Consider the following 72,089-nt stretch of genomic DNA (forward strand, 5'->3'; position numbering starts at 1 on the left):
AGCCACCCGGGTTGAAAACGCCATCTCGGGGGGTCACACACTAAGTTATTATCTTCATAGGTCAAGGATACTGCAGCGGGGTCAGACAGAACTATACTACTATAATGACATTCATCTATTTTGGAGGCAAGTAGTGCTGAAACCAAAAAGTAGTCTATGCGTGAGTGAGTTCTATGAGTACCGGAATAGCAGCAATATTCTACTGCGTTCGGTTTACCATGCCTCCAAACATCAAACAGATTCAATTCCTTCATAAAATGGTGTATCGTCTTCCTGGACTTACTGTGGGTATCATCTAAACCAGTTGACCTGTCTTTTGAAGGATCTAACGTACAGTTAAAGTCACCAGCTATTATGTATTTCCCAGGATGATTTGAAGCAGTCAAAAACAGACTATCATAGAATTTAGAGTCATCTTCATTGGGGCCGTAAACATTTATCAAAGTTAAGGTTTCAGATAATAACCTACCCTGGACTACAATATACCCCCCTGCAGGGTCCTTCACTACATGCTGTACCCGTAATGGAACCGATGTATGAATTAGTATCATAACCCCTCTAGCATGAGTGGTGTAAGGAGCAGACAACACTTGACCCTGCCATCGTCTTGCTATTTTGGGAACATCCTCATCCACCATGTGTGTTTCTTGTAAAAAAACGATTTTTGATTTCAAGGATTTTATCCTGCTCATTACCTGCTTCACCTTTGTGAGTTTGATCAAACCCCTACAATTCCACCAAGTACGTTTTACCTTGCAACTCTCTGACATTGATTCCGGTATGTTATATTAGGAACCGTAGTGAAGAAGTACTTTGACAAACCACACCCACTGATGGAAGGATAAATAATAAAATGAAACCACAAAAACCCACCCTCAACCCCATACGAACCTAAAGTCCAGGAACTCTGGACATCCCCTCCCATCCCACGTTTAACTACCGCTAAAACGAGTTTCTCTACCTTTTCTTTTCTTCTCGCTCCAGCTCGCTATCTTACTTTTTCTAAATACTAATCACACATAACATCAGTAATGAACTATGCAACGCTTACAACATGTAGGCATATATAACATTAACCACCCGAACACATACACCAACCTGGAACCCGTGCATGCAGACTGGAAGACGAGGAGAGGGAAAAGTCTGTAGCCTGGTCACAAGAGTCCGCGATGCATTGGGCCTTCCGTCCTCCGACAGGCGCATAAACCGATGATGACTCTCTCTGTCCCTTAGGTCTAAGCCTACTTGGATGTGCCCATGTCATTTCGGCTGGTGCTTGGACATTGTCTCTCATTCAGGGTTAAGGGCATTCCACAAAAGCTGAATAGTCTAGCTATAAACCAGACTCCGTCCTGTCCAGGTAGAAAAATAAAGCCTAAACAAAAACAAAATGGCGACAGCCCGAACACGTAGCTACATCTTTCGTGTAAATGGAAATAAAATAAAATAAAGTGGGCTTAATAGCCTACTGCATCAGTCCTTATCCGAGGGATCCATGTTCAGAGCCTCCGGCAACCACTTCTCCAGAAATGCAGGTGCATCCTGGCCCTCTTCTTTCTCCGGTAGGCCCACCAACCTTACGTTATTTCGCCGACTCCTGCATTCCAAGTCCTGCACTTTGTCAGTAACGCTTTTGACGGTGCTTTCCAGCGTGCTAACTCGGGATGTTAGCTTCTTAACGTCATCCTCCATGTCAGAAATCCGTTGTTCGGCCTGTTCCATGCGACCCGTGCATTCCTGTATTTGTTTCTTTACATCCGCAATTGTCGCTTGCACTCCATCAATTTTCTTGTAAAGTCCACTTTTCAAAGACTGTATGGCTTTCATGATATCTTGGTTGCTATTCTTATCTGTGTCTAGCATTTCGTCATCTTCTTCCTCGTGGTCGTCTCCTTCGTTAGCCATATTTTCAACCTGCATGGCGTCGCTAGCCTTCTCAGCCTCTTCCTCGTGTCGCGATTTCCTTTTCTCCTTCTCTTTCTCTCTCTTTGCCTTTTCTTTCGGGTTTTTCCCTGACATTTTAGTTCTGGGTACTCTTATACAAGTATTGCGTGACTTTGGACAAGATTCAGATTAGTATTGTAGGATTAATTTACACGGTAGCTGCAGAGCTTGAGATGTGCGACCTCCTAGTCCCTCGCCATAACCGGAAGTCCCAAACTGGCATATTCAGTCTGATCCATAATTCATTGAGTTTTGTGCAGATGTTGATTTTATACTTATCTGTTGTGTTAACTTTTTATTGTTTACCCTTCGTTTTGATTTTACGCTGTCTGATACAGTGCTGCTTGTTTTTTTTTGTTTTTTTTACTGTGTTCTGTAAGGTGTTCTTGAGTGTTTTGAAAGGCGCCCACAAATAAAATGCATTATTATTATTATTAAAGCGTCCTTGAGCAAGACACTGAACCCCTGAACTGCTCCTGATGAGCAAGTTGGCACCTTGCCTGGCAGCCTCCTCCATCAGTGTATGAATGTGTGTGTGAATGGGTGAGTGTGAGGCGTACACCGCAAAGCCCTTTGAGTGGTCGGTAGGCTACAACATCTCTATATAAATGCAGTGCAAACCTACTTCTGGTTTGATATGATACTTCTTACACGTGGTGTTTTTACATGTGGAAACAGATATCATGATATGTATCAGTATCTTGTAACATTTCCTGTGATTGGCCCTGTGATGGCCTGGCAGCCTGTCCAGCGTGTCTCCCCGCCTGCCGCCCAATGACTGCTGGGAGAGACTCCGGCATCCCCGCAACCCTGAGTAGGATGAGTGGTTTGGATAATGGAATGGAATTTCCTATGATTATAATGATAACCATATTTTCTATATTGCCAATATGTGTAACAAGGGATAGCTGCAGATGTGTAGCTATATGAATGTTACTCAAACAAGGAAAAGTTTAGCAAATCAAAAGATGTCTGAGGTGTGTGACAGATACTTAGATGGCATCTATTGTTCTGCTATGAATCAGAAAAACAAACAAAGCCCTGAAAGAAAAGAACAGCATTAGGGCAGAACCAGTCAAGATTCAGATAACTTGCTGCTTTTCAAGATCACCTTTCTTAAGACCTCTATTCAAAGTGAGAGCACCCTGTTCCCGGTCTGACAGGAAATTAAATGAAAGTAGAAACCAGCGGGTAACTCTGAGCCTTCCTGATAGTCATCCTCAATACAACAAAACAGGCAATCTCCGATCAGATAAAGTCAATTCAGATAAAGCCACCTCAGATAAAGTTACTTCAGATAAAATCACCTCAGATAAAGTCAACAGATAGTCACCTCAGATAAAGTCACGTCAGATTAAGTCACTTCAGATAAAGTCGAGTCAAATAAAGTCACTTCAGATAAAGTCACGGCAGATAAAGTTACTTCAGATAAAATCACTTCAGATAGTCACCTCAGATAAAGTCACTTCAGATAGGCACTTCAGATAAAGTCATGTCAGATAAAGTCATGTCAGATAGTCACTTCAGATAATAATAATAATAATAATAATAATAATAATAATTTTTATTTGTGGGCACCTTTTAGAGCACTCAATGAAACCTTACAGAACACATGCTACGAATTTCCTGTGGGAGAGAGTTTCACGGGCGGGGGGCAGAATGACTGAAGGCTCTAGTCCGCATGGTAGTCAAGCGGGCCAATAGTGTAGTGAGTTGGAGAGCAAAAGAGGATCTGAGAGTGCGGAGGGTGTGTGGATATGAAGGAGTTCGGAAAGATATGAAGGAGCTAGGTTATTAAGGGCGTTAAAGGTGAGGAGCAAGATCTTGAAGTCAATACGGTATATAACAGGGAGCCAATGGAGTTGCTGAAGAGCAGGAGTGATGTGATCTATGGAAGGAGTTCTGGTAATGATACGGGCAGCTGAATTCTGGACCAATTGGAAGGTTATGAAGACACTTGAGGGGAAGACCAAAGAGGGTAGAATTACAGTAGTCAATACGGGATGTAACCAGGGTGTGAGTGAGTGTGGCGGTGCTGTTAGGTGTAAGTGACGGGTGAAGCCGATTAATATTGCATAGGTGGAAGTATGCAGACCGAGTAACATTGTTGTTGTGGGCTTCAAAAGATAATGTGCTGTCCAGGATGACACCCAGACTCTTAACCTGAGGCGATGGAGGAACTATAGAATTGTCAATAGTAAGAGAAAAACTATCAGGTTTGGCCAAAGTAGATTTAGTGCCAACTAGGAAGACCTCAGTTTTATCACTATTAAGTTTGAGGAAGTGGTTTGAAAACCAGGAACATCACTAAAGTCATAGTTACTTCAGATAAAGTTATGTCCAATAAAGTCACTTCAGATAGTCACCTCAGATAAAGTCACCTCAGATTAAGTCACTGCAGATTAAATCACGTCAGATAAAGTCACTTCAGATAAAATTACATCCGATAAAGTCCCTTCAGATAGTCACCTCAGAGAAAGTCACCTCAGATAAAGTTACTGCAGATAAAGTCACTTCAGAGTCACCTCAGATAAAGTCACTGCAGATTAAGTCAATTCAGATAAAGTAAGTTCAGATAAAGTCCCCTCAGATAAGGTCATTTCAGATAAAGCCACTTAAGATAGTCACCTCAGATAAAGTCAATTCAGTTAAAGTCACTGCAGATTAAGTCCTTCAGATAAAGTCATGTCAGATAAAGTCACTTCCGGTAAAGTCACTTCAGATAAAGTCACCCCAGATAAAGTCCCTTCACATAAAGTCATCTCAGATAAAGTCACTTCAGATAAAGGCCCTTCAGATAAAGTCACTGCAGATTAAGTCCTTCAGATAAAGTCATGTCAGATAAAGTCACTGCAGATATTCACCTCGGATAAAGTCCCCCCAGATAGTCACTTCAGATAAAGTCACTTCAGATAAAGTCACTGCAGATAGTCACCTCAGATAAAGTCACTGCAGATAAAGTCCCTTCAGATAAAGTCCCCCCAGATAAAGTCACTTCAGATAAAGTCACTTCAGATAAAGTCACTTCAGATAAACTCACTTCAGATAAAGTCCCTTCAGATAAAGTCACTGCAGATATTCCCCTCGGATAAAGTCCCCCCAGATAAAGTCACTTCAGATAAAGTCACTACAGATTAAGTCCTTCAGATAAAGTCATGTCAGATAAAGTCACTGCAGATAGTCACCTCAGGTAAAGTCACTGCAGATAAAGTCCCTTCAGATAAAGTCCCCCCAGATAAAGTCACTTCAGATAAACTCACTTCAGATAAAGTCCCTTCAGATAAAGTCACTTCAGATAAAGTCACTGCGGATTAAGTCCTTCAGATAAAGTCATGTCAGATAAAGTCACTGCAGATAGTCACCTCAGATAAAGTCACTTCAGATAAAGTCTCTTCAGATAAAGTCACCTCAGATAAAGTCACCAGATAGTCACCTCAGATAAAGTCACTTCAGATAAAGTCATTTCAGATAAAGTCACCTCAGATAAAGTCACTTCAGATAAAGTCACCAGATAGTCACCTCAGATAAAGTCACTTCAGATAAAGTCACTTCAGATAAAGTCAACAGATAGTCACCTCAGATAAAGTCACTTCAGATAAAGTCCCTTCAGATAAAGTCACCTCAGATAAAGTCCCTTCAGATAGAGTCACTTCAGATGAAGTCACCAGATAGTCACCTCAGATAAAGTCACCAGATAGTCACCTCAGATAAAGTCACTTCAGATAAAGTCACCTCAGATAAAGTCACTTCAGATAAAGTCACCAGATAGTCACCTCAGATAAAGTCACTTCAGGTAAAGTCCCCTCAGATAAAGTCACTTCAGGTAAAGTCACTGCAGATAAAGTAACTTCAGATAAAGTCACCTCAGATATAGTCACTTCAGATAAAGTCACCAGATAGTCACCTCAGATAAAGTCACTTCAGGTAAAGTCCCCTCAGATAAAGTCACTTCAGATAAAGTCCCCTCAGATAAAGTCACTTCAGGTAAAGTCCCCTCAGATAAAGTCACTTCAGGTAAAGTCACTGCAGATAAAGTAACTTCAGATAAAGTCACTGCATAGTCACTTCAGAGAGTCACCTCAGATAAAGTCACTTCAGATAAAGTCACTGCATAGTCAATGCAGAGAGTCACCTCAGATAAAGTCACTTCAGGTAAAGTCCCCTCAGATAAAGTCACTTCAGGTAAAGTCACTGCAGATAAAGTAACTTCAGATAAAGTCATCTCAGATAAAGTCACTTCAGATAAAGTCACCAGATAGTCACCTCAGATAAAGTCACTTCAGGTAAAGTCCCCTCAGATAAAGTCACTTCAGATAAAGTCCCCTCAGATAAAGTCACTTCAGGTAAAGTCCCCTCAGATAAAGTCACTTCAGGTAAAGTCACTGCAGATAAAGTAACTTCAGATAAAGTCACTGCATAGTCACTTCAGAGAGTCACCTCAGATAAAGTCACTTCAGATAAAGTCACTGCATAGTCACTTCAGAGAGTCACCTCAGATAAAGTCACTTCAGATAAAGTCCCTGCATAGTCACTGCAGAGAGTCACCTCAGGTAAAGTCCCCTCAGATAAAGTCACTTCAGGTAAAGTTACTGCAGATAAAGTCACTTCAGATAAAGTCACTGCATAGTCACTGCAGAGAGTCACCTCAGATAAAGTCACTTCAGATAAAGTCACTGCATAGTCACTTCAGAGAGTCACCTCAGATAAAGTCACTTCAGATAAAGTCACTGGCAGTAACCATGCACAGATCTGTGTCTAAGAGCCCAGACACACCAAACCGACATCAGAGAACTAGCGGCTACGAAGGCCAACTGTTGCGTCGCCTCACGTCGCCTGCGTCTAGGCCAAAAAGTAGCACAGCCAACGGCCAACTAGCATGCACGTTCTGCGCCTGCGTGAGAGCAAATAACTCTCCACACCAGCAGATGGCAGTAGTCTGTACGCGTCATTCAAAATTTGAAACCGGAAGACGCAGGACTGCGGATATAAAGCCGTAAACAAAGCAGCGTTTGCTTACGACGTTCACTCGACTCCTGCGCTAGCGAACAATAACACAGCAGTTACGACCCGTTTCTGAAGCGCTCAGGGCCAAGATTCAAATCTTACCCGATGTAGTGACACGTTAGTTTTCGATCTCACGCCAGTTGTGTTTCCCCCGCTCGGTTAGCATGACGGGTCTTGGCCTCTGCTGAGTCCTGCTGATCAGCTGGTCTGCCGTGTCGTCACTCCACACCGCCGCGCCGCTGTGGAAACATCTGGAAATGTTCAGGCGGGAGGAAGACGAAGGATGAGAGCAGCCTCCTGCGTGGCCGCTCCACTTCGTCCTCTGCTTGCTTTCGCAACTTCCGTTTGTCTACTCGTGCACTGATTCGCTAAGCTGAACAGCCAATCAGAGCGCTCTCTCTCGCCGACGAGCTCCGCCGCCGATTCCACACGCTGAATCAGCCGGAAGCTGCCGACAGGGGTCCGACTGGTGCCGACGGGGCGGGACGCACCGCAAAACTAGGGCCGCAGACGCTCACCGACGGCCCGACACCGCCCGACGGGTGCGTCACGGCCTTCACACCCCTGCGATAGATACTGCCGCACCTCCGCTGCCGAAAACACATCCGCTCTATTGTTTGTGTCTTGAGACGCTGCAACTTATTATTATTATTTTTTAATTTCCCCCTTTTCTTCCCAGCTGTATCCGGCCAGTCAGCCCCCTCTTCCGAGCCGTCCCGGTCTCTGCTCCGCCCCCTCTGCTGATCCGGGAGGGCTGCAGACCACCACAGGCCTCCTCCCATACACGTGGAGTCACCAGCCGCTTCTTCTCACCTGACATTGAGGAGTTTCACCAGGGGGACGTAGCGCGTGGGAGGATCACATCACGCTATTCCCCCCCAGCCCCCCCCCATAACAGGCGCCTCGACCGACCAGAGGAGGCGCTATAGTGCAGCGACCAGGACACACCCACATCCAGCCACCCGCAGACACGGCCAGTTGTGTCTGTGGGGACGCCCGACCAAGCCGGAGGTAACACGGGGATTCGAACCGGCGATTCCGTGTTGCTAGGCAACGGACAATTACTTTTTAACAGTCCAGACAGATTGTAGATATATTTATAAAGGATGCCAGCGCTCCTTTTCAATCAGCCTCCCTGTAAACTGGCTTGCGATGGAGGACAGGACACGTGAAGATGGACGTTTGACTGACGGGTCACTAAGTCAGCTGGTTCGGTGTGGACGCTGACGGTCGTCTCCTCAAAGAGACGCGTCCACGTCAGCAGCTGCCAAATGAGACAGAAAGGGTCCAATTTCTCTCCACATCAGAACCAGAATCATGTTTACCCCACATCAGAACCGGGACCATGTTTACCCCACATCAGAACCGGAACCATGTTTACCCCACATCAGAACCGGAACCAGGTTTACTGGCCATGTAGGTTTGTACATACATGGAATGTGATTCTGGTGTCGTGGCTCTCAGTGTACTTAACATAGAATAACAACAGTACAACACAACAACCTTCAAATATACACACTAGGACTGACTCATACATAGATTAACAACACTACCACACAACAACCTGCACATATACACACAAGGACTGACTTATACATAGAATAACAACACTACCACACAACAACCTTCACATATACACACAAGGACTGACTTATACATAGATTAACAACACTACAACACAACAACCTGCACATATACACACAAGGACTGACTCATACATAGAATAACAACAGTACCACACAACAACCTTCACATATACACACAAGGACTGACTCATACATAGAATAACAACAGTACAACACAACAACCTTCACATATACACACAAGGACTGACTTATACATAGAATAACAACACTACCACACAACAACCTTCACATATATACACAAGGACTGACTCATACATAGAATAACAACAGTACAACACAACAACCTTCACATATACACACAAGGACTGACTTATACATAGATTAACAACACTACAACACAACAACCTGCACATATACACACAAGGACTGACTCATACATAGAATAACAACAGTACAACACAACATCCTTCACATATACACACAAGGACTGACTCATACATAGAATAACAACAGTACAACACAACAACCTTCACATATACACACAAGGACTGACTTATACATAGAATAACAACAGTACAACACAACAACCTTCACATATACACACAAGGACTGACTCATACATAGAATAACAACAGTACAACACAACAACCTTCACATATACACACAAGGACTGACTTATACATAGAATAACAACAGTACAACACAACAACCTTCACATATACACACAAGGACTGACTCATACATAGAATAACAACAGTACAACACAACAACCTTCACATATACACACAAGGACTGACTTATACATAGAATAACAACAGTACAACACAACAACCTTCACATATACACACAAGGACTGACTCATACATAGAATAACAACACTACCACACAACAACCTGCACATATACACACAAGGACTGACTTATACATAGAATAACAACACTACCACACAACAACCTTCACATATACACACAAGGACTGACTTATACATAGAATAACAACAGTACAACACAACAACCTTCACATATACACACAAGGACTGACTCATACATAGATTAACAACACTACCACACAACAACCTGCACATATACACACAAGGACTGACGTATACATAGAATAACAACAGTACAACACAACAACCTTCACATATACACACAAGGACTGACTCATACATAGAATAACAACAGTACAACACAACAACCTGCACATATACACACAAGGACTGACTTATACATAGAATAACAACACTACCACACAACAACCTTCACATATACACACAAGGACTGACTTATACATAGAATAACAACACTACCACACAACAACCTTCACATATACACACAAGGACTGACTCATACATAGAATAACAACACTACCACACAACAACCTTCACATATACACACAAGGACTGACTCATACATAGAATAACAACAGTACAACACAACAACCTGCACATATACACACAAGGACTGACTCATACATAGAATAACAACAGTACAACACAACAACCTTCACATATACACACAAGGACTGACTTATACATAGAATAACAACACTACCACACAACAACCTTCACATATACACACAAGGACTGACTTATACATAGAATAACAACAGTACAACACAACAACCTTCACATATACACACAAGGACTGACTCATACATAGAATAACAACAGTACCACACAACAACCTTCACATATACACACAAGGACTGACTCATACATAGAATAACAACACTACCACACAACAACCTTCACATATACACACAAGGACTGACTCATACATAGAATAACAACACTACCACACAACAACCTTCACATATACACACAAGGACTGACTTATACATAGAATAACAACACTACCACACAACAACCTTCACATATACACACAAGGACTGACTTATACATAGAATAACAACAGTACAACACAACAACCTTCACATATACACACAAGGACTGACTCATACATAGAATAACAACAGTACAACACAACAACCTTCACATATACACACAAGGACTGACTCATACATAGAATAACAACACTACCACACAACAACCTTCACATATACACACAAGGACTGACTTATACATAGAATAACAACAGTACCACACAACAACCTGCACATATACACACAAGGACTGACTTATACATAGAATAACAACACTACAACACAACAACCTTCACATATACACACAAGGACTGACTCATACATAGAATAACAACACTACCACACAACAACCTTCACATATACACACAAGGACTGACTCATACATAGAATAACAACACTACCACACAACAACCTGCACATATACACACAAGGACTGACTCATACATAGAATAACAACACTACAACACAACAACCTGCACATATACACACCAGGACTGACTTATACATAGAATAACAACACTACCACACAACAACCTTCACATATACACACAAGGACTGACTTATACATAGAATAACAACAGTACCACTCAACAACCCTGAACATATACACACAAGGACTGACTTATACATAGAATAACAACACTACAACACAACAACCTGCACATATACACACAAGGACTGACTTATACATAGAATAACAACACTACAACACAACAACCTTCACATATACACACAAGGACTGACTCATACATAGAATAACAACACTACCACACAACAACCTGCACATATACACACAAGGACTGACTTATACATAGATTAACAACACTACAACACAACAACCTTCACATATACACACAAGGACTGACTCATACATAGAATAACAACAGTACCACACAACAACCTTCACATATACACACAAGGACTGACTCATACATAGAATAACAACACTACCACACAACAACCTTCACATATACACACAAGGACTGACTCATACATAGAATAACAACACTACCACACAACAACCTTCACATATACACACAAGGACTGACTTATACATAGAATAACAACACTACCACACAACAACCTTCACATATACACACAAGGACTGACTTATACATAGAATAACAACAGTACAACACAACAACCTTCACATATACACACAAGGACTGACTCATACATAGAATAACAACAGTACAACACAACAACCTTCACATATACACACAAGGACTGACTCATACATAGAATAACAACACTACCACACAACAACCTTCACATATACACACAAGGACTGACTTATACATAGAATAACAACAGTACCACACAACAACCTGCACATATACACACAAGGACTGACTTATACATAGAATAACAACACTACAACACAACAACCTTCACATATACACACAAGGACTGACTCATACATAGAATAACAACACTACCACACAACAACCTTCACATATACACACAAGGACTGACTCATACATAGAATAACAACACTACCACACAACAACCTGCACATATACACACAAGGACTGACTCATACATAGAATAACAACACTACAACACAACAACCTGCACATATACACACCAGGACTGACTTATACATAGAATAACAACACTACCACACAACAACCTTCACATATACACACAAGGACTGACTTATACATAGAATAACAACAGTACCACTCAACAACCCTGAACATATACACACAAGGACTGACTTATACATAGAATAACAACACTACAACACAACAACCTGCACATATACACACAAGGACTGACTTATACATAGAATAACAACACTACAACACAACAACCTTCACATATACACACAAGGACTGACTCATACATAGAATAACAACACTACCACACAACAACCTTCACATATACACACAAGGACTGACTCATACATAGAATAACAACACTACCACACAACAACCTTCACATATACACACAAGGACTGACTCATACATAGAATAACAACACTACCACACAACAACCTTCACATATACACACAAGGACTGACTCATACATAGGTTAACAACACTACCACACAACAACCTGCACATATACACACAAGGACTGACTTATACATAGAATAACAACACTACCACACAACAACCTTCACATATACACACAAGGACTGACTTATACATAGAATAACAACAGTACCACACAACAACCTGAACATATACACACAAGGACTGACTTATACATAGAATAACAACACTACAACACAACAACCTTCACATATACACACAAGGACTGACTCATACATAGAATAACAACACTACCACACAACAACCTTCACATATACACACAAGGACTGACTCATACATAGAATAACAACACTACCACACAACAACCTTCACATATACACACAAGGACTGACTCATACATAGAATAACAACACTACCACACAACAACCTTCACATATACACACAAGGACTGACTCATACATAGAATAACAACACTACAACACAACAACCTGCACATATACACACAAGGACTGACTTATACATAGAATAACAACAGTACCACACAACAAGCTGAACATATACACACAAGGACTGACTTATACATAGAATAACAACACTACAACACAACAACCTTCACATATACACACAAGGACTGACTCATACATAGAATAACAACACTACCACACAACAACCTTCACATATACACACAAGGACTGACTCATACATAGAATAACAACACTACCACACAACAACCTTCACATATACACACAAGGACTGACTCATACATAGAATAACAACACTACCACACAACAACCTTCACATATACACACAAGGACTGACTCATACATAGAATAACAACACTACAACACAACAACCTGCACATATACACACAAGGACTGACTTATACATAGAATAACACTACCACACAACAACCTTCACATATACACACAAGGACTGACTCATACATAGAATAACAACACTACCACACAACAACCTGCACATATACACACAAGGACTGACTTATACATAGAATAACAACACTACCACACAACAACCTTCACATATACACACAAGGACTGACTTATACATAGAATAACAACAGTACAACACAACAACCTTCACATATACACACAAGGACTGACTCATACATAGATTAACAACACTACCACACAACAACCTGCACATATACACACAAGGACTGACGTATACATAGAATAACAACACTACCACACAACAACCTTCACATATATACACAAGGACTGACTTATACATAGAATAACAACACTACCACACAACAACCTTCACATATACACACAAGGACTGACTTATACATAGAATAACAACACTACCACACAACAACCTTCACATATATACACAAGGACTGACTTATACATAGAATAACAACAGTACCACACAACAACCTTCACATATATACACAAGGACTGACTTATACATAGAATAACAACACTACCACACAACAACCTTCACATATATACACAAGGACTGACTTATACATAGAATAACAACACTACCACACAACAACCTTCACATATATACACAAGGACTGACTTATACATAGAATAACACTACCACACAACAACCTTCACATATATACACAAGGACTGACTTATACAGGTGAAATAAGAGGTGATGAGGTACAGTGGTACAGAGAATATATCAGAGAGACTGAAATACATGTTAGCAGCTTACTGACATACATGCCTGAGGTAGATGTACATGGCAGAGTGTACCAGTATACGTACAATGTACAGTACAGTATATACAGCATGTACAGTACAGTACTTACAACATGCACAGTACAGTATATATGTCATGTACAGTACAGTGTATACAACATGCACAGTACAATATATACAACATGTACAGTACAGTATGTACATCATGTACAGTATGCACATCATGTAGAGTACAATATGTACACCATGTACAGTACAGTATATATAACATGTACAGGACGGTATATACATCATGTACAGTATGCACATCATGTAGAGTACAATATGTACACCATGTACAGTACAGTATATATAACATGTACAGGACGGTATATACATCATGTACAATACAGTATGTATATCATGTACAGTACAGTATAAACATCATGTACAGTATGCACATCATGTACAGTAAAGTCTATACACAATATATAGTACAGTATATACAACATGCACAGTACAGTATATACATCATGTACTGTACAGTATATACAACATGTACAGTACAGTATATATAACATGTGCAGTACAGTATATACATCATGTACAGTATATACAACATGTGCAGTACAGTACATACAACATGTACAGTACAGTATATACAACATGTGCGGTACAGTATATACAACATGTACTGTACAGTATATACAACATGTGCAGTACAGTATATACATCATGTACAATACAGTATATACAACGTGCACTGTACAGTATATACAACATGCACTGTACAGTATATACAACATGTGCAGTACAGTATATACAACATGTGCAGTACAGTATATACATCATGTACAGTACAGTATATACATCATGTGCAGTACAGTATATATAACATGTGCAGTACAGTATATACATCATGTACAGTACAGTATATACATCATGTACAGTACAGTATATACAACATGTGCAGTACAGTATATACAACATGTACAGTACAGTATATACATCATGTACAGTACAGTATATACATCATGTACAGTACAGTATATACAACATGTGCAGTACAGTATATACAACATGGTGGATTTATTTGACAGTGTTAAGTGTTCATTTGAATGACAGCCCGCAGAAAGAAAGTGTTTTTATATCTGGTTGTTTTGGGGTACAGTGCTCTGTAGCGCCTACCAGAGGGGAGGGGTTGGAACAGGTTGTGACCAGGGTGTGATGGGTGTGCAGTGATGCTGCCTGCCTGTTTCCTGAGTCTGGAGGTGTCTAAGTCCTGAATGGATTGCAGGTTGGATAAGACCAATGATGGTTGTGTCATCTGCAAACTTCAGGAGTTTAACAGACGGGTCACCTGAGGTGCAGTCATTTGTGTCGAGGGAGAAGAGTAGAGGGGAGAGAACACATCCCTGGGGGGCGCCAGTGCTGATTGTCCGGGTGCTGGAGGTGATTTTCCCCAGCCTCACCAGCTGCCTCCTGTCTGTCAGGATATGAACCAGAGAGGCCGTTATCTGAAATGTTAATATTTAGCTCTGTGTGTGTGTGTGTGTGTGTGTGGCAGGGGTGGGTTCAGTTTCATCCGGCAGGTTTATTGGCATCACCTCAGCGGCGCCCGGCCTGAACGGATCACAGGAGGACTCGACCGCTCCTGGTTTCAGTCTGTGTTTTGCTGCAGATCTGGCAGGGCCTGTCGTCCGCCATGGGAAAACAGGAATGGATGTCCAAAGACTTGCAGGTGAGATTCAACAAAGCAGAAGATGTGATCTGTGAGGAGGCATGTGAGGAATCGGTCTTTATCTGCAGAAGCGTGTTCGATGCAGCGGTGCTTGATGAATGTACCACGTGTAGCTCACCAAGGCACCACGACACGGACGGTTCGGACTGACAAAACAGTAAAATACCCAGAACAGGTCTCGTCATGGTGATGGGGACCGATGTTTATCGGGATGTCCATGACACTTACAGGGCTGATGTCACCGGTAGGCTCCGGTAGGCCCAAACTCTACCCCACACAGACTCACACCAACTGCTTCTGTCCTCATCTCTCGTCACTTTTTCAGTTTTGTCATTTATCCTCGACACGTGTGGTGACCTCCAGGGTGATGGCCAACAGGAGACACATAATGGGAGGACGCCTGCACGCGACAGCTTTTTACGTGGAGAGGCTGACGCTCCTGCAGCCACCACACGGTCCTTGGCAGGGGTGGCCAGAGTCCAATGGCATGGACAACCGAGATGATTGGGGTCCACCCTCAGTTGCAGCCTTCATCCACCTTCACTGCTGATGTGACCTGGAGACATCGTCCACCAGTTCCACTGTTGAGGTTTTTGTTGGGTCGTGCCTCATCTGGAACCTTTACCTACCCGCCTTGGGTGACCCTACCAAGAGCCCAGCTCTGGACGGCATAGCTCTTGGGATCATTGGTACATGCAAGCTTCTCCACCACGGCAAGGTGGAGATCCAGGAGAAGGGAAAAAGTCCAAAACTGCCATAACACCCTGATACCACCTGATCTCAGAAGCCAAGCAGACCTGGTTAGGACTTGGACAGGAGATCACCTGGGGGAGAAAAAATAAAAAATAGACCACAACTAACTGAAATGATATTGTGTACTTGTAAAACTAAACTAAACTAAAATAGAAACACAAGGAATGTCCATGTGGTCAGATGTTTCAACAGGCCTGCTGACGTGTCCACGTGTTTGGGTCATAATCTGACAAAAAAACATCTCGCAATAAAACAATACACCTGATGCCCAAACTGATAAAAACTGAACAATTTTAAATGAGAACTAAAATCAAACGAGCAAACCCACTGAAACTACTGTGAATTGAAAAAAATACTAAAAACCAAATAAAAACTAATGAAAAATACAAAACCCTCCATGCGTTTGTGATGTTTCATGTCAAAGGCAAAACATTTAGGTTTTCAGAGTAGAGCTGATTATCGTGGTCCTTCTGTCTGACCGGACTCGTGTCGACTGAGAATTTATACCCTGTGAAGTTGTGTGGGTCAGCTGGGTGCTTGTATGTTTCATCCATGGTGTGTGCGCACATACAGATGATCAGTCTGAACCGCCTGAAGTCTTAACAGTATGAAGTTGGAACAGTCTGAACAGACTGAAGAGTCTGAACAGTTTGACAAGTCTGAACAGTCTGAACAGCATGACAAGTCTGAACAGTCTGAAGTCTGAAGAGTCTGACAAGTCTGAACAGTACGAAGTCTTAACAGTATGAAGTTGGAACAGTCTGAAGAGTCTGAACAGTTTGACAAGTCTGAACAGTCTGAACAGCATGACAAGTCTGAACAGTCTGAAGAGTCTGAAAAGTCTGAACAGCCTGAACAGTCTGAAGAGTCTGACAAGTCTGAACAGTACGAAGTCTTAACAGTATGAACAGTCTGAACAGACTGAAGGGTCTGAACAGACTGAAGAGTCTGAACAGCCCGAACAATCTAAACAGCATGAACAGTCTGACAATCTGAACAGTATGAACAGTCTGAACAGTATGAACAGACCAGTGAGCTCCTTTCTGCGCTGGAGGCAGCCTCTCCTCTGCTTCCAGGCAACAGGAGACGTCTGTGGCTCTGATGGGCAGACGTCTCCAGTGCCAGGAAGAATAAATCAAACCAGAATAAAAAAAAATCAAGGCAACTTTATTGATATAAAAGGAGGGTAAAACATACAACTAAAAATACAGCCAGGTTAATACAATCCATTCAAATGATGAAATGCTTATTGCAGAATCCTTAAGCAGAACATTTGCTCCTGAATCAAGCCCTCGACTGGATGCATCCGAAGAAAACCACAAGACAAACCTGAGGCTGGTTCATGTGCTTTAACATACTGTACTGTGACGGTGTCGTCAGCCTTCTGAAAGAGCCTAAATGCTGTTTTTGTTTCGTTCTGGCAGATTCTCAAGAGGAATGGAGCTGACTTCAGTATCACTGAAACTAAAGAAAGACACCTGGTTTGTACAATTAAATGGCAGCTGAAGACACACCACAGTACACACCTCTGCTGACGAGTTCAAGGCCCAAGCCAACGATTATGTATCATCCTCAAAAACTACAACCCCCTTCAAAATGATTTCATCTGAAGGAAATATAACAGCCAGCAGTGTGTGTGTGTGTGTGTGTGTGTGGGCATAGCAACAGATATTGATGGAGTCCACCATACTCAATCTTTAACAGTTGTAACACTGGAACGACCGGGATTTCACTCCTACCTAGAACGACCGCGGCAGTCAAAATGACCGCCCGCCGGTGTTTGAACTCTATAGTGCATCAAGGAAAACACCCAGCTGAGATATTAATGCCTTACATATGTTAGTGTGTCTGTTGTGAAACTAACTGACACCAAAACTGACCTTTTAACAACTTTAATACTATTTTTCAAACAATTTAAAATGGCCACTGTCCGACGTCTGTAATACTGCGAGGCCTCGGTGGTAGTCATGGTGCGTCTGTAACCAGACATGTTGGACATAATCACACATCAAGTTTAGACTATTTCTCTGCACTGGAGGGCGCTAGCGTGTTTCTAGGACACAGCAACGAACTTCACGAAGGAAATGGGAAATGACGCCACCAACACACGTCATAAATACTGACGCGTGTTGGTGGCGTCATGTCAGTATTTATGACGTGTGTTGGTGGCGTCATTTCCTTCGTGAAACACGCTAGCGCCCTGCAGTGCAGAGAAATAGTCTAAACTTGGTGTGTGATTATGTCCAACATGTCTGGTTACAGACGCCACTACAGACGCACCATGGCTACCATTGCAGTATTACAGACGTTGGACAGCAGCCATTTTAAAATTGTTTGAAAAATAGTATTAAAGTTGTTAAAATGTTAATTTTGGTGTCAGTTTCATAGCAGACACTAACATATGTTATGCATTAATATCTCAGCTGGGTGTTTATCTTGACACAACATAGAGTTCAAAAACTGGCGGTCATTGTGACCACCCCGGTGGTATAGGTAGGGGTGCCATCCCGGTCGTTCCAGTGTTAAAAAGAATAAAAACATTGAAAGTGGATGGTTTTCAAACAAAAAGGAGACGGATTCTTTCACTGCATTTGTTCAGTCAAGAATCCTGTACGCAACGATGTATGATGCTTCAGAAACAACACACTGGCATGTAAAGGTACAGTGATGCCTGCAGAGACAGGAAGCAGAGAAGCAGAGCAGGACAGGCCTGTGTGGCTGGACAGTGGACTGGACCAGGCTGCTGAGCTGCTGGTTCCAGTAAGAGTTCATTCAGCAGCCCGGTGGGTCTGCAGCTCATGTCCCTTTTGGTGGGGTCCATTTTAGTGAGCTGGGGTCAATGGTTTTGTTGTTGTTTCCTCTCTTGGTCTCCTTGGCCTTCCACTCATCAATCAGATCCTGGAGAGGGAGACCGAGGTTACAGGAGACAAAACATGCAGGACCAACAGAAGACCAACAGGAGGAGTAAAAACATGCCGCTGTTCTGAATGACAACTGAACAGAGCAGCATCTGACCTGTCTCTTCAGAACCAGATGCTTCCCCTTCCAGTATTTGAGCATCTGAAGGGACTGCAGGGTGCTGACGATGTCCACCGGGTTCACGGCAGTTTCCTGGCTGATCTCTGTGAACACCACCGAACACCCCCACAGGAAGTCAATTTAATGCCAGTTTAATGACTGTTTTTCAACCTGCTGATGAGCTACATTTAAATTGTAAAGCGTGTTATGTACACTTCCTTTTGCCATCTGGCTTTTTACCGGATGACGACAGTAACTTGATTTCTACAACTCTTTTCTAAAGCCAAGTGTTTTACAACACAGACAAACACAAACCAACTCACACGGCACGGAGACAACGCTGCAACAGAGGAAGAGCTGCGGGGTTCGGACACAGGCCGTTTTAAGATTATATCATCAAAACAAATGAGAGAAACAGTATGAAGACTTTAACTGTACATTCTGGGTCAGACACAGATGAAAGTAGTACCTCACATCCAAGACACACAGCAGAACGGGAGACAGACATGTGTTAGATGCTGACAGCCAGGAGGAGCAGGGTTTACTGCCTGGTATAAAGACTCACCTTTGATGGAGATCTCCTTGCCCTGGAAGTTGTACATGTATCTCAGCAGAACCTCCTTCCAGTAGCTGCGGTAGCTGATGAGGCCCAGGTCAGACAGAGGCCTCTCAGGGGAGCCCACCTTCTCCTCCACCTTGGACAGCAGGTAGCCTGCACAGTCAGGAGAACCAAATACCTTGTCATGCACATACAGCCAAGCTCATCTTCCATCACCAAGGTCATCTATTCTGAGTCAAGTTTTAACTCTTCACTCAGTCCTTGTGTATGCACATATGTGAAGCTTGTTGTGTTGTTATTCTATCTTAAGTACACTGAGCCAGCCATGAAACCGGAGTCACGTTCCATATATGTGCAAACCTACACGGCCAATAAACATGATTCTGGTTCTGACTAAGCAAAGGTGCTGAGATAAAAAAGCAAAAAATTGTATTACTCCTCAGAAGGAAAGTGTACACAAGATGAAGTAAAGAAACACAACTGTAATGCATCATTTAAAGAGGTCTGATTCAGATCTCTGGTTTCTCACATTCAAGAACACAAGGTCAACCGTTCTGGACCAAGCAAAGCACATGAATGACGGAATTAAAGCTGCTGCCAGGTGCCTCGGCTTTCTATTGACTTAGCGTCCCCTTGTGGACAAAAGCAGTTTGCAGTAGAACGACTTCATCCTCTAGAGCTGACGTGTTATACCGCGTTCAGACCAAGGACCAGGGTCGGACCAGGGTTATTTGACCAGGGTTAAGCCCTTCTTTTGTCAATTCATACCAAGCCAGTCAACACGGGTTCAACCCGGGTCATGACAATTCAGATAGGACCCGGGTTGTCACCCGGGTCCTATCTGGGAATGGGAGGGGTGGACAACACGTCATATTCAGGAGCGGACACGTCATATTCAGAGGTCACTGCACAGAGACAACAGCACAACAAACGAGGACGAGCAAGAACAATCATGGACAATGCTGAAATTCTTCAGATTTTGACTGTACTTGCATTCGTTGTCCTCACGCAGTCACCAGAGAATGGACTAAATAAGTTGCTGATGGAGGTGAACAAAATTCAAGCTGTGCTAAGAGCGAGACGAACAGCATTCATGGCCGAAAGTAATAGACATCGCCGTGAGTACCTCAGAAGAAGAAGAGCTTTTATATTGTCTCCGATGGCGAGTGTTGTTTCCCTTGGTACCACAACAAACCGACGAATGTGGGTCCGGGACCAAAGCCACGGACAAGCTTTGTGGGAATCAGTTCAGTGTTTCGATAGCGAACAGTGGATGGCACATTTTCGCATGTCGCGCATGACATTCGACATGCTACTTGAACTGATCGGCCCAGCACTGCAATGTCAAAAAACAAACTACCGTGAAGCCACTGATCCCCGGCGCAGACTAGCCATTGTGTTATGGTGGTTTGCAACACCCGGGGAGCACTGCAGCATCGCCTGTTTGTTTGGAATTGGTGTTTCAACTGGCCTCAGTTTGTTTGGGATCTGTTTTTGGGATCGCCGGACGCCTCTCTGGTGCAGCAGCCTTGTTAGGTTCACGTACACAACGTTGTCCCTTAGCGTCCTGGTCATCTGCCTGTTGATCTCTTCCTCACCACGCACAGCGAGGAGCTCCCGCACTTCGACATCTTGCCATTTCTCCATGTTGCTTTAATCCACGTTCACCAACAATGTGTTTGAAAAAACAATCCCGCCAGCATCGCACCGTTTGTTTATGGACAACGGCAACCTATATTTGCGTCACTGCTGTGCGTCCCCATTCGTAACCAATAGATTCCTTTGTCCCGCCTCGGTTGTTAGCGACCCGGGTGCTGCAAATTCACACCAAAGTCAACCCGTGTCTGACCCTGGTCCGACCCACCTCTCGACCCGGGTTGCCAAGCGGGGTCGGACAACCCGGGTTATCCCTTTCATACACAAAATCAACCCTGGTCCGACCCGGGTCGGAGCTTGGTCTGAAAGGGGTATTAGTATAGTAGAGAAGATGGAGAGATGGAGTGGTGTTTATCAGATGTGCAGCCTTGAGCTCATATATGTCTAGCTGTGGCTATGTGTCCCATCTCTGTGATGGAAATCATCTGGTCAGACGTCACCGTGAATCCGATGCTGCACAGAAACACTTGAAATCATTATATAACAATATCCAACCCCACTGATGGTCTCGTTTGATTCTGGCGGTCGTATACAGAATATATATATATACATATATATATATACACACACACACATATATACATATATACATACATATATATACACACACACACACACATACATATATATACATATACACACACACACACACACATACATATATATATATGTATAACAGAATCAAATACACTGACCAATAATCAGCGAAACACGCCTCGTAGCAGTTTTAACCTCTATCACCTTCAGCGTGATTCATCCTCCCACACCTGGCCAGTCCCGACCCACACCTTCTGTGTTTCACCACAGTGAGAATTCCTTCTTTAAATCAGGACAAGGAACAAGTGAGGGGAAACACAGACGGTTTGATTACGTACTGAAATCAATGAGCATCTTTCCAAAGCCCTGCCTCATGTACTGCGGCATGGTCAGGATACAGGACACGTTGTAGTTGAGGAAGGAGTTCTTCTCCTGGACACAGAAAGAAAACAACAAGTCAGTTGTATCACTCAGCGATGACATGAATAACAAGAACCTACACCCACTGTGTCTTACCTCGGGATAGGGCCGGGCATTTTGTGTAATATCGATTCAGTTTATATGATGACTGATCAACAGACCAGTCTAAAGAACATGAGGTGACTAGATGGTTTTGGGATGTCGTGCGTGCTCCACTCAGTCATTCTTACTGCTCATTTCTGCTCCGCTAAAAGGAAACAAATATGCAAGCCCACATTCTGCTTTGTGATAAACCTAGAGTGTGACCTCACCAACATCAGCATGAATAAATCAGCTATAATTATCTATTTGTAACGATGTTCTTTAAGTGATGTTGGCTGTTGTAAAGGCCTTATAACCATCAAGCCTTATCTTCTTCTTCAGGGCCTCCTCGTTAGCGAGGGTTGCCAGCACCATCAGGATGACATCCTTGCCAAACAAGTCTCCTCCAGTTCTCTCTGCCCTGAGCTGATCTTGTTGCCTCCGATATTTTCAAACTAAGCCATTCTCTGATGTCATCATGATACGGTCTTTTTGGTCACCCTCTCTTGTGCTTTCCTGGTGTAGTTCCCAAAATCGCTGTCTTTGTTAATTTATTTCCACCTGGACGACAGGTATGCCCAAAGAATGATAGATTTCTTTTCATTATATGTGCCATTGGTCCTCTTTTTGTTCCTAAGACATCAAGGATGCTTGCATTCGTTCGTTTCTCTGTCCAACTTATTCGGAGCATCCCACGATGAAGCCACATCTCTGCAGCCTCAGTCCTGTCTACCATCACTTTCTTCATAAAGCCACATCTCTGCAGCCTCAGTCCTGTCTACCATCACTTTCTTCATAAAGCCTCATTTCTGCAGCCTCAGCCCTGTCTACAATCACTTTTTTCATAAAGCCTCATTTCTGCAGCCTCAGCCCTGTTTACCATCACTTTCTTCATAAAGCCTCATCTCTGCAGCCTCAGTCCTGTTTACCATCACTTTCTTCATAAAGCCTCATCTCTGCAGCCTCAGTCCTGTGCACCATCACTTTCTTCATAAAGCCTCATCTCTGTAGCCTCAGCCCCATTTACCATCACTTTCTTCACAAAGCCTCATCTCTGCAGCCTCAGTCCTGTTTACCATCACTTTCTTCATAAAGCCTCATCTCTGCAGCCTCAGTCCTGTGTACCATCACTTTCTTCATAAAGCCTCATCTCTGTAGCCTCAGCCCCATTTACCATCACTTTCTTCATAAAGCCTCATCTCTGCAGCCTCAGTCCTGTCTACCATCACTTTCTTCATAAAGCCTCATCTCTGCAGCCTCAGCCCTGTTTACCATCACTTTCTTCATAAAGCCTCATCTCTGCAGCCTCAGTCCTGTGCACCATCACTTTCTTCATAAAGCCTCATCTCTGCAGCCTCAGCCCCATTTACCATCACTTTCTTCACAAAGCCTCATCTCTGCAGCCTCAGTCCTATTTACCATCACTTTCTTCATAAAGCCGCATCTCTACAGACTCAGTCCTATTTACCATCACTTTCTTCATAAAGCCTCATCTCTGCAGCCTCAGTCCTGTCTACCATCACTTTCTTCATAAAGTCACATCACTTTAGCCTCAGTCCTGTGCACCATCACTTTCTTCATAAAGCCTCATCTCTGTAGCCTCAGTCTTGTGCACCATCACTTTCTTCATAAAGCCTCATCTCTGCAGCCTCAGTCCTGTCTATCATCACTTTCTTCATAAAGACACATCTCTGCAGCCTCAGCCCCATTTACCATCACTTTCTTCACAAAGCCTCATCTCTGCAGCCTCAGTCCTATTTACCATCACTTTCTTCATAAAGCATCATCTCTGCAGCCTCAGTCCTGTGCACCATCACTTTCTTCATAAAGACACATCTCTACAGACTCAGTCCTGTTTACCATCACTTTCTTCATAAAGTCACATCACTTTAGCCTCAGTCCTGTCTACCATCACTTTCTTCATAAAGCCTCATCTCTGCAGCCTCAGTCCTGTGCACCATCACTTTCTTCATAAAGCCTCATCTCTGCAGCCTTAGCCCCATTTATCATCACTTTCTTCACAAAGCCTCATCTCTGCAGCCTCAGTCCTATTTACCATCACTTTCTTCATAAAGCCTCATCACTGCAGCCTCAGCCCTGTCTACCATCACTTTCTTCATAAAGTCACATCACTTTAGCCTCAGTCCTGTGCACCATCACTTTCTTCATAAAGCCTCATCTCTGTAGCCTCAGTCTTGTGCACCATCACTTTCTTCATAAAGCCTCATCTCTGCAGCCTCAGTCCTGTCTATCATCACTTTCTTCATAAAGACACATCTCTACAGACTCAGTCCTGTTTACCATCACTTTCTTCATAAAGTCACATCACTTTAGCCTCAGTCCTGTCTACCATCACTTTCTTCATAAAGCCTCATCTCTGTAGCCTCAGTCCTGTCTATCATCACTTTCTTCATAAAGACACATCTCTACAGACTCAGTCCTGTTAACCATCACTTTCTTCATAAAGCCTCATCTCTGCAGCCTCAGTCCTGTCTACCATCACTTTCTTCATAAAGCCTCATCTCTGCAGCCTCAGTCCTGTCTACCATCACTTTCTTCATAAAGCCTCATCTCTGCAGCCTCAGTCCTGTTTACCATCACTTTCTTCATAAAGCCTCATCTCTGCAGCCTCAGCCCTGTGCACCATCACTTTCTTCATAAAGCCTCATCTCTGTAGCCTCAGCCCCATTTACCATCACTTTCTTCACAAAACCTCATCTCTGCAGCCTCAGTCCTATTTACCATCACTTTCTTCATAAAGCCGCATCTCTACAGACTCAGTCCTATTTACCATCACTTTCTTCATAAAGCTTCATCTCTGCAGCCTCAGTCCTGTCTACCATCACTTTCTTCATAAAGTCACATCACTTTAGCCTCAGTCCTGTGCACCATCACTTTCTTCATAAAGCCTCATCTCTGTAGCCTCAGTCTTGTGCACCATCACTTTCTTCATAAAGCCTCATCTCTGCAGCCTCAGTCCTGTCTATCATCACTTTCTTCATAAAGACACATCTCTACAGACTCAGTCCTGTTTACCATCGCTTTCTTCATAAAGTCACATCACTTTAGCCTCAGTCCTGTCTACCATCACTTTCTTCATAAAGCCTCATCTCTGTAGCCTCAGTCCTGTCTATCATCACTTTCTTCATAAAGACACATCTCTACAGACTTAGTCCTGTTTACCATCACTTTCTTCATAAAGCCTCATCTCTGCAGCCTCAGTCCTGTCTACCATCACTTTCTTCATAAAGCCTCATCTCTGCAGCCTCAGTCCTGTCTACCATCACTTTCTTCATAAAGCCTCATCTCTGCAGCCTCAGTCCTGTTTACAATCGCTTTCTTCAACGTGCAACTTTCAGCTCCGTATGACAACACTGGCCAGACGTAACACTTTAGCCTTATAAGGCCTAAATCATTACTACCACCACCACTAACACTACTAATATTACTACTATAAGTACTACAAGTAATAATAATGATAATAAACATAATAGCAGCAACAACATCTGCACATAAAACAACCTTTAATAGTGCAACAGAAAAAAGAAAAAGAAGAAAAAAAAAACCCGGACGTTTTGGCCCTTGGCTTGGCATGCATGAAATGATTTGGCCCTTGGCTTGGCATGCATGACATGGTTTGGCCCTTGGAGAAAACTAACGGAGGAGCGTTGTTGTAGCACGTCGTAATGCTTCCTGGTAATGTGCCAAGTGAGTTTCCATAAGGAGTTCTGACTCAGAACTGACTCACCACATTCTCATTCAACTTCCTACTCATCAAATGTTTTTTTATTTTTATTTTACAACTTATAAGAATCACAAGATCAGATTTCTTAAAATTAGAATGCTCCAAAGTTTTTTCTATCATTAGAGAGTTGTATAAATCAACTTTTCATCGAAATTCATATATTACTTCAATACCAAAATGATTTTCATTTAAGCAGCAACTACATTTGACGTTGTTTAGCACGTTTCTAAATGTTTAAATGACTAGCTGGTCAACTCGCCCATCCCTACCTTGGAGAAGTAGCCCACTAGGTGGCAGCCAGTGTTGTCAGCCTCGGTCATGACGTAGAAGAGGAAGGGCTCCACATCATAGTACAGTGTCTTATGGTCCAAGAAGAGCTTGGCGAGAAGACAAAGGTTCTGGCAGTAGATCTGGGATGAAGAAAATGAGATGTCTTCCTTTACTTCAGTCGTGTTACTTCCCAGAGGGAATGTGTGTTTACTGTGTTAATGAGCACACTGTCTTTTCAGTGGTGCAGCTACAAACTAAACAGCACATCTGGTTGTTCTTCCACATATAGGATGAGCAATGAGGTTCACTTTTACCTGATGGACTTGAAATGTATTATTCACCATTTTATAACAGTATCTACAGTACTCTATATTTACCTTGCTATAACATTATCTGCAATACTCTATATTTGCCTTGTTATCCAGACTCTTTTCATGCCCTGGGGTCTACTTAAGTTTCGTCTCAACTGTTCTCTGATCTGTTCAGGCCAAATCACACAACAGGAAACAGGTATTTTGTTGTTGATACGAGAGGGAATTTGGCTTTCCTCATATAAAAAACTTAAAGCAGTAAAGATGCCATGTCTGCTCAACACCTCACCTTGTTTTTTTTGCCGTCAACCTCAAACACAGATATGGAGCCTTTTCTGTAGACCTCATCTCCTGGTGGATGTTTCCACACACACTTGGCCTGAAAACACAGATCAGAAAAAGGATTAACAGATCCAGCACTGAGTCTGGATATGATGTCAAAATAATTAGATGCATCTTCTTCTTTCGGCTTGTTCCCCGTTTCTCAGGGGTCGCCACAGGGGATTTTACAGTTTCCAGCGGTACCGTGAGGGCACAGCACCAATGGCGGTCGTTGTTAATCCAGGCCTCCACTGATCCGGTATGGAGCCTCGACCGATCCAGTATGGGCTTGTCAATCTGTGTAATGACTTGGCCAAATTTTACGGCAGATGCCCTGACACAACCACTCACGCTATGGACGGGGCACAGGTGAAGCGCTGGATGCCATCCCAGTATTCATGGACTTGCACCCATGCCTGTCGCCAGCAACAACTAGATGTATCTAATTGTCATGATATTCATAAGTACTGTACTGAGGATGAGGAGGACTATATATCGCCAGTGAATAAGATTTCATAGACAATATTCATAAGGCCATAGTACACTGTGGGCACTGGAGAAAAAATAAGCACCATCCATTTCAGAACAGAAAAATCCCCGCTGTTAATCACTGTTCATCTCTACAGGGAGGACAAACCAATGTGCGTTATTTTGTCAACCTAGCCTCCTTTAAGAAAATTACACATTTAATTTTTGGACATAAAACCAAATTAGGGTGAGGGTTGGTATCCTGTTTTACTAAGACAGGAGTGAAGGAGACTTAAAGAAAAGATCAAATCCTTGGCCAGTAAGGGATGAAGAAGACTAGCACTCCTCTGACTCTGTGTACACAGCTTCACTTTTCAAATGGTGGACTCAGCCCTCCAAAAACACCACAAAAAAGACCATTGCCATCGTGACCGACCGCTTAACTGCCCATCTGCACTGCCTGAAACCCATAGCCATGTCTGGTGCAGGCGGAGTCTAGGGGTCACAACCCTTGACTCACCATGTGCCTTCTGAGGATGGTCTGGCTCTTCATGTACTTGAGGCAGAACTCGCACACATAGAGGCGACCCAGGCGGGCATACTCCTCTGGGTAGGGTGAATGGTACCAAGTGTCCAGCTCATAGCGACCAAACAGGATGGTCTTGATCATGTTGCTGCCCTCTGTGATCTGGCCTTGGATTCGTAGTTTCTCCTGTGTACAGGATTGACAGCAGGAAGAGAACAGACGGTGACTGCTGGTCTTGCCAGCAAGCAGCGTCATACAGCCCTCCAGCGAAATATTTGTGAAACTCTTATCATCATTACTCTTTGACTACAGACTTTTTTTAAAACAACAAATCTGACAATAACACATCGATCAGAAGTGAACTGCAATACTTTTCTACATGTTTTCAATACTATTCATGCTTTTAAAGAACCAGAAAATCATCAACTTCATCACTTCACCCAACCATCACACAAACACTGTGTATCGATTCCCAACAGCCTTTTACCAGGTCTTCAGATGCACGAGCCTGAGCTTTCCTGAAGAGCTCCAGGTCATATTCACTGGTGATGTTCTCCAGCAGGGGCTCTCTGGTGTTGTTGTGTGTCTGGCGATGCTCCTGTGGACCACAAAGAGAAAGAAAGAGGGATCAGAGAAACCATCTGCTTTGTGACAGAGCAACAATTCCTATCAATAATAGTAAGAGCAGCTTTAATCTTACGTTGACCTGAAAAAACAAGTTTAAAGATGGGGCCTCCCAACCAAGATGAAGACAGAGACAAAGTCCCACAAGTTAATCAGTCCGTCTGGACACACATGTTTCATCACTCGTCTAAAGGCCGTGACACACCAGGCCGATGGTCAGCCACCAGCCAATGTCGGGCCGTCGGTGAGCATCTGTGGCCCTAGTTTTTGCAGTGTGTCCCGCACCGCTGGCACCAGTCGGACCTCTGTCGGCAGCTTTTCGGCCAATTCAGCATGTTGAATCAACATGTTTACAACAGGCATACATCCTCTGGAACGCTGGCATCAATGTTGGTACAGAGTCCCAACTCACCAAAAGTAGTCCTCCTGGGGCACAGCAACTCCTCACGCTTGTATTTCATACACACGATGCTTTTCTGACATACGCCACAGACAAAAGTGCAAGACACAGCAGCAGAGCAGGAACCGGGGCAAGCCCCATGGTGGCCAACTTGGATACATATACAAATATGTAACTGAAATACAAATACATAACTGAAGAGGTTTGTTTGGTGAGTTCAACCCCCCCCCTTTTTCTCCCCAATTGTATCCGGCCAATTACCCCACTCTTCTGAGCCGTCCCGGTCACTGCTCCACCCCCTCTGCTGATCCGGGGAGGGCTGCCGACTACCACATGCCTCCACCCATACATGTGGAGTCACCAGCCGCTTCTTTTCACCTGATAGTGAGTTTCAACAGGGGGCGTAGTGCGTCGGAGAATCACACTATTCCCCCCAGTTAGACCGCTACGCTACCCGGATGCCCCTTGGTGAGTTCACTTCTAACAGTGAAAACAGGATGATGGTCAGTTCATTCTACCCAGAGTTCATCACCTACCATGTGTTTCTCCTTCTGCTCCTTCTGCAGTCCGACATTTCTGCCTTTCCTCATCTCAGCCACCTGCTCTTTGTACCTGCTCTGCTTGGACGTGGGCGTCTGAAAGACACAGCACACATACATCAACACCTCCAGGCTGACACATGCAAATGAAGAGGTCACACATACATTAGCACCTCCAGACTGACACATGCAAATGAAGAGGTCACACATACATCAGCACCTCCAGACTGACACATGCAAATGAAGAGCTCATGCAAGAGTCACAGTTTAACAAAATTAGAGGGATCTTGATATAATCTTTTTGTTTCTACCAAAATGAGGAGTGGTGTTTTGTTAGGACTGTGTGAGGCAAGCAGACACACCGCTCTTTCAGACGTAGCTACCCGCCAACATGTCAGACACACCCCTCTTCCAGACGTAGCTACACGTCAACATGTCAGACACACCCCTTTTCCAGACGTAGCTACCCACCAGCATGTCAGACACACCCCTCTTCCAGATGTAGCTACCCGCCAACATGTCAGACACATTACATTAGTCATTTAGCCGATGCTTTTATCCAAAGCGACTTATAATAAGTGCATTTAACGTAGGAAATCAGGAGAACTACTAGTCATCAGAGGTCATAAGTGCATCTAAACAAGCATCTAAGAGTAAAACCAGTGCTAAAGTAAACGCACAAGAAAGAGTTTGTTTTTTTATGAGTGAATACAATAAGTGCTAAGAGCAAGTAACAGGGTAGTAGTTCTTCAAGAGGTGAGTTTTCAACCTGCGCCGAAAGATGGGCAGCGACTCCGCTGTCCTGACTTCAGTGGGGAGTTCATTCCACCACTGTGAGGCCAGGACAGAAAAGAGCCGTGACCGGGTCGATCAGCAGCAGGGGCCTCTGAGCGACGGGGCAACCAGGCGTCCCGAGGCAGCAGAGCGAATTGGTCGGGCGGGAGTGTAGGGCTTGACCATGGCCTAGAGATAGGAAGGAGCTGTTCCTTTCACTGCCCTGTAGGCCAGCACCAGAGTCTTAAACTAGATGCGAGCAGCTACTGGGAGCCAGTGTAGGGACATGAGAAGGGGAGCTGTGTGGGAGAACTTGGGGTGGTTGAACACCACACGAGCTGCAGCTTTCTCAACAAGCTCCAGAGGTCTGATGGCCGACGAAGGGGTGCCAGCAAGGAGGGAGTTGCCGTAGTCCAGCCGGGAGATGACCAGAGCCTGGATGAGCACCTGTGCCGCCTCGTCGGTGAGGAATGGGCGAATCCTCCTGATGTTATAGAGGAGAAATCTGCAGGAGCGAGCAACCGATGCAATGTTTGCAGCGAACGACAGTTGGTCATCCAGGATCACACCCAGATTCCTCGCAGCCTGAGTTGGCATCACCATGGTGTTGTCAATGGTGATGGCCAGGACTCAGTGTGGGCAACCTTTCCCCGGGAGAAACATCAGCTCTGTCTTGTCCAGATTGAGCTTCAGGTGGTGTGTCGCCATCCACTCCGAGATGTCAGTCAAGCACGCAGCAATGCGTGTCTCTACTTGTGTGTCAGAGGGAGGAAAGGACAAGATCAGTTGGGTGTCATCGGCATAACAATGGTAACAGAAGTCATGCGAGCGAATAACAGAACCCAGGGATGTCGTGTACGGGGAGAAAAGGAGAGGACCCAGAACCGAACCCTGTGGAACGCCTGTAGTCAGTCTGCGAGGCTCCGACACAGATCCCCTCTATGTCACCTGGTAGGAGCGACCCGTCAGGTAGGCTGCAAATATTGAGAGTGCAGAGCCTGTGACACCCAGCCCCTCGAGGGTAGAGAGGAGGATCTGGTGGTTCACTGTGTCAAATGCAGCTAACAGGTCCAGGAGTATCAGGATAGAAGGCAGCCTTAGCAGCAGAAAGGGAGGAGGAGAATAAAGTGGAAAGAAGAGATTGGAAGTTGAGAAGGTCCTCTGGGAGTTTGCCTTTTCTCCATTTGCGCTCTGCCACTCTTACGCACTGTCTGTCAGTACGTACTGAGTCGGACAGCAAAGGGGCAGGTGGAGTTGGGCGTGCAGGCCTGAAGGTGAGGGGACAGAGATTGTCCAGAGAAGAGGAGAGGGTAGAGAGAATAAGATCAGTAGCAGTGTTAGGAGGTAGGAAAGAGAAAGATTCAGGTGTAGGGAGGATAGAGGTAACAGATAAAAAAAGATCAGTGGCGGAGAGAGAGCGGAGGTGTCTACGGGTGGAAACCATGTGGGTAGGGGGAGGGGCTCAGGGGGGTGAAGAGAGGGAGAGAGAGTAGGACATGAAATAGTGGTCAGAGAGCTGGAGGGGAGTAACGGAGAGATTGGAAATAGGACAATGTCTAGTAAAGATAAGGTCCAGCTGGTTGCCGGCCTAGTGGGAAGGAGGAGAGGGTGAGAGGTGAAGGTCAAAGGAGGAGAGGAAAGACAGAAGAGGATCTAGCTTGTCAGTTTGGATGTTGAAGTCACTGAGAAGGATAAGTGGTGAGTCATCAACAGGGACGTGCGAGACAAGTGTGTCAAGCTCCTCCAGAAACTCACCAAGGGATAGACCCCTCTTCCAGATGTAGCTACCCACCAACATGTCAGACACACCCCTCTTCCAGACGTAGCTACCCGCCAAAATGTCAGAAACACCCCTCTTCCAGACGTAGCTACCCACCAACATGTCAGACACACCCCTCTTCCAGATGTAGCTACCCGCCAACATGTCAGAAACACCCCTCTTCCAGACGTAGCTACCCACCAACATGTCAGACACATGGCTCTTCCAGATGTAGCTACCTACCAACATGTCAGACAAACCCATCCTCCAGACATAGCTACCCACCAACATGTCAGACACAAGGCTCTTCCAGACGTAGCTACCCAACAACATGTCAGACACACCCCTCTTCCAGACGTAGCTACCCACCAACATGTCAGAAACACCCTTCTTCCAGACGTAGCTACCCGCCAACATGTCAGACAACATGTCATGTCTTCCCCAAGTCTCCACCGCATCAGTTAGTTTAGCAGTGAGGTTGTTTGCCATGTCTGCCTGGCATACTCTGTGTTAATACGACAGCCGATTCAACCTGCCAGTCCTCATCGATACAGTAGCATGTAACTGTCACGTAGCTCTATGTTGTGAGTGCCGTCCAGCAGTCAGTCGTAACAGCCACAAACTTAGTGCCAGCAAGTTGTGTTTTAAGCTTTTTATTTTTAATAGTAATGATAAATTAAACTTATATAGCACTTTTCTAACACCCAAAGTTGCTTTTTCTCTGCAAAACGGGCTTCAATTTGACGGGCAATAGTCCGTTTTGATGGGATTTGGTATTTAGGCTCGATATAGCCCAGTCGCTCTTGAAAACCCTCACCAGACCAGCTGATGGGCAAAATGTCTTTACCACTGAACAGATTCTCTGAGTTATTCCCTCAGACCGCCGCGCATCACATCTTCTCCCTGCTAACATGGACACCAAAGTTTGTTATCCTCCATCAAAGCGAAATATGATTGTAGGCACGTGTGATTAACTGCACGTGTTGACACACCCACATGAGTTGGTTGATACGTACTATAGCCTACTTGTCTTTTACTATGTAGCAAACTATTTTTTTAACCATTTAACTGATAGTATTAACTTGTCAAAAATCCTATTATCAGTTCATGGTTAATTATGAACATCCCAAATAAAGAACAAGAAATGTTATGTAATAGGTTTATAGTTTGCTTATGGAACCTTCTACACCGGTGTTGCATCAAACTCCATTTCCCCCACGAAATCTGTTTCCGCCTAGGCAGACGAAAGGGACTGCAGGGAAACAGGTTAGCTATCGGTTACGATAAGGATAAGGTCAGCATTAGGTTAGGCTTAGGGTTAGGTTGAGCTTGGGGTTAGGTTGAGGTTAGGGTTGGGTTGAGCTTAGGGTTAGGTTAAACTTTGGGTTAGGTTGATCTTAGGGTTGGATTGAGTTTAGGGTTAGGTTGAGTTTAGGGTTGGGTTGAGTTTAGGATTAGGTTGATTTTAGGGTTAGGTTAAGCTTAGGGTTAGGTTGATCTTATGGTTGGGTTGAGTTTAGGGTTAGGTTGAGCTTAGGGTTAGGTTGAGTTTAGGGTTAGGTTGAGCTTTGGGTTTGGTTGAGTTTAGCGTTTGGTTGAGCTTAGGGTTAGGTTGAGTTTAGGGTTGGGTTGAGGTTGGGTTAGGTTAAGGTTAGGGTTGGATTGAGCTTAGGGTTAGGTTAAACTTAGGGTTGGGTTGAGGTTAGGGTTGGGTTGGGGTTAGGGTTAGGTTGAGCTTAGGGTTAGGTTGAGTTTAGGGTTAGGTTGAGCTTGGGGTTAGGTTGAGTTTAGGGTTAGGTTGAGTTTAGGGTTGCGTTGATTTTAGGATTAGGTTGAGTTTAGGGTTAACTTGAGCTTAATCAAGCGCTGCGGTGTTGTATCGAACTCTAGCTAGGGGGAAACAGATCCTGATGGGGAAACAGTTCAGTGCAACACAGCAAGAGGACAAGGAAGTACCCGCAAACACTGGGTGCTGCCCCTCGTCTAGCTTCTGGAAGTTGACCAATCAGAAGAAAGCAGTGCAGTTTTAGGGAGGGGGGCCTCAAGAGAAAAACAAGCTAAAACGGCTTGTTGCAGACAGGATGAAGTGAGGAGCTGCATAAAGGGCCAGGATAAGATAAATAAGGATTTGTTTGAACTGTGACTCATGCAAAAATACTGTAGTGGAGTCCAAGAATAAAAATATAGAGCTGGAATAAGCAGGATAGGGCCACTTTCATTAAAATGTGGAAACTTGTTTTGCAATGCATTATTACATGCTTAATTGTGCAGGCTTGAATATTATTCTCATTCATTTATGAAGGCAACCAAATTAATCTGATAGAATTAGTTGAAAACGTATTACCTGGTGACGGGTGGCATGGCGTGTGTTGCTCTCATCCTGTACTTTCATTTCCTCTTCCTGTTTCTCACGGCTGACGGCTTTCACCTGCAAATGGAGTTGACAAATGGATTCCAGCCTGAACCCTAAAATAAAATATGATGTGCGATATGCAGACTACACTGTAACAATACAAGTGGTTATTTAAATATGTCCGATGCTTACGAGATAATAACCTCTGCAACCCCTGCATCAGATAGTTGCCACTTCAATTACCTTCACTTTTCTCATCACAGAAAGTTGAATCAGTTCATCTGGACATGTTTACTGAAACGTTTCATCATCATCTAAGTGTTCTCTTCTGTCTCACCTGACTGCAGGTGTCCCCACCCTTATAAACAACACAGCAACTGCAGGTGTCCCCACCCTTACAAACAATACAGTGACTGCAGGTACCCCCACCCTTATAAACAACACAGCAACTGCAGGTGTCCCCACCCTTACAAACAATACAGTGACTACAGGTGTCCCCACCCTTATAAACAATACAGCGACTTGAGGTGTCCCCACCCTTATAAACAATACACTGACTGCAGGTGTCCCCACCCTTATAAGTAATAGTGACTGCAGGTACCCCACCCTTATAAAAAGTACAGTGACCGCAGGTACCCCAGCCTTATAAACAGTACAGTGACTGCAGGTGTCCCCACCCTTATAAACAATACAGTGACTGCAGGTGTCCCCACCCTCATAAACAATACAGTGACTGCAGGTGTCCCAACCCTTATGAACAGTACAGTGACTGCAGCTGTCCCCACCCTTATAAACAATACAGTGACTGCAGGTGTCCCACCCTTATAAAAAATACAGTGACTGCAGGTACCCCCACCCTTATAGACAATACAGTGAATGCAGGTGTCCCCACCCTTATAAACAATACAGTGACTATAGCTGTCCCACCCTTATAAACAATACACTGACTGCAGGTGCCCCCACCCTTATAAACAATACAGTGACTGCAGGTGTCCCACCCTTATAAACAATACAGTGACTGCAGGTACCCCACCCTTATAAATAGTACAGTGACTGCAGGTGTCCCACCCTTATAAACAATAGTGACTGCAGGTGTCCCCACCCTTATAAACAATAGTGACTGCAGGTGTCCCCACCCTTATAAACAATACAGTGACTGCAGGTGTCCCCACCCTTATAAAAAATACAGTGACTGCAGGTGTCCCCATCCTTATAAACAATACAGTGACCGCAGGTGTCCCACCCTTATAAACAATACAGTGACTGCAGGTGTCCCCACCCTTATAAAAAATACAGTGACTGCAGGTGTCCCCACCCTTATAAAAAATACAGTGACTGCAGGTGTCCCCATCCTTATAAACAATACAGTGACTGCAGGTGTCCTCATCCTTATAAACAATATAGTGACTGCAGGTGTGCCCACCCTTATAAAAAATACAGTGACTGCAGGTGTCCCCATCCTTATAAACAATACAGTGACTGCAGGTGTCCCCATCCTTATAAACAATACAGTGACTGCAGGTGTGCCCACCCTTATAAACAATACAGTGACTGCAGGTGTCCCCATCCTTATAAACAATACAGTGACTGCAGGTGTCCCCATCCTTATAAACAATACAGTGACTGCAGGTGTGCCCACCCTTATAAACAATACAGTGACTGCAGGGGTCCCACCCTTATGAACAATACAGTGACTGAAGGGGTCCCACCCTTATAAACAATACAGTGACTGCAGGTGTCCCCACCATTAGAAACATTACAGTGACTGCAGGTCAATAAAATAAACAATAAAAGGGCATAACGACCCAAATCAACAAGTTTCATACGCAAATATGGTGTGACAATTAACTAGAGTTACAACGGTCATGTGTACTATTCACAGAGGGTTGGGGAATAGTTGCAATCACAGCATTGTAAGATAGTGACAGATGTACTCTTACCCCCCCCGCCCCGGTTCAGGGATGGTCATTCCCTCTTAACATAGATGGCCTCTTTGACTTCCCATTCAAACCAGTGTTCCTCCCTATTAAGGATGTGCACATCCTCATCCCTGAAAGAGTGGCCGCTGGCCTGTAGATGGTGTAGACTGTGGAGTCCTGCTCTGTAGATGGTGTAGACTGTGTAGATGGTGGAGACTGTGGAGTCCTGGCCTGTAGATGGTGTAGACTGTGGAGTCCTGGCCTGTAGATGGTGTAGACTGTGTAGATGGTGTAGACTATGGAGTTCTGGCCTGTAGATGGTGTAGACTGTGTAGATGGTGTAGACTGTGGAGTCCTGCTCTGTAGATGGTGTAGACTGTGTAGATGGTGTAGACTGTGGAGTCCTGGCCTGTAGATGGTGTAGACTGTGGTGTCCTGGTCTGTAGATGGTGTAGACTGTGTAGATGGTGTAGACTGTGGAGTCCTGGCCTGTAGATGGTGTAGACTGTGGTGTCCTGGTCTGTAGATGGTGTCGACTGTGTAGATGGTGTAGACTATGGAGTTCTGGTCTGACGTGTTAGCTCTCCTGTGTTGTGCCGTCCTCTTCACCAGAGTCTACTTGGTTTCCGTGATGTACAAGTCAGGACAATCCTCCTGGCACTTAACAGCTACACTATATTGCTCTGTTTGGTGCCGGGGGACCTGAGCCTTGGGGTGGACCAACTTCTGGTGCAGTTTGTTTTGGGTTTGAAAGCAACTGAGATGTGGTGTTTAGAAACTACGCGTCCCAACTGTTCCGACACTTCCGCCACATACAGAATCACCACTGGTTTACACTTAGACAGCTGTTGTCCTTCTCCTCTCTTCGATCGGGTGGTGCACTATTTGGGCGTCTTCCTTGCTTTGACAAACACCCAGTTAGGATAACCACACTTAACCAGGGCCTGTTTAATGTGGGACTTCTCCCCTTCCCCGGCTGCTGTGTCGGTGGGGACATTGTCAGCTCGGTGGTCCAGTGTCCTGATGACTCCTAGTTTGTGCTCCAGTGGATGATGAGAGTCAAACCTTAAGTACTGATCAGTATGTGTTGGTTTACAGTAAACATCAACAATCAAATGTCCCCCATCACCAACTGTAATGTCACAGTGTAAGAAGACTAACCTGTCATGTTCCACATCCTCCCTGGTGAACTTGATGTGGTGTTCACAGAGTTAATGTGGTAGGTGAGATGTGCTACATCCTGAGATTTAAATTTAACCCAGGTTTCATCCACAAATCTAAACCAATAGCTAGGCGGTGTCCCTGTCTCTAGTTAATGGTCACGTAAATTTGCATATGAAACCTGTTGTTGGTTATGCAACTGTGCTGTTTATAAGGGTGGTGATACCTGCAGTCACTGTATTATTTATAAGGGTGGGACACCTGCAGTCACTGTATTGTTTATAAGGGTGGGGACACCTGCAGTCACTGTATTGTTTATAAGGGTGGTGATACCTGCAGTCACTGTATTGTTTATAAGGGTGGGACAGCTGCAGTCACTGTATTGTTTATAAGGGTGGGGACACCTGCAGTCACTGTATTGATTATAAGGGTGGGGACACCTGCAGTCACTGTATTGTTTATAAGGGTGGCAATACCTGCAGTCACTGTATTGTTTATAAGGGTGGGGTAACTGCAGTCACTGTATTGTTTATAAGGGTGGGGTAACTGCAGTCACTGTATTGTTTATAAGGGTGGGGACACCTGCAGTCACTGTATTGATTATAAGGGTGGGGACACCTGCAGTCACTGTATTGTTTATAAGGGTGGCAATACCTGCAGTCACTGTATTGTTTATAAGGGTGGGGACACCTGCAGTCACTGTATTGATTATAAGGGTGGGGACACCTGCAGTCACTGTATTGTTTATAAGGGTGGCAATACCTGCAGTCACTGTATTGTTTATAAGGGTGGGGTAACTGCAGTCACTGTATTGATTATAAGGGTGGGGCCACCTGCAGTCACTGTATTGTTTATAAGGGTGGGGTACCTGCAGTCAGTGTATTGTTTATAAGGGTGGGGGACACCTGCAGTCAGTGTATTGTTTATAAGGGTGGGGTAGCTGCAGTCAGGTGAGACTGAAGAGGTCACTTAGATGATGATGAAACGTTTCTCTCAGTAAACGGTGTGTCCAGATGAACTGATTCAACTTTCTGTGATTTTCTTACCTTGATTATTAAACATGCATAAACACATCACTTTTCTCAGTTTCATGTTTTTTCCAAATTAAATTTAGGGTCACTTTAATAGAATTAATACACTTTCCATACAGACCTTACACTCATCAGCAGATAGATTGTGGTAGAGGGGGCATCCAGACACAGCAAAGTGACGTTCATGTTTTCCCGTGAGGTGACCTGGCATGACAGGAAAATTAAAGAAGTCATTAAGGTCATGGACAGTTTGGTGTTGTAGTTAGACGGTGGCTAAAAAGAGGAAGGTGATGCATTGGACATCTGCAACAACCATCGTCTACTTGAACCCAACAGTCACGTATTCCTGGAGGAGATACAGACCTTCCACCTGCTACCCCAATGTAAATCAGTCCAGGTAAGAGTGTTGCCTTTACAGAGGCAGCTAATGATGCCATTCTGCAGTAATCGCGCTCAGCATCCATTTCCCTTATGGCAGGGTTCCTTATGGTAGGGTTCCCCATCTAGTTTTCCCCAAGGGCCAAATCAAGTCATACATGTCAAGCCAAGCCTAAAATGTCCCAGGCTTTTTTCCACTGCGCCAGCAAAAGTTGTTTTATGTGCAAATGTTGTTGTTGCTGCTATTACAATTATTATTATCATTATTATTATTAGTAGTAGTAGTAGTAGTAGTAGTGAAAAGACAGGAGGTGGAGCTGGGGGTGGAAGAGGAACAGGAACACTTTTGTCATTTTACCTCATGTACTTGCGCACATGAAATGAAACGAAATGCCGTTTCCCCCAGCCCACAGCAGTGCAACACACATTCAAGAACTACAAGAACACACATATTTAAACAAACAAGATTTATCCAAACTAAACAAGAACAAAAAAAATCACTGTCTGCCAGTCTGCATGGGCAAGCAGTTAGCCCCGTTTACGCGATTACGCGTCCTGTCAGACCGCCCTCCGTGTTTCCTCCTCGGGCACAGCTCCAGGAAGGGGCCGCGGTCCCTGTGGCAACCAGACAAGCCCTCCGAGCCGATCCAGCGTCAGCTCTCCCAGCCAGACACCCTTGACACACCTCCCCGCACTCCACATGACGACATCAAAAACATCACAGTCAACACCAGGTGAGGCCGCAGCCACACCGACCTCAGTGTTATCAGAACTGCCGGTCTGCATGGGCTACCAGTTAGCTTTTCATCATCAAGTCCAAAACCAACCATTTAATTATGGACAAAAATAAATGGATGTTGATTCACCAATCAGTGAGGGAAGTGAGAGAAAACAAATGAGGCAGTCCTTCTGATGTTGGGACTGTGTTCTGTTGTGGCAGCATGAGGCACTGGCCAAGATGTGCATTGGAGTCTGTTTCTTTCCTGATTCTTGATCAAGTTCACTGAAGAAAACAATGACTCACATGTGTACGTGGAGGGGAAGACTGTGAGTAGGAGCATTGCAACAGCTCTCATGTTTCTGAATCAAGCTTGAGGAATCACACTGATCCAAGTCACTCACCCCAACGTCCTTGTGTTGTGCTTTGAGCAAATCGGATGTTCCCATCTCCAAGACCTCCATCTGAAGAGTTGCCTCATCTATGGAAGGTACCAGCCTTCTGGCCTCTGTAGTCCACTGGTCATAAGCTGAAATGGAGAATGGCTGTCTCAGGAAGAGCACGAAGTCACCTGTGAGTTTAGGGGAGCTTTCAAATCATTCCTTGAAGTTTTCTGCCAGGCTTGTCCTGAAATCCTTCATCACCGGATCCTCCTGCATTTAGTTCTTCTCGCAATGGTCTTGCAGATGTGGAAAGTGCAACTTTCGCCAGTGAATGTCTCTCCAAAAGGTTCAGCTTTGATCAGAAAGCTTCAATCACCTCGTACATGTCTGCTTCTTGCCTTGTAATTGCAGATTAAGGTGATTTAGATGAGACATGATGTAACATAAAAAATAACATATGCCATCACCTTATTGTCACTTAAAAACCTCTGATATTCTTGGGCTTTTTGACTCCGCAGTCCGGATAAAAATGACACAAGCTCATCGCGCAGGTCACACACCCTCTCTAACAATGGCCTTTGCTCAGCGAGCAAACGTCATTATGCAGCAAAAGATCCTGGTGTTAAGTTGACATTTCCTCCTGCAATGCTCTGAAAAGGCGATGTTGCAGACAAGAACTCTCATGAAGGAAATGTACCAGTCTCGTCACAGTATCCATCACCTCTTTCACTTCCACACACAGTTTAATGCACAACACTGATATGTGAATAATGCAATGAAATGCTAAGAGTGCTGGGTTAACAGCGGCAAGCCTGCTTACCAAGCCCTTGTGTTGTCCCACCATTGACGGAGCCCCATCGGTGACAATGAACACAATTTTGCTCATATCCAAGCCATTCTTCTCAAAGAACCGTTTTAACTCATTAAAGCTGATTTCCCCAGTTGTGCACCCAGGCAGAGGAAGCAAACAAATCAGCTCTTCCCAAAAGCTCTTCCCATCAAAACATCTTGTGAACACAGATAGCTGTTCCATATGGGTTCGGTCATAGAACGAGTCTATGGCTAGTGATATGGCTTCTGCTTTCTTCGAATCGGTGAGTAGATCGGAAAAACACTTCTCCGCTATATGTTCTACTCTTCTTGTTGTCGTGTTAGCCGACAATGACACCTGCTTTAATAGCCCCACAACTGTTTTCTTGTTTTTCTCATCATGACTTAAAACTTTGCCAGCCATATCAATTGCACACATTTTAATCAGCTCAGCGTCAGTGAACGGCTTTTTGGCTTTAGCAAGGTTCCATGAAACATGCAATGATGCAGCTGTTGCACTCTCTTGTGCCGATGTTGATTTAGAGATGGCAGAAACGGAGTGCTTGTATGATGTTATCATATTTGCTGTTTTTTGTTTGCAGCGATCTGTTTTTGTAGGGTAGTTGGCATTAAAACTGACAGCATGCATCGTGTTGAAGTGCCGTTTGAGATTATCTGCTTTGCAGACAGCTACGGTCTGCATACATGTCACACATGTCGGTTTGGCATTGGCATGGTCCTGTAAACTGACCAGTCCAGTCAGATTTGAACTGACGGTTTTCCTGGTTGACTTTCCACTTTTTTGCATAGGCCATGTTCTTGGTTCAGGACTGTTATTATCTGTGACTTAGCTGGTGAGTGGCTGTCTAGCCAAGGACCGCAGAGTATGTCTTGCACCTACGCGTGCTCTACAGTATAGGTCAAGTGTACAATGTGGGGTGAGGTCAAAATAAAGTAAGCAGCATGCACTTTATTTCACATGTTGCACACTTTATTTCACGTTATGACAGGTGCGTAAGTGCCAATGGGTCAGCAGGCCAGACATTTGGGGCTGCTTATTGGGGTTCAGGCTTGTGGCATACATACTTGTCAGAATATCCCTGTACTAAGACACTTGGCCTCTTTATGCTCCAGGGGCACTACGCTAAGCTTCTTCCTACTTTTTTCCTCACTGTTAAAGGTTTTTTAGGGAGTTGTTCCTTATCCGATGTGAGGGTCTATGGACAGGATGTTGTATTGCTGTAATTTGTGATAATGGGCTATACAAATAAAATTGACTTGACTACGCTAGCTACTGCACCCCAAACAGAGGGTGAAAAGAAAATGTACAATTGAAGGGCTGTATGAAATGTATAAGAAATAAATACCTAGGGAGTTACATCCTGGTGTGGGGCACTTCATGTTGAAATTGTAGGTCTCATGGCAACGGCGGCGTTTGGGCCGGTGGGAGAGGTCCTTGTCTGAGTCTCTGCTGGCTGGCTCTTTCGCCTGGCTCTCATCATGAGAGGCATTGGGGCTGGAGATGTCCAGCTCAGACTCAGAGGAAGGAGCGTTACCTGTGGGAGTCAGTGGAGGTGACTCCTCATGGTCCCCAGCTCGCTTCAGGTCAGGGGTATCTGAGGGGAAACACACCAGATGAATAACCTGGTGTGTTTACCAGATGAATAAAAAGAGCATATACACAGAATAATGTCAGACATTTCTGGGGTGTATGAGCTCACCCTGAGAGCTTTGACTGAGGCGTGTGGATGCCCTGGTGAGCCGCTGTCTCTTGGCCGCATTTCCTTCGCTCTCGGAGCTGTGGGTCTGCTCTCGCTCGGCTGAGGAGTCTGAGTCTTCAGTCCCATCTGAACCACTCCCGGCCACATGTCTCTGAGGAACATAACCACATGAGAGGTACTCTGATCTAATGGGTTCTTTCAATATCGGGTTATTCAGCTAACTGATGTAAACGAGAAAAACGGAAACGAAAGAGCAGGACTCTAATCATAACTCACTTATATCAGGAATCAGAAACACTTTATTTATCATTTAATTTCATGTACTCAAAGATCTGGGTTACACGGTCGGAGAAATGTGCCAATATACACAATTAAGACAAATTAGAAAAATAAAATATAAACTGATAGCTGGCAGCTAATGCTGGTGTTACACCAAAATCTGTGAACCATCAGATTACGGAAACCTGCCCGTAAAATGCTCTATTTCAGCCAACCCCCAGACGCTAATCCTAATGTTAACTGCACCAAACCCACATCTAATATCATCCGTCTCCAACCCAATACCTACATTTAACCATCTTCAACTTTATGCTTAAACTTAACCATATCTATCCCAGTAAATTGAATCAGTTCACCTCGACGGACACAATGTTTATTGGGAGAAACGTTTCATCACTCATCTAAGTGACTCCATCAGTCTCAGCTGACTGCAGGTATCCCCACCCTTATAAACAGCAGTGGCATCACAACCGAAGCCATCATTCGTTAATGCAAACTGCCGTGACCATTAACTAGAGTTACAATGGTCATGTGTACTATTCACAGAGGATTGGGGGATAGCTGCAATCACAGCATTGTAAGATGGTGACAGATGTACTCTTACCCCCCCCCCCCTCGGTTCAGCGATGGTCGTTCCCTCTTAACATAGATGGCCTCTTTGACTCCCCGTTCAAACCAGCCTTCCTCCCTATCAAGGATGTGCATATCCTCATCCCTGAAAGAGTGGCCACTGGCCTGCAGATGGTGTAGACTGTGGAGTCCTGGTCTGTAGATGGTGTAGACTGTGGAGTCCTGGTCTAACGTGTTAGCTCTCGTGTGTTGTGCCATCCTCTTGGCCAGCGTATTTTTGGTTCGTATCTCTCAATAAAAGTTGTGTCCACGGCATAAATCAATACATTTAACCTCTTCTAAACTGCCACTTCTTGTCTGAAACAGAGTGTGTTAGTGGAAGGGTCGCGGGTTTTGGTGTAACGCCTTTTGTATGCACGAAATTTGTATGTATTTGTTCCAGTGATAACACACGAGATGTGTGACTTTAGCCATGGGACGGTAAAACTCTTGGTTGATATGTGTGTCAATACACGTTTTAAGGTAGATTAGAATAAGTAAAGACGTTTAACTGATATATTTAGCGTAATGGCGAAATGACTGACAGAAGGTCTGTAAGAGCAGTAGATTAGCGTTAGCCTAGCCGGCTCAATTAGCAGGTTAGCGTCCCGTCGTCGGGTTTGCATCGAGCTGAGCTGAGCTGAGCGCTAAGCGCTAGCATCATATTCCTCGTACCTGTCGTCTACGTGGCATGTTTTCCTACAGAGTCCCGTCCAGAGCACGGGGCTTCGTCGACAGAAGATATCCACAAGGTTTAAAATCAACACAAGGCACAATCTGCTTGGATACGGGGTTGTTTTCTTTTTCTTTCAACGTCTGTAAGTACACAAAACCTGAGCGCGGTGCCGCGCCAGATTCTTCACAGGCGCACACGACACAGCACTTCCGGTTGGACAACGCAGCAGTTCCGGGAGCCATGCAGGAGTAAAGGCTGCCGCTAGGAGGCGACCCTCCCCTTCACGCAAGTCTACTGCTGGGGTTGAGCAGCGCAATAGCATATTATACACTACACAGTTGTACTGTTATGATAGGACATTAAAGTGTTCAGAGCAGCAGTACAACATGTCAACAATTACGCAACTGAACCCAAGAGCCCAGCTGTCGGTTCGTTCATTCCGGTCGTTTTCATTTGATCAACAACTTCAACAACTCACTCTCTTCTTCTTCTACAACTTCAACAACTCACTCACTTCTTCTACAACTTCAACAACTCACTCTCTTCTTCTACAACTTCAACAGCTCACTCTCTTCTTCTACAACTTCAACAACTCACTCTCTTCTTCTACAACTTCAACAACTCACTCTCTTCTTCTACAACTTCAACAACTCACTCTCTTCTTCTACAACTTCAACAACTCTCTTCTTACTATACAACTATACGTCTGGCTTAACCCTTACCCTAAACGTAACAACGTCTAACATTAAGTAATATTGTTCATTACATTACTTAGTTTATGTTATTCAATGTGTGCATTGTAATTCATATTTCTGTGATATCCCTGTTTTGGTCATCCAACTGCGATTCAGTTTTTGGTAGTTGCTGAAACTGTAAATTAAATTCCCAACGCTTCCTCTGATTTATAGATCTAATATCTTTGATGCTTTGGCTAATCAGCTTGGAGCTGCTGTTGGCTTGGCTTGGATTATTCATTATTACTGTCTTGTTATTATCTATCATTATTATAATATATTATTATCATCATTATTCCTTTCTGCTGGTCCTCTCTTAGTGTTGGTTAAACCAGAACACAAACGTGTTTTCCGGAGGGTTCCACAGAAAGCCCATAAAGGGGGTGGCGAGACGCATGTGTCCCCCAGGCAGCTGATAGCAGCTGATAGCCGCTGGTCTAAATATAGACCCGCCACCGCGCTGCCACGCCGAGCCGCGCTGCCACCCCGAGCCTCCATAAACTGCCACCGCTGCCACCCCGAGCCTCCACAAACTGCCACCCCGAGCCTTCACAAACTGCCACGCCGAGCCTCCGCGGCTGCTCTTACTGCTCCGCCGCTTTACTTTCTCTTGTGTCTCTCAGCAGAACACCATGAACAAGACAAAGATAGTCAGGCCAGAGGAGAGGTAAGTCGTGTGTGTGTGTGTGTGTGTGTGTGTGTGTGTGTGTGTGTGTGTGTGTGTGTGTGTGTGTGTGTGTGTGACTCTTGGAGCGACCACGTGTGCTTTTGGTGCAAATCACTGTTAGAAGGCAGGTTAAGAAAGACTCAGACATCTTTATTTCAAACTGTTAACGTACATAATAACAAAAGCAGACAACAGAATCATAAGAATAATGGATGGTGTTATGTACTGTGGTCAATGTTGTGTTGTGTAGATGGCGACCACTAGGTGGCGGCCCTCAACTGATTGACTGGTTGTGTGTACCATGTTGAGTTCCTTGGAAAAGAAAAGAAGCGAACGAACAAGCCGCACGCGTGTGTTTAGCTCCGCGTGTGTGTGTGTGTGTGTGTGTGTGTGTGTGTGTGTGTGTGTGTGTGTGTGTGTGTGTGTGTGTGTGTGTGTGTGTGTGTGTGTGTGTGTGTGTGTGTGTGAGATTGTTTGCAGTAGACATTTAGGGGGCGACATAATACAAGTTGGCGACGAGGTGTGAAGTCCTGAAGCTCTCCTCCATCCGCCCTGCGTGGACTGCCAGTGTTAGTTAACGTGTCTGTGAATGTTCTCATTCATCCGGGTCATGGTTATCCAAAGGTTAGTTAAGTTTGGGCGGAAAAGAACAGCCACGCTGCGAGGAAGCTAGCTAGCTAGCTAGCGAGCTAGTGTGTTAGCCGTGTTAGCAGCGAGTACTGAGCCGCTCTTCCTCCGGCGACTCCGCAGTGCTGCAAGTCGCTGAAGACGGACGCGTCATGGCTGCAATAATCGGACATACGGATCCCTTTGATGAATCCGGTGAGCAATGGGCACCGTATATTGAACGTTTTGAACATTATATCCGGGCCAATGAGACCAGGGTTGCCAAGAAAGTGCCAGTGTTGTTTAGTGTGATGGGACCGACAACATATTGTAACGTGCATGGATTAGTAGACACGTTGGTCCTTGTCTAACGGGTCGGACCCTTTAGTCGACCGGTTAACGTTGTCGCTTGCGGTGTGGGAGACACGGGATCGCGTCCCGCTTGGGGCGACGGTCTACACCGAAAGGTCTGTTCTGCCACAATCGCTTACCCTTTGGCATAGCGTCAGCGCCGGCGTTATTCCAGAAGGCCATGGACTAAGTGCTCCTCAGACTACCCTTCCTTCACTGTTACGTAGACAATATCCTCGTAAGTGGGCCAGATGAGGATACCCATCTGAAAACCCTGGATGCGGTCCTTGGAAGGCTGGAGGAGTGTGGCCTGCACGTCAAACAAGAGAAGTGCCTGTTCTTCCAGGAGTCAGTGGAGTACCTGGGCCATATCATCGAAGCGGCAGGGCTCCACAAATCACCAGAGAAGGAACGTGCCATTGTGGATGCACCAGCAGCCCGTGACATCAGCCAACTGCATTCCTTCCTCGGGATGCTAAACTATTACTGACGTTTCATTCCCGACCTAGCCACTATCCCGAAACCGCTGAACACACTGCTGCACAAGGGGAAGAAATGGCAGTGGACGGCAGCCTGTGAGTCAGCGTTCCAAAAAGCTAAAGTGCTCAGGGTATCCCAGGAGGTGCTGACCCACTACAATGCTGAGCTGCCCCTCCACCTTGCCTGTGATGCTTCACCCTATGGGATTGGGGCTGTGCTCTCACATGTCATGCCTGACGGCGAGGAAAACCTATTGCCTATGCCTCACGAACGCTCAGCAAGGCAGAACAAAAGTACGCCCAGCTTGAGAGGGAGGCGTTTGCAATAGTCTTTCGAGTACGCAAGTTTCACCAGTACCGCTATGGTAACAGGTTCACCTTGCTCACTGACCATCGCCCGCTGACCTCCATCCCGAGTCCACTGAAAAGTACGCCGTCGATGGCCGCAGCCCGAATGCGGCATTGGGCGCTCCTTCTGTCAGCACACGACTACACCATCGAGTACCGGAAGGGAGAATTACATGCAAATGCAAATGGACTTTCACAGTTACCACTTCCCCACGCTCATGAAGAGAAGGTAGACATCGTAGATATGTTCTACACATCCAAGTTGGACACACTACCAATCAGTAGCACGGAGATCAGACGTGACACCATGTCTGACCCCACTCTGTCTTGTGTCCTGGAGATAGTCACAACTGGTCATTTTCCAACTACAAAAGACGCAGGTGATGAACTGTCACCCTATCTGCTGCGTCGGCATGACCTCACGATACGACAAGAATGCGTCATGTGGGGCGTGCCCCCGAGTTCTGAAAGAACTCCACACAACACATCCAGGTGTAGTGAGGATGAAGAGCTTGGCTCACAGTTATGTTTGGTGGCCAAGCATTGACTCCCAGATAGAACTCCAGGCCAAATCCTGCCAGCGAGTACAAAAAGAGCCAGGTCTGACTCAACCACCAGTACGTTAGCGAGATGAGTAAACGAACTGAACTAGTTGTGCAAAGACCTTAAGACTGTTTCTGAGTTTTAAGAGATATGGTTTTCAACATACAAATTATATATAGAAAGTAGCATAACTCCCAGTCTTTATTTCGTGTAAAAAAAAGTACATCTTTGTGTTGTGTAGAAGAGAGAAAATATATCCTCTGTGTTTTATTGACAACAGGTTTTAGTAGGGAGGAGATGTTATGGATTGAGGTTAATGCTATGCGGTGTAGATGGCGACCACTAGGTGGCGGCCAGCAACTGATTGACTGGTTGTACCATGTTGAGTTCCTTGGAAAAGAAAAGAAGTGAATGAACAAGCCACATGTGTCTGTGTAGCTCCGTGAGTGTGTGTGTGTGAGATTGTTTGCACATAGACATTCAGGGGGCGACATAATAGATAGAATACAATGATGAGCAGTTGAGGAGAAACAAAGAAACACACATCCAGGATAGAGAGAAAACAAAACGCCAGGATTTGACAGGAAATTCACTTCACTCAAGACACTGCAAACAGTCGTTGCTTTGACGGCGTTTTTGTTTTGCGAGGAAGAAATCGTTGACACGTGTTGTTCCATTTCTTTCATAAATACAAAGAATTTAGGCTTTTTGTTTGTAAATTTACATTTGTGAATGTGGAATTTGGCAAGAAGAAGAATTAGATTAATCAGGAAAAACTTCCTCTCTGTTTCCTCACAGCCAGCCGGCACGGGCGCTGTGGTTTGACAGGAAAAAATATGTCACCATCAACTTCATGGTGCAGAGACCTCGGGATGTGCAGGTTGACATCCAGCCAGACAAGATGATTCTGTGGTGAGGAGTCCAGAGAAGTACACACGTGTCACTGTGTGTTGCTAGGTTTTCTTAAGTTTCTCTCTCTCGGGTGTCCGGGGGGCGTGGCGGTCTATTCCATTGCCAAGCAACACAGGGATCGCCGGTTCAAATCCCCTTGTTACCTCCGGCTGTGCATAACTGTAGTCCACCGACATCCGGTTTCTACTGCAGCGGTCATACCAGTTTCCTGTTTGTTGGCGTGTGCTATTGACAATGGCATGCTTTTCGCAATGCCTGCGAGATTTACCATGGATAAATGTCAAGCACATGCAGAGGTGTAAAAACCAGGTCCAGAAAGTAAAAGTCCAAACCGTGTATTCGCTCCAACCATGTTACTAAGCTGATTTCATCAACTAGTTTTCCCTACCTAGTTGAGGAGTGGTCTTGACTAGAACCTGCTGGTGTAGTGCATGAGTGGAGCAAATACATGGTTTGGACTTTTACTTTCTGGACCTGGTTTTTACACCTCTGACAACATGCACACAACTGTCCACACACTTTCACCTGCACCTGCCAGCAAACTTTCACCTGCACCTACCAGCAAATGGGTGAAAAGTTTCAAGTTGCACATATCAAGTTACGTCCACAATGATGAGGATGATTGTGGACGTAACTTGATAACTCGAAAACAAAATGTCTGCTAGAGGAGTCACTCGGTAGACTGCAGATCCCCGCCAGGCATAATGAGAATAGAAGACAAAGGTTTTCTGTATATGTTGTGTTATATTCTATCAAATCTAATCCTGTTCTCTTTGTTTACAACAGCTGCAAAAATGATGAAGATGACGTAATCTACAATGAGCTGTATTTCTATGACAAAATCCAAATATATGTGAGAATCCAGTTTGATGTCGAACTCACATTGTGAGAACAAACATACATTGCATTCTAAGATTCATGTGATGTGCCATAAGTCATTGAGATGTGTTTTTGAAAAGGACTCCAGAGAAAGAGTGTACGACCGCAGCATCAACATGTTGCTGAGGAAGATGACGCCAGATGTTGCGTGGCCTCGTCTTCAGAAAGATCCTGCCAAGGTACCTGTGTGTGTGTGTGTGTGTGTGTGTGTTTCATCAGTCAGTCAGCAGGTTTTAATAACTTACAGCCAGCAGAGACAACCAGCCTTCTGACTAGGGGACAGAAACAAGAAGTAGAGACGTGTCTGTGAATGTTCTCCTTCATCCAGGTCGTCATGGTTCTCCAAAGGAGTTGAATTAAGTGCAACTGGACCTGGTATATATCCGCGAAGACGTTTCGCCTCTCATCCAAGAGGCTTCATCAGTTTGTGTCTTTCTGACCGATTTCAGACCGATTCAATTCCTCGATTCAATTCCTTTGGATAAGAAGTAGAGACCCTACTCTTCTGTTCTGCAGCAGCTCCAGTCCACGTGCCGTTGAGCAAGCTGCCTTAATAAGAGAAGGAGACGTTGGTGCCAGCGGCGTTGTAGTCGGGGAGGGGTGGTGGTGGTGCTAGCAGGGCCCAGAAGGGAGGGGGAGCCCTCGGGGACCCTGGAATTAAAAGTTAGTTTTGGTTTGTAAATTTTATTTCAAACTAATTAGCGTCCTAACGTCAGTTAAAATTGGCTCGATACATCGGTTGAAGGACTTAAAGAAAATAGTGGAGGCTCTCTGAGGCTCCTCTCACCCCTTACAAAAGGTGCAAAATGGTTTAGTCCGCCCCTCACGAGGCGGACTAAACCATCTCTCAATGCAGCTCATCTAGTCCTGTCGCAGGTGACTGCTGATACAAGCACAAGAAGAGTCATGTCTTTCCCAAAGAAAGCAAAATCTGAGTTCCAGAAAAGGAAAGGGAAAAAAGAAAAGGGAGAGAAGACAAGATGAGGAAAACAACTGTTGAGTAATTTCTTCCAAAAGAAAGGTGAGCTAGGAGCTTTTGAAAGAAAGGTGGCTAGCTAACTCCTACTACCACAGCTAGGTAGCAGCTAGCTAGCGAACGCTTAACTCCAACTAGCTGAACACAGCAGGAGTTAGCTAGCTAGCTATCTAGTACTGTAACACGCAGTATCACACATTTATCAGCATCATAGCTACAATGTCATATGAAAGTATATCCATGAACACTACCTAGGTTAAAATAGATTAATGTACTGTGATTGTAAATAATATACAGTATGCTAGAACTCAAGAAAGTGATGCATGAGAGACAAAAGAGGAAAGGGGCCCACAGAGACTGCTTACGTATAGGGCCCAGAATTTTGTACTACACCCATGGGTGGTAGTGGGGCACTTTGCACTTGTTTAAAGTGAACCAGCCCCTTGTTAAAGCAGAGCCAAGAGCTCGGTCCACTTTCTCTGAATCAGCAGTGCTGCAAGATGTTCAGGAGACCACGTCTTCATTAAAACCTAACTTACAGCTAATTTCACTCATAAGCAAGCAGGAAAAGTAAGTGGCATGATGGGCTGGAGGAAAGACCATGAACATAGTTCCACATGGCAGCACATGATCAGGGTAGCCCTAGTCTGTGATAAATAAATGTCAAAACACACAACTTGTTTTTTTTCTCTCCCATCTTCTACAGCCCAGCTGGATTACAGTGGATTTTGATAACTGGAGGGACTGGGCACATGAGGAAGATGAGGGAATGGCAGAATATGACCATTATATGGATGTGAGTTGAGATCTGGTTCGCATCAGTTTGGCCAACTAGCTTGATATGGGCCTTCTTCATTAATATTCCACACTAAACCTAACTACTACTACTATTACTACTACTACTACTACTACTTTCAGCTGCTCCCGTTAGGGGGCGCCACAGCAGATCATCTGTTTCCATCTCTTCCTGTCCTCTGCATCTTCCTCTGTCACACCAGCCACCTGCATGTCCTCCCTCACCACATCCATAAACCTCCTCTTTGGCCTTCCTCTTCTCCTCTTCCCTGGCAGCTCCATAATCAGCATCCTTCTCCCAGTATACCCAGCATCTCTCCTCCACACATGTCCAAACCATCTCAATCTTGTATCTCTTGCTTTGTCTCCAACCCTTCCAACTTGAGCTGTCCCTCTAATATACTGGTTCCTAATCCTGTCCTTCTTCATCACTTCCAGTGAAAATCTTATCATCTTCAACTCTGCCACCTCCAGCTCCACCTCCTGTCTTTTCATCAGTGCCACTGTCTCCAAACCATACAACATAGCTGGTCTCACAACCATCTTGTAAACCTTCCCTTTAACTCTTGCTGATACCCTTCTGTCACACATCTCTCCTGACACTCTTCTCCACCCACTCCACCCTGCCTGCACTCTCTTCTTTACCTCTCTTCTGCAGCCCCTGTTACTTTCGTCAGTTGACCCCAAGAATTTAAACTCGTATGCCTCCATCACCTCTACTCCTGTAGTAGTAGTACTAGCAGATGGCCAATAAACCTTCAAGATGAACATGACTGTCGTAACTGTAGTGTCACATCAACTCTTTAAACACCTGCAGGTAGTTCTCCCATTCTCCTTTCTTTAAACTGTGTGCGTCCTGTAATAATCTGGTGTTGTCTTTGTGTTTGCAGGAGTGCATGTTGTAGGAAGAAGTGACAGGACTGCTAAACTCTGATTGGTGGATCACTGTGTCAGTCATTATTTTGCCAACTCATTTCATGGCCTGGCTGTATGTTATAGATGCTGCATGACATGGCTGACCAGAGGAAAGGACAGGCTCCAGACATGGGTGATCTGAGTGACGTAAGTTCAGTGTTCTGACTCTGACCCCTCCTTGCATGACAGAACACTACCCTGCTGCACAGTCAGGGAATTTATTCACAACGTGTGCCGCACAACATGTACTGCACAACATGTGCTGCCCAACGTGTACTGCCCAACGTGTACTGCACAATATGTGCTGCACAAGATGTACTGTACATGTGCTGCACAACATGTACTGCACAACGTGTACTGCACAACGTTTACTGCACAACATGTGTTGCACAACATGTGCTGCCCAACGTGTACTGCACAACATGTAAGGCACAATATGTGCTGCACAACATGTACTCTACAACATGTGCTGCACAACATGTACTGCACTGCAAATGACTTTACACAAACTGATCAGTGGAGGGCATTCAGGTAGTGTAGCGGTCTATTCCGTTGCCTACCAATATGAGGATCACTGGTTCGAATCCCCGTGTTACCTACAGCTTCGTCGGGTGTCCCTACAGACACAATTGGCTGCGTCTGTGGGTGGGAAGCCGGATGTGGGTATGTGTCCTGTTTGCTGCACTGGCGCCTCCTCTGGTTGGTTGGGGCACCTGTTCGGGGGGGAGGGGGACTGGGGGGAAAATAGTGTGATCCTCCCACGCTTTACATCCCCCTGGTGAAACTCCTGTCAGGTGAAAAGAAGCGGCTGGTGACTCCACATGTATCAGAGGAGGCATGTGGTAGTCTGTAGAGGGGGTGGAGCAGAGACCGGGACGGCTCGGAAGAGTGGGGTAATTGGCCGGATACAATTGGGAAGAAAAAGGGGGGAAATAAAAAAAAAAACTATTATCAGTGATGTCATCCAACACATTAATTCAGTGTTTTCCAGTGTTGTCCCATTTGTATATTATTGTAGTTGTACTGTGTACATTTGTATATTATTGTAGTTGTACTTTGTACATGTGTATATTATTTTAGTTGTACTGTGTACAATTGTATATTATTGTAGTTGTACTGTGTACATTTGTATATTATTGTAGTTGTACTGTCTACATTTGTATAGTATTTTAGTCATACTGTGTACAATTGTACATTATTTTAGTTGTACTGTGTACATTTGTACATTATTTTAGCTGTACTGTGTACATTTGTATATTATTGTAGTTGTACTTTGTACATGTGTATATTATTTTAGTTGTACTGTGTACAATTGTATATTATTGTAGTTGTACTGTGTACATTTGTATATTATTGTAGTTGTACTGTCTACATTTGTATATTATTTTAGTCATACTGTGTACAATTGTATATTATTTTAGTTGTACTGTGTACAATTGTATATTATTGTAGTTGTACTGTCTACATTTGTATATTATTTTAGCTGTACTGTGTACATTTGTACATTATTGTAGTTGTACTGTACACATTTGTATATTATTTTAGCTGTACTGTGTACATTTGTATATTATTGTAGTTGTACTGTGGTAATCCTAATAATTTATCATCAGGCATGGGCAGGTAAGTCACGTATATTTCAGATGTGTTGGACACGTAGAGATACTTCTCTAGCTGCAGAATATTAGTCCTGTGTTTCATGTGACGACATGTGACCCAGTCGCTCAGCCTGCCGCTGCATCACACAGCTGCAGCACAGCTGCTCAGCCTGCCGCTGCATCACACAGCTGCAGCACAGCTGCTCAGCCTGCCGCTGCTGCTGCAGCTGTGTGATGCAGCACAACGTTCACCTTCACACCGGGACAAGTGCTGAATTAAAATATCTGTTTTCTTTTGCTCACAGTCGGACTGAAAACCACGTTCCTGGAGCCGAACCTGTGCGACCATGAAGACGAGCATCCATGCCTGCCAGGAAATAACACAACATAAAGTGAAATAACACAACATATGGGGAAATAACACCACAACATACACTGAAACAACACAACATACGGTGTCCTGTGTGGCAGGTTTTCTATTTGTTTGCTGATGGTTTCAACATTTGCCGTGTCTTATTCAGAACGTGTTTGTGTCTCTGGTATTTTGTACAGTGTTGTGTGAACTTGGTGTCCTACACTGTGTTGTTACCTGCATGACGCCTCAGTCAGGACTTTCTTCCTTCCTTCCTTAGTGCTTTTATTCCTCTTTAGACATAAAAAACCTTTTTGAGCTTCTTTTTTTAAACAGCTTTTCACACGTCCACTGAGGTGGACGGCCTGCGTCTCAGCTTTCAGCTGGGGGAAAGTGTCGTTACCACACCAACCAATAAAATGATGAATTACGTGAAAACTACAAAACAATATACATCTTCACTGCTGTTACACTAATGTGTTCACATGTTTTCAACATTACTCGACATTATATTACTCAGTAGAATATATCATATATCACATCACATATATCATTTAATACCATATCATATATCACATCACATATATCTCATATCATGTAATACCATATCATATATCACATCATATCTCATATCATGTAATATATATCACATCATATATCTCATATCATATATATATCACATCACATATATCTCATATGTAATATATATCACATCACCTCATATCTCATGTAATACCATATATCATATCACATCATATATCTCATATGTAATACCATATCATATATCACATATATCATGTAATATATATCACATCATATATCTCATATCATGTAATATATATCACATCGCATATCATATCTCATATCATGTAATATATATCATATCTCATATCATGTAATATATATCACATCATATATCTCATATCATATAATATATATCACATCACATATGTCATATCATGTAATATAAATCATATCTCATATGTAATATATATCACATCATATGTAATATATATCACATCACATATATCATATCTCATGTAATATATTTCACATCACATATATCATATCATGTAATATATATCACATCATATATCTCATATCATGTAATATAAATCATATCTCATATGTAATATATATCACATCACATTATATATCTCATATGTAATATATATCACATCACATATATCATATCTCATATCATGTAATATATTTCACATCACATATATATCATATCATGTAATATATATCACATCATATATCTCATATGTAATATATATCACATCATATATCTCATATCAGGTAATATATATCACATCATATATATCATATCTCATATCATGTAATATATATCACATCACATATATCTCATATCATGTAATATATATCACATCATATATCATGTAATATATATCACATCATATCTCATATCATGTAATATATATCACATCACATATATCATATCTCATATCATGTAATATATATCACATCACATATATCATATCTCATATCATGTAATATATATCACATCACATATATCATCTCATATCATGTAATATCACATCACATATATCTCATATCATGTAATATATATCACATCATATCATATCTCATATCATGTAATATATATCACATCATATCATATCTCATATCATGTAATATATATCATATCATATCTCATATCATGTAATATATATCACATCACATATATCATATCATGTAATATATATCACATATCATATCTCATATCATGTAATATATATCACATCACATATATCATCTCATATCATGTAATATATATCACATCACATATATCATATCATGTAATATATATCACATCATATCTCATATCATGTAATATATATCACATCATATCTCATATCATGTAATATATATCACATCATATCTCATATCATGTAATATATATCACATCACATCATATCATGTAATATATATCACATCAGCGTAAGAAGCTGCGGTACGCCAACCTAGCAGAGGCTGGAAGGTGAAGGTGCGCCCTGTGGAGGTGGGTTGTAGGGGCTTTGTTGCCAGCTCCGCAGCAAAACTCCTGATGGAACAAGGAGTCAGGGGGCAGGCCAACAGGAGAGTGACCAAAGAGCTAGCCAACACTGCTGAGAGGACTAGCCACTGGATCTGGATCAAAAGGAGAGACACCGTCTTGGCTGCCAGGGTGAACAGCTAACCACATGTCACACACCCAGGACCGATCAACCTGTGGTGGGCCTGCCTCAGCGGAGGGTGTCTTGTGATAAAAGGCCGAAACACCCTGTGATGCTGAGGTACACAACTGATGATGTGTCCTGGTGGTGGCAATGTCACCTTGGCAGACATCTCCTGTTTAATTCCCGACGAAACTGTTGCAGTGCAAACAATAGGGATTTTAACAACCAGTCCTTTTTTTGAATCTTGAATATCATATCTCATATCATGTAATACTATATCATATCATGTATATCACATCATATCGTATCATGTAATATATCATATATCATATTGTGGCGGACACTAGGGGCTATGCCTCTCACCCAGCAGGGCTGTGAGCTGGGGGCGTGGTTTACGTTGGGGGCGTGGTTTACGTTCTCGGGCTTGCTGGTGCAGGGTTGTTCCTGATGTAGTTTGGTTTTGGAGTTGAGGAATAAACATCAAACTCGCCTTGGTCTCCTGTGTTTTTCCTCATCCTGCCACATTGGTGACCCCGAATTGAACATGTTTGGAGCAGAAGAGGAGTGTGAATCCACTTCGGCCACGCCGCCCCAACTCTCCCAGCCGGCCGTTCTCGCCGCGGCTGTGAAGCTCCCAGAGTTCTGGCAGAGCGACCCGGCCTCGTGGTTCCAGCATGTCGAGGCGCTGTTCCACCTGCGTGGAATCTCCGCGGACGACTCCACATACTATCTGGTCGTCGCTGCGCTGGACCAGCAGTCCACACGCCGGGCCATGCAGCTGTTGCGCGCCCCTCCGCAACACGGTAAATACGTCGCCCTCAAACATCTTCTGCTCCGGAGGTACAGCCTATCTGCCGCAGAGAGGGCAGATAGGATCCTTTCCCTATCCGGTTTGGGCGACGGGACGGCTGTGGATCTCATGGACAATATGCTGTCGCTGCTAGGCTCAGACGAAGGTGGGTTCCTTTTCCCGCACGTTTTCCTGCGCCAGCTCCCGTCTCCTGTGCGCGCGGCTTTGGCTAACTCCCCGTGTCTGGCCAATGGTGACTGCCGAGGTTTGGCTGAGGAGGCCGATCGGGTCCTGCTGGCTACCAGACGGTTCTCTGTGCAGCGTGTGGCATCGGAGCCTCTGCAGCCGACGTCGGAGGACGCGGACCCGGCAGTGGTGGCTGGAGTGACTGCCCGGAGACGGCGCGGGAGCGGCCTCTGTTTCTTCCACCAGCGGTTCGGCGGCAAGGCGAGGCGCTGCGTCCCTCCGTGCACGTTGGAGGCGGCGGGAAACTCCAGGGCAGCGCTCAGTAGCAGCTGTGGGCGCTGGCGGACGTAGTGAGCTGCTCTTCATTAAGGACACGATGTCAGGAAGACGGTTTCTGGTGGACTCAGGCTCGCAAAAGAGCCTGCTCCCTCCTGCTAAGACAGACAGGTCGGCCGAAGGCGGCGGCCCACAGTTAAGTGCAGCTAACGGTTCGTCCATTGCGACGTTTGGCACAAGGTTGGTGACTGTTTGCTTCCACGGGCGCCATTTTGAGTGGGACTTTGTAGTGGCCGCCATTACTGTTCCTATTATCGGCGCGGATGTTCTGTGTGCTAATGGTCTGCTGGTTGATGTTGCAAACCGCCGTTTAATTGATGCTGTGTCTTTCGCCACTGTTCCGTGCGAGACAGGGGAGCCGGGCCGTTAACACACGCTAACTTTTTAGCATCAGGGGATGTTTTTCAGCGTTTGCTGGCGGATTCTCCATCGGTGACTCCACCTGTCTTTTCCACCGCGGTTACTAAACACGGGGTAGAACATTTCATTCCCACTCTGGGACCGCCAGTTTTGGCGCGCGCGCGGCGCCTCGACACAGTAAAATGGGCTCCAGCTAAGGAGGAGTTCGCCATCATGGAGCGTCTGGGTATAGTGAGGCGCTCCAACAGCCCGTGGGCCTCGCCGCTTCACATGGTGCCCAAGGCGGATGGGTCGTGGCGGCCTTGCGGCGATTTTCGCCGCCTGAACAACGTCCCCTCCAATGACCGCTATCCCATCCCACACATACAGGACTTTTCCATACGCCTGGCAGGTGCCACTATCTTCTCTAAGGTGGACCTGGTGCGCGGCTATCATCAGGTTCCCGTGCGCGCAGAGGACGTGCCCAAGACCGCAGTGATCAACCCGTTTGGGCTTTTTGAGTTCATGCGCATGCGCCTTTTGGCTTGAAGGGGGCAGCGCAAACCTTTCAGAGGCCGATGGACTCGGTGTTGCGTGACCTTGCTTTCGTGTTCGTTTATCTCGACGACATATTAGTGGCCAGTCCGTCAGCTGAAGAGCACCTGGCGCACCTGAAACAGGTTTTCCGTCGTCTGGACGAACACGGCCTGATAGTCAACCCGGCCAAGTGTCAGTTTGGACTGCCGGTGATTGACTTCTTGGGTCACCGCATTTCGCCGCAAGGCGTGGTCCCATTGCCTTCTAAGGTGCAAGCGGTGGCGGAGTTTCCCCGCCCAGTCTCTGTTAAGGCATTGCAGGAACTCTTGGGCATGGTGAATTTCTATAACCGTTTCCTCCCTCGCGCTGCCCACCTCCTTCAGCCACTTTACGAAGCCCTGCGGCTTAAGAAGACTAACGACCCTGTCGACTGGACTCCCGAACGGGTCCAGGCCTTTGACGGAGCTAAGTGCGCCCTGGCTAACGCTGCCCTCCTCGCCCATCCCACACCCACGGCGTCCATAGCTTTAACAACCGATGCGTCTGACATAGCGTGGGGGCTGTGGTTGAACAGCGCGTGGCGAATGCGTGGCAGCCACTCGCATTTTTTAGCCGCAAACTGCGGGATAGCGAGCGCAAATACAGCGTTTTTGACCGGAAGTTGCTAGCACTGCACCTTGCAACCCGGCATTTCCGCTTCCTGCTAGAGGGTCGCCCATTCACGGCTTATGTGGATCATAAACCGCTGACTTTCGCCATGTCCAAGGTGACTGAGCCGTGGTCTGCTCGTCAGCAGCGCCACCTAGCGGCAATCTCCGAGTTCACAACGGACATTCAGCATGTGGCCGGGAAGTCCAACCCTGTTGCTGATTGTCTGTCGCGTGTGCTTGTGTGTCCTGTGCACCTCGGTGTGGGTTTCTCCGCTATGGCTGCCGACCAGCCCAGCGACCCGGACGTCCTTGCCCTTAGGTCAACGCATACTGGTCTCAAGCTGGAGGACGCTGTGATGCAGGAAGGCAGTCCTGCCCTCCTCTGCGATGTCTCCACCGGCCGTCCCCGCCCCGTTGTTCCAGTGGCCTGGCGCCGTCGAGTTTTCGAATCGATTCACTCCCTCTCGCACCCTGGAGTTCGGGCGTCGGTGAAGTTAGTTGTACTGTGTACATTTGTACATTATTTTAGCGCGAATCACCGCGTACCACCCTCAGGCTAACGGCTTGTGTGAACGTTTTCACCGGTCGCTCAAGGCAGCGCTGCGCTCTCGGATGGTAACTGGGTGGATCGTTTACCTTGGGTTATGCTCGGGTTGCGTTCGGCTCCTAAGGAGGACCTCGACGCGTCACCCGCTGAGCTGGTGCTCGGTCAGCCGCTCCGCGTCCCTGGGGAATTGTTGCCTGGGAGTTCCGCTCCTCGACTCCGTCCGGCCGTTTATCCTTTTCTGTCCGACAGCACTCGGGTTCCAGGCCCCGTTCACCACTGTTTTCCGCTGTCGTTCGTGCCTGCGGAGCTCATGTCGGCTCGTTTTGTTTTTGTACGGCATGATGCTCACCGCTCGCTCCTCCAACCCCCATACGATGGCCCATTTCGGGTTCTTGAGACGGGTCCTAAGGGTTTTGTGCTGGATATGGGTGGGCGTAGGGAGCGTGTCACGCTTGATAGGCTTAAACCGGCGCACAGGGTGGCAGGCGAAGTTGTGTTTCCGGCCCAGGTTCCCCGTCGGGGTCGTCCTCCTTCCAGGACCCCGGCAGTGTCTTCACGGGTTCAGCGTTCTGCTTCTCAGCCGGCTTTGGACTGTGTTTCACCTACTGTTCCGGCTGAGGGACGGCGCAGCCGTTATGGCAGGCTGCTTAAGCCTCCAGTGAGACACTGATTTTCTTTCCAGGAGTCCCTTCTGAGTGTTCGGGGGGGGGGCAGTGTGGCGGACACTGGGGGCTATGCCTCTCACCCAGCAGGGCTGTGAGCTGGGGGCGTGGTTTACGTTCCCGGGCTTGCTGGTGCAGGGTTGTTCCTGCTGCAGTTTAGTTTTGGAGCTGAGGAATAAACAGCAAACTCGCCTTCGTCTCCTGTGTTTTTTCCTCATCCTGCCACAATATCATATATCTCATATCATGTAATACCATATCATATCACATCACATCATATCATATATCATATCTCATATCATGTAATATATCATAGGTCAGGTGAATCAAAGACATGTAGGTCAAGTGACTCAAAGACATGTAGGTCAGGTGAATCAAAGACATGTAGGTCAGGTGACTCAAAGACATGTAAGTCAGGTGAATCAAAGACATGTAGGTCAGGTGAATCTAAGACATGTAGGTCAGGTGACTCAAAGACATGTAAGTCAGGTGACTCAAAGACATGTAGGTCAGGTGACTCAAAGACATGTAGGTCAAGTGACTCAAAGACATGTAGGTCAGATAAATCAGAGACATGTAGATCAGGTGACTCAAAGACATGTAGGTCAGATAAATCAGAGACATGTAGATCAGGTGACTCAAAGACATGCAGGTCAGGTGAATCAGAGACATGTAAGTCAGGTGACTCAAAGACATGTAGGTCAGATAAATCAGACATGTAGATCAGGTGACTCAAAGACATGCAGGTCAGGTGAATCAGAGACATGTAAGTCAGGTGACTCAAAGACATGTAGGTCAGGTGACTCAAAGACATGTAGGTCAGGTGAGTCGAAGACATGTAGGTCAGATAAATCAGAGACATGTAGGTCAGGTGACTCAAAGACATGTAGGTCAGGTGAATCAAAGACATGCAAGTCAGGTGAATCGGAGACATGTAGGTCAGGTGAATCAAAGACATGTAGGTCAGGTGAATCAGAGACATGTAAGTCAGGTGAATCAAAGACATGTAGGTCAGGTGAATCAAAGACATGTAGGTCAGGTGAATCGGAGACATGTAGGTCAGGTGAGTCGAAGACATGTAGGTCAGGTAAATCAGAGACATGTAGGTCAGGTGAATCAAAGACATGTAGGTCAGGTGACTCAAGGACATGTAGGTCAGGTGAGTCGAAGACATGTAGGTCAGGTGACTCAAAGACATGTAGGTCAGGTGAGTCAGAGATATGTAGATCAGGTGACTAAAAGACATGTAGGTCAGGTATATCAGAGACATGTAGGTCCGGTGAGTCAAAGACATGTAGGTCAGGTGACTAAAAGACATGTAGGTCAGGTATATCAGAGACATGTAGGTCCGGTGACTGAAAGACATGTAGGTCAGGTGAATTGGCCGTACTAAACAGTCCCCGGGTATGAATGTGTGTGTGTGTGTGTGTGTGTGTGTGTGATGGCCTGGCGGCCTGTCCAGGGTATCTCCCCACCTGCCGCCCAGTGGCTGCTGGGATAGGCTCCAGCATCCCCGTGAGCCCGGGTGGGATAGGCGGCTTGGGTAATGGGTGGAGGATCATTTTGAGGTCATTTAGGGTGTGGAACTAGAGCCCAGGGTGTGTGTAATGCATCTTTGCTTGGAGCATTTGACTACTTAATAGCCTTAACTTTTGTAAACGAGCTCAGAAAAAAAGCTATTTATTTGTCAAAGCTAATGTTAGCCTACTTGACTATAAAGGTTCCGCAAAATGGGAGAGTGCCAGTCAACAGTTAGGTGTGTGCGTGTAGCCTCTTGCTTCAGGCTTTAGCCTGTCACGCATATACAAACGGCCACGCGCTGCGCAGGCGCATTAACAACAAATGGTGGCCACTTCTCGACATCCCTGCGGCATCCCGGACCACCCCACCTAAGACAGGGCTGCCGCTGGCTGAACCGCCGCAGGACGCTGTACATCCTCCGGTCCGCTAGGGGGCGGTAGAGAGTTCAAAGATGGATTACAACTCCTCTGAAATGCGAGAAGAAGACAGGAGCCACTTAAGAGGAGAGGAAAGCAGATGTGGCAGAATAGGTGGAGAACCACATTTTCCCACTGAATCAGAAGACTGATATCCTTATGAATTCCCCCTTGTATGATGGACTATGTTTTATAATTTTCAATTAGTGTATGTCATGTATTTAATTTATTATTGTTTGTACCCTTATTTCCATAATACATTACCGTATATTTGTCATGTGACATTCAGTCTCTATGTACTTCCTGATATACTGTATAGAAATGTTTACATACTGTCCCCTTTGGCACTCTGCATATATCTATGGATTTTTGGATGGAATGTATATTTGCCATGTTGGTTTTATAATGAACTTTCTTCAAGAATCTGTACATGAACATGAACAATGTTCAATAAAAATATTTTTAAAAAAAGAATAGGTGGAAAACCGGGAAGGAGGGGGGGGGGGATTACGAAGCACAAAAATCTGTCATGAGAAAGAACCATAAAGAAAGGAAGAGAAGGGGGATCAGAGTAACAGGACTCAGACTGCATCACACAGGACTAAATGGCACTTCGCTTATAATGGGGCACAGGAGAAGTGTGGAGTTAAAGAAACCGTTGAACATGTAATATTACTAATTTTTATTTATCTAAATAAAAATTACAATGTAACATGGATGACGTGGAAAAAGAAAGGTCACGGGATAAAGTCCGAGAGGCGGGACGGGAGTGGACTCTGATGGGGACATTGGGAAGAGAAGGAGAGGGAGAGGGGGTTAAAATCACCAGGAAGGCTTGTTATGTATGCACACATCGACAGTGCTGCATTTGAATTTAATAGGGTAAAACCACCAGATGTTACACACTCTTGTACAGTAGGTGGCGGTGTGCACCTTAAAGTTGTTAGCGATCCGCTAGTAAACCGACAGAAGAAGAAGAAGAAGAAGAAGAAGAAGAAGAAGAAGAAGAAGAAGAAGAACTCTAAGATGGCCTTTCAGTGTCAGCGGGACTGCTACATGAGAGAGGTAGGACAGCGTTACTGAAGGGGCTCCGGAGGTAAGACAACGTTACTGAAGGGGCTCCGGAGGGAGGACAGCGTTACTTAAAGGGCTCCGGAGGTAGGACAGCGTTACTGAAAGGGCTCCGGAGGGAGGACAGCTTTACTGAAGGGGCTCCGGAGGGAGAACAGCGTTACTAAAAGGGGCTCCGGAGGGAGGACAGCGTTACTGAAAGGGGCTCCGGAGGTAGGACAGCGTTACTGAAAGGGCTCCGGAGGGAGGACAGCGTTACTGAAGGGGCTCCGGAGGTAGGACAGCGTTACTGAAAGGGGCTCCGGAGGGAGGACAGCGTTACTGAAGGGGCTCCGGAGGGAGGACAGCGTTACTAAAAGGGTTCCGGAGGGAGGACAGCGTTACTGAAAGGGTTCCGGAGGTAGGACAGCGTTACTGAAGGGGCTCCGGAGGTAGGACAGCGTTACTGAAAGGGCTCCGGAGGTAGGACAGCGTTACTGAAAGGGTTCCGGAGGTAGGACAGCGTTACTGAAAGGGCTCCGGAGGTAGGACAGCGTTACTGAAGGGGCTCCGGAGGGAGGACAGCGTTACTGAAAGGGCTCCGGAGGGAGGACAGCGTTACTGAAAGGGCTCCGGAGGGAGGACAGCGTTACTGAAGGGGCTCCGGAGGGAGGACAGCGTTACTAAAAGGGTTCCGGAGGGAGGACAGCGTTACTGAAGGGGCTCCGGAGGGAGGACAGCGTTACTGAAGGGGCTCCGGAGTGAGGACAGCTTTACTGAAGGGGCTCCGGAGGGAGGACGGCGTTACTGAAGGGGCTCCGGAGGGAGGACAGCGTTACTGAAGGGGCTCCGGAGGTAGGACAGCGTTACTGAAAGGGCTCCGGAGGGAGGACAGCGTTACTTAAAGGGCTCCGGAGGGAGGACAGCGTTACCTAAAGGGCTCCGGAGGTAGGACAGCGTTACCGAAAGGGCTCCGGAGGGAGGACAGCTTTACTGAAGGGGCTCCGGAGGGAGGACAGCGTTACTGAAAGGGTTCCGGAGGTAGGACAGCGTTACTGAAAGGGCTCCGGAGGTAGGACAGCGTTACTGAAGGGGCTCCGGAGGGAGGACAGCGTTACTGAAGGGGCTCCGGAGGGAGGACAGCGTTACTAAAAGGGTTCCGGAGGGAGGACAGCGTTACTGAAGGGGCTCCGGAGGGAGGACAGCGTTACTGAAGGGGCTCCGGAGTGAGGACAGCTTTACTGAAGGGGCTCCGGAGGGAGGACGGCGTTACTGAAGGGGCTCCGGAGGGAGGACAGCGTTACTGAAGGGGCTCCGGAGGTAGGACAGCGTTACTGAAAGGGCTCCGGAGGGAGGACAGCGTTACTTAAAGGGCTCCGGAGGGAGGACAGCGTTACCTAAAGGGCTCCGGAGGTAGGACAGCGTTACCGAAAGGGCTCCGGAGGGAGGACAGCTTTACTGAAGGGGCTCCGGAGGGAGGACAGCGTTACTGAAAGGGTTCCGGAGGTAGGACAGCGTTACTGAAAGGGCTCCGGAGGTAGGACAGCGTTACTGAAGGGGCTCCGGAGGGAGGACAGCGTTACTGAAGGGGCTCCGGAGGGAGGACAGCGTTACTAAAAGGGTTCCGGAGGGAGGACAGCGTTACTGAAGGGGCTCCGGAGGGAGGACAGCGTTACTGAAGGGGCTCCGGAGTGAGGACAGCTTTACTGAAGGGGCTCCGGAGGGAGGACGGCGTTACTGAAAGGGCTCCGGAGGGAGGACAGCTTTACTGAAGGGGCTCCGGAGGGAGGACGGCGTTACTGAAGGGGCTCCGCAGGGAGGTGATGAGGACTAGTTTGGTGCTTGACTTGTGGCTAAACGTTTACAAGTGAGAGTAGGTGGAGAATAGATTGATGAAGCCGAGAGAAAACTGCGGCAGACATGGAGACGTCGGAATCGAGGGGTCTCTGGGGTCTCCGGACGCCGGGGAAACCGGACAGAGCGCCGCGCTGGGCACGATGAGCCGGAGTGAGGACAAGCGAGAGCAGTATGGAGACGCGTCATTAGGACGAGCAAACAAGACAGAAATGAGAACATTGTTTTTGTGGGAACAGCTGCGAGAAAATACAGGAGAGATGAATGATTATGAGGGAGGACGTGGTGAAACGGGGGTCGAGGAAATGAATTTAAGGTAATACTCAGATTTGCCCAGTAAATTTGACTACGATATAAATATGAGATATGAAAATAGCCAAAGTTTTGAGAGATGGGAATCTGTAGATCATATGTAGAAATGAGAAGCAGAGAGAGAGGGCTCGTAGGATGAAGGAGGTAGGAAAGCATACAGTAGTAACACGTGCAGCCGCGTGGAGAAGAGGAGCAGGTGGAGTAAGGGAGTGATCTGGGGAACACCAGCTGAGGTCACCATGGATGAAGTAAAGGCAAATGTGAAAGGTGGGAGAGTGAAGGGTGCAGGAAGAGGACACGTCTTCAGAGAAGGGATGAGGAATGAAAGTGAAAGTATATTGTTGGAATTTGACAAAAAATTCTCCCAAAGAAAGTTGGCCTGGGAAACCTGACCTACACTGTGAGCGGATATGTTCCAAAACCACAAGAGGTTTTAACTGTCAGCAGTTTGGACAAACTGCTCTGCTGTGTAAAGGTAGAAGAAAGTGTGTTGGGTGTGGGGATGACCATGAGTATGAGCACTGTGGGAAAAGGATGCAACCATGATGTTGTAATTGCAGAGGCAACCATAGTGTGGCATATGGAGGATGTGAAGTAATGAAAAGGGAGGTAGCGCTTCAAAAGGTCAAAGTACAAGACAAGACCATATATGAGGACGCTGTGGTTGGTTTGGGTTGTTATGCCACTGTATATTGTTTATAAGGGTGGGGACACCTGCAGTCAGTTGAGACTTAGATGAAGATGAAACGTTTCTGTCAGTAAACGATGTGTCCAGGTGAACTGGTTCGGCTTCTGTGAATTCAGGAAAATGTTCAGAGCCGTTTGGACAAGCGTATGACAGTTGAGGGTTTGTGGAGCTCCAGACACTGACTGGACTGCTTCATCACACCTGTTTTTCCTATCAGACAACATCTGTCTCTCTAACCGTCCACGTTAGCAGAAGTCTTTCCAAGTACTCAAGTCATTATGTGGATTTTCGGGACACTAATGCAATTGTAGAAAAACTTCCACCTCCCTTTATTTTTCTGTGTGCAGCAACCTAGGAAGTCTCGATAGCTCGCGATACCTTGATAGTAATAAAACATATTGTACACACTGGCTGATTTATGTGTTTGAAAGCAACAACAACAACAAAAAGCCTGAAAGGTTTACCCAGTCTCTTGTGCCAGTCATAGTTTAACTGCAGTGTTGCGCTTCACACCTCATGGGTCTGAGTCTCAGTTTGTGTCAGATATTTTAATGTCCATTTCTTTTAGTTTGACACATCTGTGGTGTCCTGTTGTCCTGCTGAACTCAAATATGAAATCAATGGGAAGAAAGAAACTGTCAAGGGTTTCAACATCAAACTTGAAGACACCATCTTGTTTCCTGAGGGAGGTGGTCAAGTAAGTAGGGATTTTTTTTTAAATGATACTCCTATTTCAATAACCAGTAGTCAAACGAATAACACTCCTAGACAATAATGCTGCATACCAGGAATGACCTAAATCGTTGCAATAAAGACAAAAGGTTAATCACCATACTTTGATGGTGTGCTTTGCAGCCAGATGACCGTGGTCTAATTGGGACTGTGCCGGTGTTGAGGGTCACACGGCAGGGTGCCGAGGCCCTCCACTTTGTGGGCTCCCCGCTGGAAGTGGGCCAGCCTGTTCATCTTCAGCTGGACTGGGAGAGGAGGTTTGACCACATGCAGCAGCATTCAGGTGAGGATGTCTGAAAGCTCCTAAGAGAGACTTGATGTACAAAGTCACTCCTGAGCAGTCACTAATGTTAATGTTGCTAATTGATTCCGTAAACTGCCAGGCCCTCTGGCTAGTTCTGTCAAAAATAGGTTGCCCTGATAAATATATCAGAGTACTGCAACTACTACATGACAACATGTCAGTTAGAACACTCGGCAGTTATGGAGACGAGACAGAGTCCTTCAAGGTCCACACAGGAGTTAAACAAGGCTTTGTCACTGCCCCAACCCTCTTCTCTGTCTTCATTGCCACCATCCTCCACCTCACGGGTCCCAATCTGCCTCAGGGAGTCAAAATCATGTACAAGACGGATGGGAATCTTCTGAATATTAACAGATTCAGGGCTAAAGGTAAAACCACCACCACATCCATCATAGAGCTCCAGTATGCCAATGACAACGCCTTAGTGTCCCTAGTAAAAGAGAACTACAGAGCATACTAGATGCCTTTGCAAAGCCATACAAGCAGCTTGGCCTGGCCATTAACATAAAAAGACTGCTATCCTCTACCAACCCCCACCCAACAGAAATATGCCTGCTCTGCCCCATCCATCTCTGTAGACAACACCAGACTCGAAAATATGGAACAGTTCCCACATCTTGGCAGCCTTCACTCCTCCAAAGCCAACATTGACATTGAAATACACCATCGTCTCAGTTGTGCCAGCCGGACCCTCTCAAGATCGAGTAAAAGGGTTTTTGAAAACCAAAGAAGGTTTGAGTGCTGAAGTGTATCTGTCAATAAACATTGTATCCAGATGAACTGATTCAACCTTCTTTGGTTTTCTTACCTGGATTATTGAGCGTGCATCAAGACGTTTTTGAAAACCGCAACCTTCAGGCCAAAACGAAAATTCTGGTGTACAAAGTGGTAGTGCTGCCCACCCTACGGTATAGGTCAGAAACCTGGACGACATATAGCAGGCACCTGAAGGCATTTGAGACATACCAACAGTGATACCTCAGGAAGATCCTTAAGATCAGCTGGGAGGATCTTCTTTCAGCTTATTCCCCGTTTCTGAGAGGTCGCCACAGCGGATTTTACAGTTTCCATCAGTACCCTGTGAGGGCATTGTTAACCCGGGCCTTGACCCATACGTTATGGATCGGTCTGGGCTGGGAGGATAAGCACACCAACTTCAGAATCCTTGAGGAGGCCAACATGTCTACTATAACTGCCACTATCACACAACATCAGCTGAGATGGACTGGCCATGTCCTGGCATGTCTGACTCTTGCCTCCTGAAACAAGTCCTTTACTTTCAGCTCGTGACAGGACGCCATGCCCCTGGAGCACAAAAGAAGTGATATAAAGGTAACATCAAGGCCCACATCAAAATGTTTGGCATCGACCTTAACACCTGGGAACAAGCAGCAAAACGCAGGGAGGCCTGGAGACTGGCTGTCTGTGAGGGTGCTGGGCACTACAACCATGACCTCCACCATGCTGCTGAAAACAAGTGCAGACTCAGAAAGGAGCGAGTTATCAGAAAGGCCCAAACCACATCCTCAACCACTTCTTCACACCCTTGCCCACATGCCCCAAAATATGCGGCTCCAGGATCAGCCTCAACGCCCACCTGAAAACCCACAAGGACCTAGAAGGAGGACAGTCACACTCAACCCCCGAGTGACTGCCGATGATGAAGATGAATGTTGCTAATGTGTTTGTGTAGTTTTAATTTCCTGAAGCCCTCTCTGGACAGTAAATCCATTGCCAGGGGAGGTTAACAAAGGAGCCAAGTATTCAAGTTGTCATTCCAAACTCACCAGCTGACTTTACTATTAAGGGAACTCCGTCTCTGGTCAAAAAGGCGTTTCCTCATGAAATTAGCCTGTGTGGTGTTTGCTGAGATGAAAACAATTGCATGATGTGTCAAGTGCAGAAAATGTCATTTTGGTCAGTTTTGATAAGGTCTTTCTTCTTGACTCACAGGTCAACATCTGATCACAGCCCTGGCAGATAATATGTTTGGATATAAGACCACCTCCTGGTAAACTCCTTGAGTACTGCTCAAGATTTTTATTTAGTAAAATGACCTCCCTTTCCTCTGCATCTCTTGAGAGTTTTGGCTTTTCCAGGGAACTTGGACGTCAGCGAAGCCTCATAGAACTGGACACTCCCAGTGTGAAGCCGACCCAGCTCCAGAGTCTGGAGGAAGCGGTGAATGAGAAAATCAGAGCTCAGATCCCCGTCACTGTGCAGCTCCTGTCTATCCATGACCCTGCTGTGGAGAAGGTGCACACATCACTCTGCACACACACACTCTATGTATCAGTAAATGACTGTTTCCCATCTTACTGTAAAATTACCATCAGGTAAAAATAGCAAATGCAGCTTCAGCATCTTCTCCAAGGTTATGATGCTATTTTGATTTAAAAGTTGGGTTAATTACAGACCTGTCTGTTGATTCGACTGGCCATACATTGAGTTGTATTTGTGTGTGCTGAATGTTTACTGGCTCATGTATGTGAACCAGGTGAGGAGCCGAGGGCTGCCAGATGACCATGCAGGGCCTGTTCGCATCATCGATATTGAAGGCACTGATGCCAACATGTGCTGTGGAACCCATGTATCCAATCTCAGCCATTTACAGGTGAAACTGCACAACTCACATGTGCTCAGCTTTTAACAGTTAACACAAAGGTCTGAAAATGGAAAACGGATTTAAATGAATAATTGCTCAATGTGTAATCATCACATTGGCATTATTTTTATGTGACTTTACCAACTGTATTTCAGATGATAAAGCTGCTGGGGACCGAGAAAGGGAAGAAAAACAAAACCAACTTGATCTTCGTGGCAGGAAACCGGGTTTTAAAGTATGCCGAGAAAAGCTACAGCAGAGAGCGCTCGCTTGTTTCTCTTCTGAAGTGAGTTCCTGTAGGGACAAAGCAGCACCTGAAAACCTTACAACAAAGACCAAACTCAAACTGAACTGAAAGAACTTTCTGCTTGTCTCCGTTTCCACAGAACCGGACCGGATGAACACCCTGAGGTGGTCGAGAAACTCCAGAAATCTGTCAAACTCCTACAGAAAGTGAGTTATTTTCCGCTTTGACTCTCAGCTCTTCTTCCATCATATACAAGTGTTGCCTGAGGTGAAATCACACGAATATGTTAAAACTCCATCCTCCACAATCCCGCCGTTTCCATGACATCAGATTTATGTATGAGTAATCCCTACGCCACTTTAAACTGCTTAGTTTCTTTCGCTTGCTGATCAACATTATCCGTGACTCAAAGTAAATACTCGCTTATATGAATATGTGTAAAAATGTGTACTGTTAACAGCTAATCCATAGCTTATCAACACATTTTGAAAGAAGACGTAATCCTGGCGTACCAGTCGGTAGGTAGTTTGTGACATGAGGGTAATGCCTTCAGGTGAAGTAACCAGACGCTGCTTTCCTTGGCAGACTAACCTGAGCCTGCTCCGTGACATGGCCGTCCTCATAGCAGACAGCTTCAAGAACAACCCACGGCGAGGAAACTTCTTCAGCTTGCACAAGTGAGACTCGTCTCACACCACCTTACGCTGCTTTTCATTTATCAGGAACACCGACTAATTCCACACACGTTTAACCCGAGAAGTAGGAGGAGACTAATTCCTGAAATCAGCTGGTCTTGTTTGGTTGGAATGAAAACCTTCATATGGACTCACTGGCACATGGATCAGGACTAGTGGCATCTACAGCAAAACTGTCAGATCTCAGATGTGACAGTTTTGCTGAAATGAAAATGTTGACTTCTTTCTCTCCGCAGAAAAGAGGGGGACAGTGAGTTCATGAACATCGTCGCCAATGAAATCAACACCGAGGTGAGAGTACAGCGCTGCTTGGTTGTGTACAAACCCCAATTCCAATGAAATTGGGACGTCATGTAAAACATGAATAAAAGCAGAATACAATGATGTGCAAATCCCTTTCCACCTATATTCAATTGAATACACTACAAAGACAAGATATTTAATGTTCAAACGGATAAACTTTATTGTTTTTTGCAAATATTCGCTCATTTTGAATTTGATGCCTGCAACACGTTCCAAAGAAGCTGGGACAGGGGTAACAAAAGCCTGGGAAAGTTGAGGAATGCTCAGAAAACACCTGTCTGGAACATTCCACAGGTGAACAGGTTACCTGGAAACAGGTGAGTGTCATGGTTGGGTATAAAAGGAGCATCCCTGAAGAAAGGCTCAG

The 72,089-nt window shown here is 45.2% G+C and overlaps 3 protein-coding genes across 9 annotated transcripts in view; 2 read left to right on the forward strand and 1 right to left on the reverse strand.

The window, feature by feature from the left end:
* Nucleotides 1-18,980: 18,980 nt before the first annotated feature.
* Nucleotides 18,981-44,839, reverse strand: kat7b (K(lysine) acetyltransferase 7b). 2 transcript variants are annotated; one of them, XM_056297082.1, is made up of 14 exons: nucleotides 44,613-44,836; nucleotides 43,050-43,200; nucleotides 42,696-42,944; nucleotides 39,161-39,243; nucleotides 34,920-35,003; nucleotides 30,040-30,138; nucleotides 28,967-29,077; nucleotides 28,474-28,665; nucleotides 27,454-27,543; nucleotides 26,853-26,993; nucleotides 22,676-22,769; nucleotides 20,151-20,297; nucleotides 19,583-19,689; nucleotides 18,981-19,465 (listed from the first exon to the last, which is right to left on the reverse strand). In XM_056297082.1, the coding sequence occupies exons 1-14, from the start codon at nucleotides 44,628-44,630 to the stop codon at nucleotides 19,364-19,366; spliced, it is 1,668 nt and encodes a 555-aa protein (XP_056153057.1). In that variant the 5' UTR covers nucleotides 44,631-44,836; the 3' UTR covers nucleotides 18,981-19,363. The 2 variants fall into 2 exon arrangements, with proteins under 2 accessions (XP_056153057.1, XP_056153058.1); XM_056297083.1 differs by lacking the exon at nucleotides 19,583-19,689 and having other exon boundaries at nucleotides 19,428-19,465; nucleotides 44,613-44,839.
* Nucleotides 44,840-45,170: 331 nt separating this feature from the next.
* Nucleotides 45,171-55,199, forward strand: ptges3l (prostaglandin E synthase 3 like). 6 transcript variants are annotated; one of them, XR_008811822.1, is made up of 8 exons: nucleotides 45,171-45,362; nucleotides 45,668-46,014; nucleotides 49,140-49,253; nucleotides 50,040-50,106; nucleotides 50,213-50,311; nucleotides 51,815-51,904; nucleotides 52,794-52,965; nucleotides 54,719-55,199. XR_008811822.1 is itself a non-coding variant. In XM_056297085.1 (8 exons), exons 2-8 carry the CDS (start codon nucleotides 45,980-45,982, stop codon nucleotides 54,725-54,727), a joined length of 477 nt encoding a protein of 158 aa, XP_056153060.1. In that variant the 5' UTR covers nucleotides 45,255-45,362; nucleotides 45,668-45,979; the 3' UTR covers nucleotides 54,728-55,199. The 6 variants fall into 6 exon arrangements, 5 of the variants coding, with proteins under 5 accessions (XP_056153060.1, XP_056153061.1, XP_056153063.1 ...); XM_056297085.1 differs by having other exon boundaries at nucleotides 45,255-45,362; nucleotides 52,903-52,965; XM_056297086.1 differs by having other exon boundaries at nucleotides 45,336-45,362; nucleotides 45,971-46,014; nucleotides 52,903-52,965.
* Nucleotides 55,200-63,933: 8,734 nt separating this feature from the next.
* aarsd1 (alanyl-tRNA synthetase domain containing 1) overlaps nucleotides 63,934-72,089 on the forward strand; it is a 10,106-nt gene continuing 1,950 nt past the window's right edge. The window contains exons 1-10 of the mRNA XM_056297084.1: nucleotides 63,934-63,997; nucleotides 67,405-67,533; nucleotides 67,692-67,851; nucleotides 69,826-69,883; nucleotides 69,972-70,128; nucleotides 70,370-70,486; nucleotides 70,633-70,763; nucleotides 70,864-70,930; nucleotides 71,310-71,401; nucleotides 71,656-71,710. Of these exons, the coding sequence (XP_056153059.1) occupies nucleotides 63,959-63,997; nucleotides 67,405-67,533; nucleotides 67,692-67,851; nucleotides 69,826-69,883; nucleotides 69,972-70,128; nucleotides 70,370-70,486; nucleotides 70,633-70,763; nucleotides 70,864-70,930; nucleotides 71,310-71,401; nucleotides 71,656-71,710 (1,005 nt within the window). The 5' untranslated portion in view covers nucleotides 63,934-63,958. The remainder of the gene's footprint in view (nucleotides 63,998-67,404; nucleotides 67,534-67,691; nucleotides 67,852-69,825; nucleotides 69,884-69,971; nucleotides 70,129-70,369; nucleotides 70,487-70,632; nucleotides 70,764-70,863; nucleotides 70,931-71,309; nucleotides 71,402-71,655; nucleotides 71,711-72,089) is intronic.

This window comes from Lampris incognitus, chromosome 17 (genome assembly GCF_029633865.1).
Source record: "Lampris incognitus isolate fLamInc1 chromosome 17, fLamInc1.hap2, whole genome shotgun sequence".
NCBI lineage: Eukaryota > Metazoa > Chordata > Actinopteri > Lampriformes > Lampridae > Lampris > Lampris incognitus.

Coding starts and splice junctions, on each gene's coding strand:
- kat7b (XM_056297082.1), bottom strand. Junction 20,298..22,675: donor AAAGATGCTCATTGATTTCA/GTACGTAATCAA, acceptor CTGACTGTGCAG/GCTACCTGCTGTCCAAGGTG. Junction 19,466..19,582: donor ATCTGGTTCTGAAGAGACAG/GTCAGATGCTGC, acceptor CTCCCTCTCCAG/GATCTGATTGATGAGTGGAA.
- ptges3l (XM_056297085.1), top strand. CDS start 45,980: ATGAACAAGACAAAGATAGTCAGGCCAGAGGAGAG. Junction 50,312..51,814: donor TTCAGAAAGATCCTGCCAAG/GTACCTGTGTGT, acceptor CATCTTCTACAG/CCCAGCTGGATTACAGTGGA. Junction 51,905..52,902: donor AATATGACCATTATATGGAT/GTGAGTTGAGAT, acceptor TGTATGTTATAG/ATGCTGCATGACATGGCTGA.